The sequence below is a fragment of the Salarias fasciatus genome, chromosome 15, assembly GCF_902148845.1.
Source record: "Salarias fasciatus chromosome 15, fSalaFa1.1, whole genome shotgun sequence".
Classification (NCBI taxonomy): Eukaryota; Metazoa; Chordata; class Actinopteri; order Blenniiformes; family Blenniidae; genus Salarias; species Salarias fasciatus.
In genome coordinates, this window is record NC_043759.1 from 19,534,109 (window position 1) to 19,606,197 (window position 72,089).

Sequence of the window (72,089 nt, forward strand, 5' to 3'; positions counted from 1 at the left end):
ACGACACAATTCTTTTGGGGGAAAATCTGCTTGTTAGTCATGTTCCTGTTGTCGGTGTTGTTACAGCGAACAAATAGGATCTTTATCATTACTGCACAGGAACTACAGGATTAGATTACAATAATAACCTGGACGCTCATTCTTCATGTGTCATCGATACACATGTGATACCCACAGTGACCATAAGCTCAGAAAACACATTTCTTCTGTTCTGTGCAAATTCTCAGCAACCAAAACAAACAAACAAATAAAAGAGGAAGGCGAGCTTTTCCACAGTACATGACTGTTTTAGATGAGACACATTTCAGTTACTGGTTTCACATAAATGTTGTTCAAGTGTGGAAATGAGGGCTGGTAATGTTTCAGTCTCTGCTTTGTAATTCTCTCGTTCTTATTTCCAGCTACAATCCACCCTGATCACAACACTGAATCTTTTTGCCTGTTTTTATTCTTTTATTGAACCGCTCCACAAATAAAGGATTACTTCATTTTTAATAAAAACAAGAAAAACATTTTGTGTCTTTGTTTTGTCCAACCATCGGTATTATTGGGTTAGTTTTTATTCACACTGCAGCTTCTCAGATCATACAAAGTAGCACATGGTCTTAATTCATGGTTTATGTGATCTCGGATGGGAAAAAGGGAGCTACTACAGTTTGTTTCAGCCACTTTTTCTGACAAGACTCCAACTGAACAAGCAGGACCAGCCAGTATTCACAAATGTGCATATTCTAATTCTTCAATTACATAACAACAGTCTCTGTGATTGTTGTGAGCACTGGCTGCATCTCCGTTGGTCAAAATAGCCCGGCAACCAATCAGCGATCTCTCCGTATCTTTTTCCATCCTTGGAAATCTGCTGACTGACAGTGGCCATGGCAACAGCCCGGCTCTCCGAGGCTCCCTTGCACCCCTGCTGTGCAGCGTTTGATGGCAGTTAAATGTGTTGTGGAGTAATTGGGTTGTGGACCGGATGAGATATGTCCCCTAAGGTGTGACAGAATGTGAGAAATGGAGCAGGTGGCGGGAGCCCAGAGGCTCTCCCATCGCCGTCGCCGCGCTCAGCCAATGGTTGTTTCCTCACCAGGTGTAAAGCCCTGCGCTCTGTCATCCTGTCTGTGTGGCAGCATGGACTGCGATCCTGTCTGGAAATAAAGTTATTCACTCGGGTGCGGGTGTGAAGATGCATTGTGGCACCATGCGTTGTAATTTAAAACGTGACGACGTGCATTATCGGGATGAGAAACACGTCACGTCGTGCAGTTTGACAGGAGATAAGATGATCACAGCTTACGTTTTACAAGCAGCTCCTTTTCCCTCTAAAACCCTCTCCGTCTAAACACTTGTCGTAGTTCATGCTGGCTCTTGACTGCATCTCGTCGAGTAAAATAGGTGATTTTCAGTCTGTACTTGTTTAATGAAAGATAAGAGTTACACTCCTGCTGCTGCATGTGTGTCCAGTTTTATTGTGTTTTATGTGGAAATCAAAGCCAGGAATCAGACCACAAACCACTCGCACCCTCTCCTATGCAACGTATACGTCTGGCTCAGCCCCTGGCATCCCCGAGCCGCACACCTGATCCATCTGCACGGTCTGAAGCGATCCGAATGGATGTGCGCTTCCAGTGTCCTGGCAAGTGACGACTGCTGTAACCGAGTAGCATAAGCCCATGGGTGTGTGCAGGGACGACATCAGACGCATGCCATGTGAAAGGAACGAGCTGTCACATTACACTTGTACCAACATCCATGAACAGCACCAAGGCCATGCCAGACGCGATCGGGTGTCAGCGCGGCAGCAGAGGCCGGCCAGGTTCCCTGACATCAGCCGGTATCGCAGCCCGGAGGGGCCGTGCCAGCCGGGCGGGCCATGTGGCACGGCGGGAAGCGAGGGAGGGCGGGAACCACGCCACGTTTAAGGTTGCATTTCTCCTCTTTTAAAAGATGGATGAGTCCCTGAAATTTACAAGATCTTGAAACATCTTAAACACATTTCAAAGCGCACATTTCATCACGATGAATGCTGTGGTTTCTTAAATACTGTCTTCAGCAGATCTTCTGTGTTTTGTTTTTAGCCTAGCAACAGTAGCTCATACTGTCATGGTGATATAACAGCTTCACATCAATAATTAGCAGTTTTGCAGTTCTTCAATCTTTTCTTCACTAAAATATTAAAAATAAAATCTTGATGCCACTCTATTTATATTTCCAGACAGATCAATGCATGCATTGCATTCATGAGGGATTACATCCTGCGCTGTGTTTCAGTAAAGCATATGAACGCTTCCTCTTGCAGTAATGACACTACAAGCCACAGCAGATGATGTGTTGAAGAGCAGTTTTTTTTTTTTCTGATTCAGTGAGGAAGAAAAAATATTTCTGCCTCACTTTCTGCGTCCTGCTTATTTTGCTCAAATATCTGTATTTCAAACTGGGATACAGATTATTTAAAAAAAATATGAAGGAATCGGGATCTGTGTATACAGTTTCAGCACAATATGTGGAATAGCCGCTGCAGCCTACGCTTGACTGTGAGACGTGGCAAACCAAAACTGTTTGGGACTTGTGAAGAAAATGGTGTTTGAAAGGAGCGGTGTAATGACAGACTGAGCACTAAATCGTCATGTCACAGTTTCCTCAGCGGCCGCGCTGTGTAGAGTAGACATACATCGATTCCACTTCAGGCCGTTGGAGCCATGATCTGAGAACGGTAAACAAAAGACTCCCAGTTCCCATTCCTGGCAGCATATATCTGAAGTGTCCAGGGCATGAAGGAAGTATGTTTAAATCATCAGTGAAGCGATGTGGCTCATGCACTGGAAAAAAAAATGCATTTCCATAATACCCTTAAGGATAAACATAACTACCGGACTGAGTGGGATACAATGGTGTGAAATTGTACCCTTGCGCAGGACATCTAGCCAGCATAGCAACAACACAGCGCCGTGTGCCAGTCGGAGGGATTAAGTTGTTTTGAAGCCACAGTTGATCGTGGAGCAGATAGTGAGAAGGGAGGGAGTCGACCCTCACGGCGAGATAATGGCGTGACATAGCCTCCGAAAACGCTGCATAGCCACGGGTCTGGCTACACGCAGAGGTGTGTGTGTGTGTGTGTGTGTGTGTGTGTGTGTGTGTGCGTGCACTTTACGCAGAGGAGAGTCGGTGTGAATGTACGTGTGCTTACGTATACGTGCTCCCATCTGTTTGTACACACACGGTAATCTGACTCAACTGCGAAACCTGAGCGGGCTCGCCCACCCCGTCTTTAATTATTCAAGGTGCTTTGGCTGAAAACCCAATCACCTGGAGGATCTGTTCTCCCGCCACGAGCGCCGCCGCTGCCGCCGCCGCCGCCGCCTTCAGAGAGACGGGGAGAGGCGGGAGGACGGAGGAATAGAAAAGGAGCCCCCTGAAATGGAAATAGGATAGCACACTTGTTCTCAGTGGTATGTTCACCTAAACAACCTAAACAGTCCCGATTAATTATCCAAAGATGGTGCATAATACCCCGGGAGCTGTTTGTAAATCTCCAAAGCCGGTGCTGTGTTGAGGAATTACTGTTCACCCGAAGAGATTGTGCTGTAGATTACACACTGCAACATCGGTTCTGCAGTTTTTTAAACTGTTCCTGTGTTTTCTTAAGTTGTCCAAGAGTTTTTAAGTAGAAAAAACAAAAAAAAAAACAAAAAAGGAGTTTAAAATTTCCAGTAATCCCCCCGTGACTATCCAGCAGCTGCCTTGATTTCATCAAACCTAATTTGTGGGGAAAAGCAAATTGTGAACATTTGACCACCTGGTCCTGCTTTTTGCCCCCGCCTGGATAGAGCCCTTTCCTGTTTCCCAAATGCGTTGGGCGAAAGACACCTGGAAATTAACCATTGCCCTAAGTGTACCATGGGGGCGAAAAGCCCCGGCTCTGTGGGGAAAGTCAAGCCATGGAAATGGTGATTTGTGGGCGTTGTGGCCGTGAAATGCGTCTTCCCGGGGAGCAGAGGTCTTCTATAAACCTCCGACTGGCAGAGAATTACTTGCTTCACTAGAGCAGGATACTGGAGCTGTTCAACATCCTCATGCCATCCAGACCTGCCGGATCATGAGGCCTCACGGGGGCCAAAAGGCCCAGAGCTACTTATTTCGGTTCCTGCCTGCCCAGCCAGATCCCACCATGGTTTTGATGAAATTTGGTGGTGAACTGTTCCGGGAGAGCGGAGGCTTGGTGTCTGTATTTACTGTGCTTTATTAGCATAATTGTAGCTGTGCTGGGCATTTTGTGGATTTCTCCCTCATTTTCCTGCTGCACAATCCAACAGCAACAACACAATTTGCAATAATTAGCGTCCCACGGAATGACGTTCTATTATTTCTCGGCTTCATTGAAAGGGCCGCGTGATGGGCATTCATAAGAGGCGTTTTCTTAAAACATATTAAAATGTTTGCTGGCAATAAAGTGAACCTCATGTGTTTGAACGGGCCCCTCAGCCCCCGAGGCTGCCACACAAACAGTGGTGAGCGTGTGATTATCTGGCCAGCTTAATGAATATTCACACTCCGCAGACTCACTGTGAAGCTGAGATAGCAGCTGGGGCCCCGGGGTCTGGGGCCCAGGCACTCCACCGCTGCTCCTCAACTGTTGCCAGAGTGGGAAGGACAGGACAGCGATAGGTTAGATGGTCGCTGCTGATTGAACGGTGGTGCCTCATAATGATCTCTGCCACAAAGTGTAGTTTTAATAATTAGACGGGAGCTGATAGCAGAGGCGTGGGGTGGCTCCGGCTTCTTCCCGCCCAAAGGTTTTTAGGTTTAATCCCCATCACCAGTGCATATGTCAGCATGTCCTTGGGCAAGACAGTGAACCTCTTTCGGCGCCTTGCATGGCGGCCACTGCCATTGCTTTGTGAGCAGATGAATGATTAATATGAAAGTAAAGCTCATTCACTGTATGCCGCTTTTATGACAAATGCAATGAATTTAAAGATCTGTCACATTGTCTAGGTGATATAGTTTGGACAAAGCATTCAGCTTGTTGTGGGATGTGCAATTTCTGGGTGGCAGTAGAATAAAAAGGTGAAATAATATTAAAAATATAAATATTTGGTAACACTTTACTTGAAGCCCCTCTTTATAACACATTATAAGTAGTTATAAACACTAATACATGATCACAATGCTTTATAACTCACTATACAGCAGTATACAGCATAGGATTAAGGTTAGGGTTAGGGTTAGGGTTAGGGTTTGGTCCTGGCATTGTGATCATCTATGAATGTTTATAACTATAGCTACACATGTTATAATGGCATTATAATACTTTATGAATGTACTTATAATGTGTTATGCAGGGGGGCTTCAAGTAAAGTGTTACCAAATATTTATTTATGTATATAGTGTCTGTATCTGACAATTGGACACAATGTTCTTGTGAGACAGTTTAAAACAACCTTTTAGTGACTCATTTCCATGGTTTTATTCTTTTGTGACCGTCACTTGTTCAATCAAACACTGAGCAATGAGACAGACATAATGAAACACCTGTCACTTCTCTTAAAAAAATAAGAGGAGAAAACGGCCAAACCGAGCCCGCAGTGCTTTAATTACTCCTTGGAAAAACACACCTGTGTGTTTTCAGCTGATACTGAAGCCATAAAACGTGTTTTCGCACTGATCCCGGCAGCTCATAATGGACTCATGAAGATTTCTTTTTTATTACATTGTTATTTCCATTAAACGGTGCAGATCATATGCCTCTTTTAACCTCTGAACAAGGCATTGCTCGTGTCTTGATCGCCCTCTTTCTGGTGTTTTTGGTGTTTCCTCGATACAGGAAACAAACAGTTTTTTTTTGAATGTTTACTAAGCAGATTCCCATGTTTTAATTTTACATACTGCATTGTTTGTAGGGAGGCACCTGTACCACCAGCTTGCCGATTCAGAGATTCGATGTAATTGCTTATTAAATAACATCAAGTCTAATTCATACTCCATATGTGCTTGAAGGCTCCACTGTAATGCAGCGTCTACAATATGTATAGGGAAGTGTGTTCAAACCAAATCTGTGCTTTTGCTCAGAAAGAAAGTCGGTGCCTTGTTGGTGGAGAACTTCACTGATCTACTCCAATCGTCTGGTTACTACTGTTTCCTCACAGCATGACAGCTATTAACTTATGTGGGTTTTCTGTGTTTGTTGGTTTCCTACCACAGTTCAAAAACCTGTAAGTCAGAGAAACAGGAGCCGAGTGTGTGTGCGAGTGTGTGTGTGTGTGTGTTTGTGCGTGCTCCGGTGAACCGATGACCAGTCCAAGCTGGATTCTTCATTGTGCCTCGCGCCTGCTGTGAGAGACTCCTGCCATGAGATTCTCTGGAGGATTAGTGGTGCCAAAAAAAGGATGGATGAATCGTGTTACGGTTGTATGGCTCCATTACAATAGCATTTAGAGAATGGCCTGTCAAAGTCTGCTCGCTTTCGATGAATCTGTCATACAAATCTGTACTTCAGTAGTTTGATTGTTTCACAGCAGGAAGATATTCTGACACAAGATGAGGGAGTTTTCATGTTCTTCCTGGAACTGCATGGATTCCATTAGTAGTGTAGAGGGTAACACTCTTAAATCTCCCCTAAACGTGAGTGTGTGTGACAGCTTTTATCCTAAGATGGATTTTTTTCAGCTGGAATCTACAACTATTGTACAAACGATTGTTTCTTTTGGTGGAGAAAGAGTCCCATCTCTCTGCTTCTTGCACCAAACTAAATTTGCAGTGTCTTCACTGATTATGTGTTACTTCGACACTTTTATGTAAGTATTCTTTTATTATTAAACTGTGAATCATGCGCTCATCCTAGGCTTATCGTCGGGCAGTTTGTTTCCGTTGTTGTCACACCTCTCTGTTTATCCCTCGAACTAAAGTGTTTCTGGCTTCCCGTCCTCAGAAAATGATGCAATTCTCTTCCTCGGTACCAAACAAAGCAGTAAATATCCCGTTGTTGTTTGATCCCTGAGACAAGGGAAGAGCCTTTGATCCTTCTTCCTTCGACTCACAGCGTACCTGTTGTCACACAATATGTGTTTTTTCCTCGCTGACAGGGAGATTTACTAGTGATGGAGTTATACGCTCCAAAACAACCCCACTGCCCTACTTATGAAGGCTGATGGAAATGGAAAACCCAAATATACTTTTCAAGAGGTGAAACCAGTCCCGGCTAAAGTTAGAGATGTTTGTTATGCTTTTAGCAGGCGTGTTTCATCTGACCTTGAGTTTACATGGGGCGGGCTGCTCGGTGGACCGCTGCAAAGGGTCAAGTAACAGTTGGAATAACCAGGTCGGCAGGTCGCACAGCACTGGCTAACCCGTGATGAACGGCCCCCAGGATGCTTGTCCTATCTGATCACAGCCTGGACAGAGAGTACAGTAACGCTGCATAAATGCATGCAAACATACACATATGCACACAAGCTTGCAGGCAAACAGGGCCCCATCCCAGAGGAGCAGTAGAGGATCAGAGAGCGCAGACAAGAGGATATCCATTAGGAAGTCTCTATAATTGGGGTGCAGTAGGGGGTGAAGACTCGTGCCGAGCAGGGATTGACAAAGCATGACTTTTTACAAACTAAATTACATCTTGCTTTCTGCACGCTCACGGCCGGCCATATGAAATGTATCCCACACCTCCCAGGCCCGCGCTCTAACCATAACACAGATGTTGCTTTTTCTATACCTCCTCGCAAAACTGTGGCTCGTCGGTGATAAAGAGACACTCAGTAAACTGGCTTGTCTTGAGCCGTGGACTTACCCACCTCAGCTGTCACCGCAGTCTGCTTTTTTGGATTGTTCTGGCATCTTTGCCACTTTAGCAGGTGGACTATTTCTTGAGAGAGAGAAAGGCTGTATTTTAAAGGAGATTAAAAAGAGTTCCAGACTTTTGTCTCCCCCCTCCATATTTCTTGAAAAGTGACACCGATCTGATTTCTTCCAGTAAAATGCCTCCTGTTACTGGATCGAGCCTTTATCTGTTAGTCATTAGCATTGCACCGGGGAGTCCAGCAGGGGATTGAGCACGGGGTATTATTGTAAAACATTACCGCATCAGAATCGCTTCTATTCTCTGCCAAATGCGAGTGTGGTTTTTCCATGGGAGCATAGGTTGCACACTCTGCACTTCTTTTTCCAAGCCTCATTCCTCAAACTCTTCCCTTCTTTTTCATCCCCGATATCATTTTTCTTCGTGTCCATTCAACCCTGGCGCTCATTATTCTCTTTCCCGTCCTCTCTTTATCTCCGCTATATCCTCTCTCCATCCATCCGTCCTCCCTGCTGTTTGACAGGGCGTGTGTGTTGTTTTTATCCGAGTGACATCGGGTCTCTTCCCAGGGCACGTCCCGGGAACGGCGAGCGCGGCCTGATGGCTCCCCAGGGTCCTGCCCCTTTGTGAGCCGCCGTGTTTCCCTCTGTAAATTACAACCTGTCCAGCTTGCACACAACACTCGTGGGCATACACACACACACACACGCACACGAGCAGCAGCTGATTCTGAAACTGTTCATATGGATATGCAAACACTCTGACACATACATGAGAATACATAAATACAATTTTGCACAAGTGGTCATGCAACGCGAGCACGCACGCACACACACAGCGTGTTTTTTCAGGTATATCCTTCCTGACTTTGCCAGTAAACCTGGAGCAGTCATGTGGTTGTAAGAACGAAAGAAAGTGCACATGAAAACCCGCCAAGGTCGCAGGTTTCTTTGTGAATGCGTGCCTGTGTGGCTCTGCGAGACTCTCTGGGATAGATTTTATAGTGTGAGAGAATGAAAATGAAAGACCCAGAGAGTCGGGCGAGTGAAATAAAAGAGAAAGTGATCCGCACGGGGGGAGTAGGGAAATAATTCTAAAGAGGAATTTATTCGTCCAAATCGACATGAAGACCCCGATAGACCGATAGGAAGATTGCCAGAGGCTCCGGCGATAACCGCGCTCTAATTAATAGGTTGTAAAAGCAGATGAGCATGGAGGACGCAGGATGTCAGTGTCACACAGACATGCATTTAGCTAAACTCACCATTAGAGATAAACACAGTCACTTTGCGGTTGAGGCAGAGTCCTCCTCCCTGATTGTATGCATGACATTCCTGCAGCAGAGCCCAGCTGAATGTAAATGCAATATCGCTGCATCTCATGCCTTCGTATGTGTTTCTGTGGTTGTTACTTAACACGTGTTGCATAATCTTTGAATTTAGAACAGCAACCATGTTGACAGACTCACTGTTCACACTGTACGCTCGTCACCAGCTCAGATTTATATTTTTGCTAATAAACAAACACACAGGAGCCGACAGGACACCAGGTTAAATGTTCATCTCTGTATTTTACGCCCATGCATTGACCCTTGGAAGCTTTACTAAACTGCCTGTTAAATATACACAAAAGCTACAGTGTACTACCTGGACAACACTACAAACACATTCCCCCCCCCCCCCCCCCCCCCCCCCCCCCTCAATTGTTTCTCACCACAAATAACTTCCAGCTTCGCACAGATCCGGCACGCCAACAGTGTATTCCTGGTTCATTTGGCTCTTTTTTCCCATCAATGCTTCCAGTTATATATATATCTAAACCTGATTCACAATTTATTATTTATGCGTACAGCTGCAGTTTTGAAGCAACATCCGTCTGCACTTTTGCACGTACTTCCTGTCTTTGTCATTTACAGTAAGAATTTTACTCATAAGCACTGTGACAGCAGGGAAGACAGGAACCCCTTTGTTGAGATTGTGTCATCTTTCTACTCATTGTCCCCCAGAATGCCTGAGTTTTTGTTTCCTTTTAACTGCTAACAAAATGTCAGGCTGATGATCTTGTGACACGTGAGGTCTCAGCGTGTTCATTTTCATATTTTACCTTCATAATCTATATTTGCAAATGTGGCGGTGCGTCAGGTTGTTTCTTTGCCGATGATGCTCAACTCTATCTGTCTGATAAACCTTTATGTGATGGCATGTAGTATAATCTTCCGAGCAGATTCATCCATCCATCCAACGACAGGTCACCACCACAGGGCAAACAAAGAGACACAATCACACAAACTCTCATTCACACCAATGACAAATTTACAGTCAACTCGCCTCAGAAATGTGTATTTCGACTGGTACTCTGAGAAAACCCACACGCAAACAATGAAAAACTTTGCACAGAAATGCCCCCAAGCCGTTTCTAAACATGGATATTCTTGTTGATGTGGGATAGTGGACCACCAGTCTGCCATATGGCCCGTACAATCCAATTGTGTGAAGAGAAACAGCATTCGCTTCACTTCAGCTGTCCTGACAGTATGACCCAATTTCAGTAGTTGAGAAAAATACATGTGTCTATTATAAGTCTTGCAATGTTAGCCAGATTTCTGGTTGCAGCAGGAAGGGTAAAAGAACTTTAAAACTAGTCTGCAGCCACAAAGATTTATTTGAAATAAAGTAAATTTGATTAAATACAAATTCTTCCATTTTCACTTCTGTATTCCCTTCAAAGCCTTTTTTTTCTTTAAAAAAATCATATTTACCTGTGCATAATGCACTCTAAATTACCAATGAGACTGAAAATCCCTCCAAAAATATTCACCGTCTTTGCTTGAGTCAGTCACACGTTGCCTGTTTTCATCAGCTTGTCCTGTCAGTCTCGTGTTTCTCCTCCTCACTGTGGACACCGCACGCACAAAAACTCGCACGAGCCTAAACGATGACACTCGATAGGGTCTTGCGTGCCTGAGGCATACAACCCTGTTCTTTTTTTTTTTTTTTTTCCTTCTCCGGCACCCTCCTATAGATCGCAGAGGCGTGTGACCCGAACAATCGCCAGGTCCTCATAACGGGGGGACGGCGTGTTATTTCGCTTTGTTTGTGTGAGGTTAATTGAAGGGGAGTTGCAGGAGCAATGGTAGGGGGGGTTGAAAGAGGAAGATGATCCTGCGGTATTCTGCCGCTGCTTTCGCCTTGCTGTATTTTCTGTTTACCGCCGCTTGTTGTTTTCTCCCTCCCTACTTTTATGCATCTCCCGCTCAGAACCCACATTACTTTTTCTTCCTGCTTTCCTATAATTTCTCTGACCTTGGCCTCAATAAACACTCCTCTTTTACACATGGGTGAACAAAGGATACTAAAATGACATAAACCTGTGAATTTTAGGGGAATAAATGACACTACTCTTCTGTCTTTTGATGCTGAAAAGAAATTTATGACAACGATGAAAACAGACTCACAAGTGGAGTGAGGAGATTTGCTCCTGACAAAAACTGACTTTATATTTTCCCACTTTCCTTTGCAGGCATCTTTGTGAGCCTGGTGCCATTCTTCTTACCCATAATGCCGATGTCAAAACATATTTTTGACATATCACAGTGTTTCCATAGAAACAGATTGTGGTGCTGGAGGATAGCTGACTTGAAGGATTTCACCGTTGCACGTTAAAGCATCTTCGAGTTCTTTTTCATGTCTCTACGGTGCTGTTTCCATCCTTAACCTGTCAGTATCTATTCATCCATCTTGTCTAATCTTTTCTATCTATCCATTCATCTATTGTGTTGTATCATCCTCTATGTTTTTGCAGTAAAGGCCATGAGGTCGAGGTGCTTCACCCCTCACTGTTGTCAGGAGTCTGAGGAGGACTTTGTGACAGTCATTGACCCCTACTGGTCACCTCCAGAACAACATCTTTCTGTGAACAGAGGGATCATTAGACACACATTTTCGAACACTTGTTGAAGAGCTCAGTGATCCGATAACGGGCACACAACACCAATATTTCTGAGTTTTCACCAAAAAGTTAACCAGAGGGATACAGGGCAGTTTTCTCTCTTCGCCGGTTTTTCTTTTTTTGTCCAGATCTGCTTTCAGCTCCATCCATCCCTCCCTCTATTTTATCTCCCTCACTCTTCGGCCCACTCTAACTCCTACGCATCGCTTATCTACCTCTCACCTACATCCGCCTCTGTTCTTTTGCTTCTCGTTCTAACTCTCTCTTTCTATCCGTTAACACTACACAGACACACACTATTCTCTGAACCTCTCTCTCCCCAGCTAATCGCCAGTGCTTCCATGCCAACGTCCACAACATTTTTCCCGTCACAACTTCAAGTCCTACGAAAATAAAAACAACACAAGTCAAAACACAGAAACATTTCTCCCATCATTTGGCTTCAGGGAGGTATTGCTAGTTTGCAACGCAGCCTTTAAAGTGCCAGTAATTGTGAAGACAGGAAATTTTAGCAGTTTCTGCATAGCAACACATTTATTATTAGGCTTAAAACATGTGAAGTTTGGTTTGAAACTATTTTGAAATATTATTTTCTTGCCGATATCATCCGCCACTCACATTAGTAGAAATAATTGCTGTATTCATAAATTCATAACATTTTGCTTGTGAGCCCCCCCCCTGACACACACACACACACACACACACACACACACGGTCTGAGGGTAGAGCACTAGAGTAGCTCCCATTTACACACGCCTGTAAATTACCCAACACTTCTCAATCAATTATTCATAATCCGTAATTAATTATGAAACAATCAGTAATCCAACACCAGTCCACTTGGCTTGTGGTTGCCTAGTAACCGTGACCCATATTAAATGCCACCATTGTTGCCCGTAACCAGAGCACCATTTCTTTTCCTTTTTTTTTGTCCCCATAGGGCTTCAAGACCTGAGGGCATTATACTTGTGAGTAAATAATGTGTGTGAGTGCGTGCGCGTGCGTTTGCCTATATGAGCAGTATGGATGCGTTGATGTGCACAGCTATATCATAAACCAGGGGCTTTGAAGGTTGATCGCATACGGTAAACAAGCGCGCCTGGTTAATAATGCAGTATTTTGGCTTGTGCCAGGAACGAGCCGCGGCCTGGTGGAGACCACTAATGGGACACGCCATGGGGAGCGCGAGCAAAGAGCACGGCGCTCACAGCCAGACAATGATGCCATAACACGTCTGCGGGGACACATAACCGCACAGCGCACTACTTTGTCGACACTTGTTTTGGAACTGCATCAGCAACTTCCCATATGGTGCTCTGGAGGCCCGAATGAATGATTTATAAAAGAGCTTGTGGTGTTGAATGGTCATATTTGGGAAGACGGTGAACATCAGGGCACTTTGTCTGAACTCTGTAACCTCATATTAAAAATTCTTTTCTCACTCGATTCTTCCTCGTCCTCAGGACATGAGCCATCTTTATAAATACCTCCTCCATATTTGACTTCCACAACAGGACACGACGCGGCCTGTAAATATAGAGCCAGTTTTTCACTCTTCAAGCCATGTCAGCGACAAGTGAAAATATCCTTGGATCTGGGGAACATCCTGCCACCAGTGAGAAAACATTCTGTGTTTGTTTGAGAGATTTCTCCGCCGAGATGTTGCCGACTTGCCGTCCGTCTTCACCCTGAATCTCACAAGGAGGTGAAAAGATATAAGAGGGATCAAGGTGAATTCAAGGTAAACAACATAATAGAGAGAGAGAGAGAGAGAGAGAGAGAGAGAGAGAGAGAGAGAGAGAGAGAGAGAGAGAGAGGGAGAGAGAGAGGGAGGGAGAGAGAGAGAAAACTGAATGAAAGAGAAGTGTGAAGAATGGAGGCAGGGCGGGTGGGGTGGAGGTAAGGAGGGAGCAGCGATCACCGTGTGACCAGACTGCGGTTCCTTCCTCGCCAGCCTGAGAACCAGGAAGTAGGACTGCTTGTTCCTGCATTATTGGGACTAACAGGAACTGCAAAGGTCTTCAGACGGGATAAAGTGTGTGCACGTGTGCGTGCGCAAACACTAATGGTAGCATTGTGGAGTTAATGAAGCTGCTAATTTGATATTCTTGTATTGGGTATCTTTTGATACAATGATCTGGTCTTTTGTCGCAACTGACCTGCAACAACATCACCAAGTCACTGCTTTTTTTTTTCACATTTGTGGAGTACTTTAGTAGTGCATTGTTTTACTTTTGTGGCCTTTTAACCAATGCAATCAACTCTCAGGGGTCTCCTCAGGGTGGAATCTGGATCCAGCAGGCAGCTGTTTTACCCAGATGAAGCTCTGATGAATTAAATGTACACAAATACATTACATGCTGACTTCATTACAGAATTTCACATCATAAAACCCATTTTTATTGCATTGTTTTTGTGTGATGCAGCCCACTCAACACTCTGTTGCCTTCATTGACTTCTTTACGTTGTCGTACTGCAGTTCTTGCTGTTTTTCACTTTTCGCCGTATTGTTTTGCTTTGTCTAATAAAGTGCCTCATAAACTTGAGGGCTGTTATATTTTCTTTTTTGAGCTGTCTGATACTTCGCACTGATTCTTTCTCAATAGGAAGTTTCCCATTTAACAATTTTTTTGTAATTAATAAACGCACAAAAGGGTTTTCCTCTTCCTTTGTTCTTATTGTATTAGTTCTGAGCTTCTTTCAAATCCAATTATTCTTGTAATTTATGAGGAGTCGTTTTCAGCTGTGAAGTGCAGAATATGGTGCATTTCAGAGCAGTACACTGACAGACATACAGTGAAAAAAGGAATTTAAGTTCTCTCGTGGTTGTCAGCCTTTCATTCACACTGTGACCCATCAGACGCTGTCTATGCTTTCATATCTTCAGTGATGCCGCTGACTGGAATTGATCGAGCCAGCACCCCAGTGAGGCTCCCTACTTTGATGAAAGTGTAGAAATTAGGCTGCAACATGTCGTTGGGGATCCGTCGCTTTAGGCTACGCCAAGCACGGCGCAATTGTCTGATGGCGGGTTCAAGGTCTTCGCCTGATTGTTGCTATACTCCTGGGCTGGGTCCCTTTGTATCTGCGCGCACGCCATCTCTGAAGCACATTTCCAGCTGAATAAATGGATGACATCGAGAGGGGATGTTAGATCAGTGGATACGGCCTGCCGATGTGGGCTTCCAGCAAGCCAAGAGATCATCAAAATAATCACTGTTGCCTGTGCAAACAGTATGCAGGTGCTCAGGCACAACACAAGATGAGACAGGGCCCCCCACGCCAGCGCGCAGGGGCCAGGGAGCAGCAGGTTGCCTTGGGAACCCTCGGCTCCCTCTTTCTTGTCATTACTCCTTTGCACACTCCCCCTTTTTAATCTGCACCATGCTTTCAGTGACAGCCCCCATCCCCCTTGATATATACGCACAATACATGCATGTGCACACTCACATATAAAGAGGCTCCGACACACAAACAGGCAGGCAGAGATATGGTTACATTAGTGGATGAACACACACGTGTGTGTGCACTTCAGACCTCTGAAGATAACCGCGCTATTATATCCATCACTGAGCCGTTTTTTTTTTTTAAACCAAAACATTTCAATGCAGTTCTTCCTTCACTTGTATCGGCCCCATTGTTTTGGATACTAAATGGCAATCCCACCCTTCTCCACCTCCCTCTCCACTTTACCCTTCATTATCGAATAATCAAAGCCTCCTTGAGCAAACCCCCAACCCCCGAGGTCTCAACAACTCAAACCCCCCCCCCCCAATACACATGTATGTGTTTTCCTATGTCTACATTATATAGCGAACACTCAGGTCTCCTGGCTGAGGATGTGACCTGTGTTTAGTGCAAAGCCTGCTCTGCCCTTTCAAGAGCGAAGCGGACTGGATGACATGATGTTGGCAGCCTGCAGCCGGAGCGCCCTGGCTCATCACCAAGTGAAATCACCGCACTTGAGCTGCTCCTCAAGCCTAAATGGTTCACATAGTAAATCTTCGCAAAATAATGAATAGCAACCTGTTATTGTTCCGAGGTACGGCCGTAAATCAAAGCGCCAGTGTAAGATTTGGACAAAGTAGGTGTTTTCCTTTTGATAGAAATGTCCATTTTATGTACTGTGAACTCAGTCTGGGGATATTACAGTGATACATCACCACTGTTGTGTCGCCTCTGGTATGCGTTTAATTTTCAGCGAATTTGAGACGTGATTAAACAGAGTTTGCGTCTGCAGTATGTCAAGAAATATTGAAAGTGTTTGTGATTGTCTTGGCTGCAGGCAGAGGCAGCACTTAAGGACCGCATCAGCGGCGTGTTCATCAGTGGATCTTTACTGCCTCTCAGTGGGCAGTGGCTGGTTCAGAGCAAGCGGGCTGAGAATTCACATCTGGAATCGAGAACGGCTCTTACTGAACACAAAGCCTGGAGGAATTGACTGATTGATGGGAAAAAATAAAAACGACGGGCAAGTTATACAAAAGTGACTTTTAAAAATGTTAAGGATGGTTCCAAGCACAACAACAAAAAAACAATCCTAAATGTCCAAATTTTAAATAGAAGGATTTGTTTTGACATACTTTTTGGACAAATTAACTAAAAAAATTTCCAGATCCATGTAAAAAACCTGTATTATGCAAAAATCAATACCTATTAATGACTCTTTTGTTTACCTTCATCCGATGCTGTAAGGCTCTGGGAGGTCCCACCTGTAGTCTAAACTCTGGCAGGGTCAGCACACGACAGGCCTGGTTATCTGACCGGCACACACACACACACGCACGCACTCTCATACACATTCAGTCATTTTGGGTCATGGGAAAGCGACGGTGCACCCGCACTCTGTTTATTCTGTATGGTTTCCTATTTGAATGTGTCCTTCTCACGGGACTGTTAATGGCTTCCTCTTTCCCAGGGCAGGGCAGCGCGATCAGACCTTATCCAGGTCATGCCAAGAGGGCAGGAGGTACCAGGAAGAATGAGGTAAGTCCCAGATCCTGTGTCCTCCTCGAGGTCTCCAGGAACTCGAAGGCCAGACATTTCTCTGGAAACAGGGACTCAGATGTTTGAGAGCCTGAGACAGAGGGGAGTCTGCATCTTAAATTGTTTCTAAATGTTAGTGCTCTGATCGCTTGGATTGAAAATGAATAACTTTGCAGATTTCATTGATGCAGAAGAATCTTGACTTTGCAGATGAAACAAAGCCAAGTACCTGTATTTCTATTCACATCAGGCTTTTTTCCACTTGTGCTCGCAGATGAATGCTAAGTGATTTTAGTGTAGTTCACTTTGCAGCCTATTAAAGAGTTATTGACTGAGGGGGGTTTGCCGCAGTGAGAGGCTTCTTCCCCCCCTTAAAATGTCTAGCCTGGAGGTAAAAGAGTGTATCTTAGCAAAGAGCTGGCGGGGAAATGGTTCTCCAAAAGAATGCAAATGTGACATTTTGGTGTGAATAATCTCTAGCGGTCTGAACAAATGTTGACGTTTTGTAGAAGTGATCCGACTTCAGAGGCTGGCAGTCTGCTGCGCTCACGGCCCACTTCAGTTTCAGAGGGAATTTGTAACAGACAAGAGAAAGGGACAGCTTCAACCTATTCAATATGTTAGGAATCATGCAGATCATGACAGGAGCAGGGGTAGAGCCTCTTACGGCCACATGAGGGAGCTAATGCTAGATTATTGCCACTCACTGCAGCTAATAGTACACTATTTTATTATTTACTCAGTTTTTGGAGCCACCTCATGTCCTAAATGTCACATGATCACATACATGTCTACATAAAACAGTGGTGAAGTATGTAGGAATAGTCCAGTTTTGTCTTCAAGACTGTTGTATAAAGACACAATAATAATCTGAGCATATTGATTGCAATACTTCACACCCTTTTAATGTCAGCAAACTCGCTGGAATGTTTATTTTAGTCTTTGAAACGTCCTCTAAAGCACCTGAAGTTGAAATATAACATGATTAAGACCGTTAACTAGACAAGTGAGGTGAAAAAGGGCCACTGGCATTTTATTAAAAAGCCAACATTTAGTATTGGACTATATTAAGGCCGGTATCGATCGCCTCTGAGCTGTGTCTCTGGATCGATCGCCTCAATGAGCAGCCCGGTGGGTAATATCTCAGCCCGCAGGTGCTGGGAGTAAAGGTCATATCCCTCCTACTTTTTTCCTTTCCTCTTGCGAGACATCCATTATCTACCTCATTCCAGATGTCTCTTTTTTTTTGTGTCATTCAAATTACACCTTATCTACTGCAGCTGCCTGTTGATTTTCACAAAAAAAGAGCTCCCGATGCTGATGAGTGAAAAGTAGGCATCATCGATTGTGCCGAGATAATCTACAGTCTCATATTGTTGTTCGCATTGGGTAATTAGGACTCTTTTCACACTTGGCGAGCTTCGGATGAAATGGCCCGTTTTCAAGACGACGGCCACGTAAACGATCCTTCAAACGGCAGATATGTTTGTTGCCCGCTCGTCTCTTGTGTTAAAGCTGCTGGCATCAATATTTCTCATGATAGACTTGGATCAAATAACACCATGTTGTATGTGTAAGGTGCGTGCTGTAATGAACCTATGCAGGGATTTTCAAATTCCCTTTGTCAGCCCATGGCTCAACTGTTTTGGTTTCCTGTCGATGCTCTCGCAGAGTTGTTTTTGGTTGTTTTTGTTGAAAAAAAACCTCAAAATCAAGTAGCACAGCAGCAAATCAGACACTTGAGAAATTAAATGAAAATTGAAGAGTTCATTTTTTTTTTCCTCTGTGGTGCAATGTCTATTGAGTGATGAAGAGAAACAATACCTTTAATTTAAAAGTGTCTTCCACCTTCTTCCCCTTCAGAGATGATGAAGAGTGAATGAGAGAAGAGTGATTAACACGGCTGCTTTAAGCAACGGCCGTGTCAATAACTATCTGATTAAAGCAGCTTAAACGTTTCAAAAGGAGTAAATGGAGACCAGATCAGAGCTGGAATCAACTCATTAAATTTAAGGTGAATAAATTACGTGTTTTCACATTCAAGTATTTTTGATGAGTGCATTCAGTTGATTTGCAGAAAGTGAAGTGGGTGCAGAATTATATGGAGAAAGAAAGATTATGTACCTCAAGGATATAAATATGCAGTTAACTGCTACCTTGCTCAATAAATTAAAATATCTAACACTGATGTTTCCTCACCAGTCAGTGAATATGTGTGAGATTATAATGTAGTGTATTTGTAAAAATCACATTCTTATCTGTGGGTGTGAACTGTCCTGCCAGAGGGGCTGATACGGCCCGCAGGATGTCCTTGAAAGTGTAAAATTTACAAATACAAGCTCTACTTTCAATTTCTAATAGTAATAAGTGCTGTTTCTGGCCCTGTGTAAGTAAAAGCATTGATAAAAGCCGGTTTTCTTATTGCTCGTGATACAACATTAGCATACTGAGCTTGTTAAAACATGCATGCTGAAAGCTGCAGAAACGTGTCTTCAGACGCGACTTGCTTCTGCCAACATCAGCCAGAAGAAAAGTGCTGCTGCAGAGATGATTGCAGTCCTTTATGCAGATTTGTGCAGCTCACAATAAGGCAAAATCAGGTTGTTTGTTGAATTCTTAGTTGCAGAAAGAGAAAACACACGCCACAAATGGACGACACGGCTTATCAACAATTTCATTTTTCTTTGTTAACTTTAGGAGGCTTTGTTAAAACTGGTAGAATGTTGAAATTTTGAAGATTTTGCAGTTTTGTAAAAAAAAAAAAAAAAGAACTAAATGACAATGTGTCCGTCCATCCATCCATCCATCCATCCATTTCACTTTATTCAATTCAGGATCAAACACACCTGGAGTCAATCTTGTGACAGAAATGAGGCCACTAATACATTTTGATTAAATCCACATGATCACAGGTGTTCAACATGTCGGAGTCTGAAGTTATCAGGACCAGATGAAAATAAAAGCTGCGTAATTAACAGTCTGAAGTCAATACAATCGCCAATACATTTTCATACATGATTGTTCATGATTCTCAGCCTGTTCCCATCTTGTATTCACCACCAGAAACCACAGGATGTCACAATTGTATCTGCACATGTATATTCAACAGCAGACCTGGGAAAACGTTTTTTACTTTTATTTTGAGAGAGGATATCTGTGAAAATGTTTGGCCTCAGAGTGATGTTTTGGTAAATCAGTGATTGTTGAGGAAGTCTTTCATTTTTCCAGGTCTCTTCCTCCTGATCAGCTTGTTAAAAGACATGACTGTCCAACAACACTCCTAAAACTCAAGAGGTAAACACACTTTGTGCCCCAAAATGCTGCTCTCATCACCTCCTGTGGTGATCTGGCTCTCGTGAAATTGTTCAAATCTCATCAGTGGTGAGAACTTTAATTGTGGCGCAGCAGCAGAAAAAAAAAAATCTTTACTGAGTTTGTTTTTTTCATGATTAAGAATTAAGAAGCAAACAATGGGTAATACCAGTAATCACTTCATTAAAATGCATTTTAGAGCTGAAATGATTGTGAGTGTAGCAGAAGCAAATTAAAACTATGACGCACACGTATTGTTTGGTGGAAAAGTTTAACACTTGCATCAGTTTGAGACTATGAGGCTTTATCAGATATTTAAAGTTAATGCATCTGATTAGCTTGAGAACTTTTTTTTTTTCATCTATGGATCCCAACAGCTGTTAACAATGATGGATTGCAGTAACGTGAAACATTGGGAAATCTGGCAATCCACCAAAAATTCGGTGTGAGACAAAGCATGTGAGACATGCGAGTGGTGGGGGGGTGGATGGGCGGGTGGGGGAGGGGGGAGTCTGCTCCCAGTCCTACTGAGAGTATCATGATGATATAAGAGAGGAAGGACAAAGTCATTAGAGATCCTGATGGAGGCTTTTGCTCTGCTTTCCAATTCTTGGTGTGTAACTGCGAGGCTGCGGACCCAGTCAGGCCATTAACATAGCTGACATGATAGTGCTGTACTGACTCTGCTGCTAATGAAATGTCGATACCGACCACCATCGGGTCTAATCAAATGTTAATTGAGGAGGTGATGGATTGCGGCCGCAAGGTTGGGTCCCTATATCTCTCTCTTTGTCCAAACCGGTGAGTCTCTCACCTCTCCCTCCCTGGCCCTGCGCTCAAGCGAGAGAAGGAAAAATGTGCCAAAGCATGTGCTGAGCTTTTAATACTTATTCTAACACTCCCATCCACTTCCTCCTAAGCTGTGTCAAAAGGTACTATGTAAATCATTCATGTCTCCTGGTGCTTGAGAACTATATAAAATTATAATAGGCTGTTTCTAAGTCTCCGTAAAGACATTACAGAAGCACAAAAACAGATGCAATGCTACAATAAAAGCTCGCACTACAGGAACACTCTGCGCACGGCGCAGGCAGTCACCTTTTGCGCTCACCTATTGTGAGCATTAGATTCAGGGGTTGGTGAACACAGGTTGACACCGTGTGCATAAAAAACTGAGAGACACAATAAAAAAAGGAGCACATACAGCGTGGCTGTAAGCTCACCTCCAGATATTATCTTCGTGGAAGCTCGTTGCAGGTGGCAGTGCCCTTTAAGACAATAAACAGAGCCTCGGCTAAATTCATCTTCCTCCTCATGAGTGCTGCTGCATTAACTTTGGGCTCCGGGCAGAGGAATAAACTCACTTGTATCTGTCCACATGAGGATAAAGATAAGTAGCCGAGCTCGCTGGGGTCATTTGCGGTGTGAAGGGAGAGATGGAAAAGGTTAGTCATTTTTGCCTGTGTTAATTGGCTTTCAGCATTAATGACGAGAGGAAGAGGCGCGTTTAGGCGTCGGGTGTGAAATGTCACTAAGTTCACCGCGCGTCTGCCGTGGAGATGTTGCACCACTTTTTCTTTATTCTTCTCATCACGCATGTGAGGTTTGGTGTGTCTGTGTGAGTGTGTGTGTGTGCGTGTGTGTGCAGGAGTGTCTTCTCCCAGCCTGTGGCCTGTGTGCTGATTCATATTCAATGAGAAATTAGATACTCTGTCTTGTTAACACTGACCTTTAGTCTAATTACTGGAACTGCTAATTACGACTCTTTCCCTACTCTCTCTCTCTCTCTCTCTCTCTCTCTCTCTCTCTCTCTCTCACACACACACTCACACACACACACACACACACACACACACACACACACACACACACACACACACACACACACACACTTGCCTTCTGGTAAGTAGTGTCAGTTCATGCAGCAGTGTAATGAAGTATAATGTAACATTTTCCATCATTTATCTAACCTCTATGTTTTGCCGTTTTTAAATTCATCCCAGGGAGTCGCCAATGTTTTGAATACGTTGCTTATCAGATTAGGGTTTGCACGTTCTTTCCACTGTTTTTGTGGAGTTGACGTCTGATCATGAATTTTCAGGCTTCCGAAATTCCAGCCTGTCAGATCATTGAACAGTTTGTCTCTGATCTTCTCTGTTGATCAACACCTACTTCTACATGACTTCAAACTTCTTATTTTTTTCCCCACTCCACTTTCATCCTTTTATTATTATTTTTCTGCATAATTTCTCATTCAGTGAAATGTCCTCCTTTTGAATTTCAGTGAGGAGGCATTCGGCTTCCTGGTCCTGCATGTGGGCTGCATGGTGGCAGCACCATTGTTCCGGCTTCACCGGGATGAATCACGCTGCAGACCCGGCGCCTACTCGAGCAGCAGCAGCAGCAGCAGCAGCAGCAGCACGCTGTGATTCTGGGTAGAGTCAGTGGGGGGCAGTGAATATCAGCACGTCGGCTCCACTCGGGGGGGAAACTCGGAGGCAGCGAGAACATCAAATGGAAATGGAGGAGCGAATGATATTTCCCTTTTCTGCACATGTATATGGCTGAGTGGTGATGGCAGGCCATTTACAGTATATTTTAAATCTGAGTTTGATGGTGACAAGCGTGAGCCTCGGGAGGCCGGCGGCATCACGAGAGAGCATGTGATGAAATGGTAGAGGAGCGAGGAGATACGCGAACTGGCAGCGGTGGCGGTGTGCTGCAGAACGTGGAGGGAGAGGCGCGGAGCGTTCAGGTGTTAGAGCTCGTGTTTGCTGTGTGTTGCTCATGTGTGTGTGTTTTTTTTGTTCCCTTTGGTTTGAATGGTATAAATCTCTGACCCCCATCAGTCACTGCTGAGCCCGCTTTGTTTGGGTTGACTGGCCAGAACGGAGTGGCGCTGGCCCTGCTGCTGTCTGGTGCAATATCTGATCTCACACACACACACACACACACACACACACACACACACACACACACACACACACACACACACACTCACGCACACACACACGCGGCCTTACCAGGCCAACAGCTGACCATAAATCTGTCTCTTTCACTCCTCCTGAAGGACAAACAGAATGAAATAAAAACCTTTCACTCATATTTCCCCCCTCACTTGTCACAACCTATGTGGTGTAAGAAGCATAAATTTGTTTACTTGTTGTGGCTGATTTACCGAGGAGCGCAACATAACATCACATGAATCATTTCCATCTTTTATTCTCCCCGCGGTCGCTGCCACTGACAGCTCCTGGAAATGTTGCGGTGAGGTGCTGCCTTTCTGCTGCTGAGACAAAGAAATGTTTTGTACAGCAGACACTGTTGTTTTCGTCGCCGGGGAGGACGGCACTGGCTCTGGAGGTCGAGGTGGGGGCTGGAGTGTAAAGGGGGCTGTAGAAAATCTTAACTTTTAATTGTTAACCTCAAAATGTTTTGGGAACAGTGGTGAGGTTAAACCCTTAGAATGACGTAACTAGATAAGTGTTGACTGTTTTTTTCCTTTTGTATCTTATTCCCAGTGTGCTTTGGGACCCCTGACCTCCCTCATTATAGCTGTGTTTAAGCCCCCCCCCCCCCCCCCCCCCCCCCCCGTAACCCCGAAAGGCTTGACATTGTTGTGCCGGGGGAGTCGGCTCGCAGCAGAGGAATGGTTGAAATGCCATGTAAAAGCGATGCACGTGGTTCGAGATGACAGATAATAAATAGGAAATAGTCAGACGGAGCTGATAAGGCGGTGAATAAGCTCGCAGGGTATGACATTAAAGCAGCGGCGAGGACACAATAGGCAAACATGAAAAAAGATCGGAGGAAGAGACGGATTCTCTATCTCTATCTACCCGAGGCTCCTCACAAATACCTGTCTGAGGGGACACTTTAGGTGTCTAAAAATAGAAAACCATAGAGCCTGTGCTAGCCCCCCTCCTCCTCCTCCAACAGCCACCAGAGACTGTATCTCAGGCAGCGATGGTAATTGCCTCTGAGAGATTCTTCTTTTTTTTTTTTTTTCACCAGGACTTTTAAATGAATTCTTAATTTGTGAGGCAAATATTTGCGGCTCCCCCCGGGGAGCAGCGCGTCTTTGTGTGGGAGCTCTGCCGTCTGAACCCTCGGGCTCTGCCTGCTTCGGATGCCTCCAGCTGCCTCGCTGCCATCAAAGGTGAAACCAAGACGCATCAGCCATTCAGCCCACAGCGCCCGCCAGACAGACAGACAGACAGACAGACAGACGGCGTTTCTGCTTGGGAGGTGTGCAGGAGGCTATTTAAAGGAGGTTGATAACTTACACTGAGACTTTTGGTACAGCCTCTCAACCTGTGTGATTTCTCTGGTTGCTCTGGATCGGGTTTATGGGCAGGATTACCAATGAAGTAGACCGGCTCTGCCAGTTTAAGAAAAATCACAGAGTCACTATAGAATAAAATAAAATTAAACCCATCAAATTTTAAGAAATGTGTAGCTTCAAAATAAATGCCACGCCAAACTTTTCACTTCACAAAACAACATTTCCACGCATCTTCTATCCTGTTCTGGGTCACGGGGAGAACATGCAAACTCCACAAGGAAAGGCCCAACCTCCTAGCTATGAGTCCAGAGTGCTAACCGATAGACATACATTAGTTTTTGAAGCATTATATCACTTTTGTGGCTTTATGCTCCTCAATGCTAACTTTAAAGTGACAAAACTGAAAATATGTAAGTGAGGAAACCTTCAAGATGTAAAGGTGACGTCATTCAGTTTAGAATCTCTACAAGTAGTTGTTTTATTTTTGTTTTCGCAAAAATATAGACAGCTTAATCATTTATTCTCTGGACCACAATGATGAAAAACTTTGAAGTTTCTATGCAAACGTCATTATAGCATTATTTTACGACTGTGGCCCTCTCATGGAGAGTTTGGGCTGCATGTGGCCCCTGAACTAATATAGCTCTGCGTGTTGTTAGAACAACAATCATTCAACATATCCTACCGCAAACTATTGTCTTAGATTTCCATTTTACTTCTAATAAAGTGAGTTTATCGAAAGACGCCAAAGCTTTGAACTTCAATCTTTTTTACTCCAACCCTTTCAGCTTGACCGTCACCTCCTTCCTGCTGTCAAGAGGCTGCTAATGCGTTTTCTAATGCAAATACGGGAGACGTGTTGGTGTGTGTCTTCCCCTGATTAGAAAATGAACTGGAACATGCCTGCAATCAAATTTGCAGCTGTCTATGAAAGCAGAACCAATAGATTGCCCTTTATAGACATTAAGGGTTGCGGTGGAGAACCTGTCGGGGCTGTTTGAGGGGGCTCCTCAGGGGAGCCATGCATGGCTGGCATAATTCACATATTCTAACACGGGGTGATTAAACTGTCAACTGAAAATTGATTCCTATGTCAGAGCTAAAAGTGATCTGATGACCTTTACACATGCATTAGACATCATAATTGAGATGTATTTCCCACTTGGAGAATGCTTATCTGAAGCTGTTTCCAAATTTGAATAACTAAATAAATAAAAAAAATGGTGGCATCCCCCACTAAATATTGAGATGTATTTATTTTTCATTGGCGGTGGGATAAATGTTTGTCTGTGTTGCATCCTGCTTCGCAGCGGAATAATGCGATTCCTCCTCCCGGCGCTGCTTCCTGCCTCCACTGTGGCATCGGCTGTAAATGGACACAGTTGGTGGAAGGTCTGCGATTACAGACCGCTTCCTTCCTCACAATTACAATTCCGAAAGCCGCACAATCTGTCGGGGAGATGCAGGTGTCGGAGGACGACTCTCTGCAGGACTGAGCCGCTGAGGGACGGAGGGAGTGTCTGCAGTGGCGAAATCCAGCGACTCTCCGGTATCTCTAATAAAAGGTCTGGCCAGCCACGCTGCAGAAGCAGCCGATTGATTAGGACGAATCAAAGCGCTCTTTAACCCTTCTGGCGGCTTGTCCGTCAGCCAGTCTGCGTCCGCGCTCATTAATTTGCAACACACACATGCACTCGCGTCCTTCAGCATTTTCATGATGCTAATGGAGCGACACGAGGTTCCTGAATCGTCCCTCTGATTCTCCGGCTCTCCTTTCTTATGCCCATAATTGGAGTCATCTGGGGCAGAGGGGAAAGGTGAGGGGATGCGGGAGAAATTAGCCGCATTGTGCTGCATGTAAAAATAAAAGCTTCACTTCGGCCAGGTTTCTCTACCTGGAACCTTGTACGAAATGCATTTCTTTTCAGAGCCGCAGCAGCCCGGAGCCTCAGGTGAAGACGGGGGAGATGATAGCAGCGGTGGGAGGCTGGGTTTGCAGGCAGCCTTGTTATTGTAGCAGCAGGGCTTTTGGCCGATAAGGGCAAAGATCTCTGTTGACAGATGTTCTTCCAGCAGAGATTTGATTGTGGCAAAAACATTGCAATTAAAGATTAAAGCCCACTTTTGTTACATTTTCTCCTGCAATTGATATAAGGGCTGCTTTCATCTTCTCAGCATGATGCTCTTTTCAAGGGGGAATATGACAGGTTGGAACATTTGTTTAAATTGGAGCTATTTCCCACTTTGATAACACTTCATTCACTGTATTTCCATTTACAAGCCAATTTAAAGACACAGGTGACACATTTAACTCACATCTGGTGTCTCCATCGAATTGATTACATTCCAACACACACAGGTTTGGACCCACTGGGGTCAATATGTCTAAACCAATGGATTTTACCGAGGTGAAAACACTCATTTATGTAACACTCCTGTAAACACTCGCTAGTACTACATGATAAGAACTAGATTTTGGTCTCTGGGGTTTGCACCAAGTCCCCATGTTTTTAAAATATGAAAAAAAAAGTATGATCTCTAAGTGAACAGCGGTCCCTCCAGTCTCATTAGATTGTTTTGTTTTCACAGTCAGCAGCACAATGTTTTTTTGTTTGTTTTTTTAGAGGCTGTAAGCTCTGATATGGGTGTTGGCTGAAAGAGGAATTATTTCCGATGCAGTTTGTGTAATAAATATCGGATTTATACATATACTGGGTGGGTTTATGAGTCCTTTCAATGCAGGTCAACAAACAGATCAGCTCATAATTAGCATCGTGTATCACCGCAAAAAGCACCAACTTTTTATAACAAAGTTTGTCGCTGAAACACCGAAGATGTTCCCCCTTAATTACCGTCAACAACGAAAAATACAGCCGAGCTAAAAATAAGAACTTTCCATTTTAGTTTTGATGTGTTGCCATCTTTTTCTCAGTTATAATTTCCTTGGCATCCTTTGGAAAAAAAAAAAAAGGCTTGGCACCAAAGAATTTCTTATTCTCTTTCTTTCTTTCTTTCTTTTTTTATGGTACCAACTGCTTGTTTCAAGCCAAGCTTCAGAACTGTTGTGTTGGCCATTTTACAGAAACAAGCCACACAAAGAAAGGAGAGAGGACACACGCTTTGGTGTTTCCAGTGGCAGACTGACAACATAAGTATTATCGTTAACCGTCCAGATCCTGGCAGTTTTCACAGAAATACACCTGCTGTGGAAGAGACGTATCATTAGCTACGTGTTTGCAGAATTAGTCTTTTTAAAGTTGAAAATATGTCTGCAAATACTTTTAAAAAACACATTGCTTGATCCCACCACACACACACACACACACACACACACACACACACACACACACACACACACACACACACATTTGATAAAGGGCTGCACAGTGGTACAGTGATCAGCATAATGAGAATGTGTGCCAGTTCAAGTCCATACTGGGCATATTCAGCCTCTGTGAGCGAGGGCTTTTGTCTCCAGTGTCTTCCTAAAGCAGTATTGAATTCGGTGGATGTTTAATAAAATTGCAATAAGAAGAAAAACAGTGGTATGGTTTCATCCCCAAGTATTGCATGCACATACAGACCCCATTCTTTGTCTTTTCGGGATATTAAACTGGGTTACACTTATTACCTCTGATCCTTTTAAACCCTGTCTGTTTCTCCTGTGATGCCAAACTTTACAACATTTCCAAGTGCTCCTGTCCAAACATACTATCATTTTTTAAATTAAAATAAAACTCCAGAGCATTTCTGTTATTCAAAATGCTAATTTACTGCTAAACAGATTGAATAATTATTTTGGGAACCACTTTCCTAATGTTAACATGTCTGCGAACCATGATATCTGCAAAAACACAAATCAATGCAACTTGCATAACAATGTACTGTGTGTTGTAGGAGACCAGGGAGGATCCACAGCACGTCGTTCACAAGTGTTACACAGTTGGAAATAAGGGGCCAACTTATCCTCTGTGGAACATATTTATTTTGCAAAAAGGCTGCAAAACAGGACAAATGCATTAATAGGAGCACACTCCTTGATCAGTAACACTGCTGCATCAGACTGACTTCTTCTATGTCAGCTACAGATGCACAAGATACCGAGGGCCCCCTGCTGGCCAAACCTATACAGCACTACCTTAGGAGGGCTGAGTACACGTGGTCCATCAACAGAAAAATGACCTTAAAGCTCGTGTCCAGAGCTTTGAAAGAGAGAGGTTTTTTAATCCAACGTCTGGAGGTTCCGCCCTCCCTCTGCTTTCATGAGCGATCAAGCCCCGCCCCTTTAATTGTGCACGCGCATCATCTGTCGGGTGAAAATGAGAGCCTCTGAGTCCTACAGCATCCTCCATGTTTAGCTGTTTACGGTGGATGTTCAGCAGACAGTGGATATATCCGAGGTAAGCGGGGCGGCTGCTGCGTTGCTAACTCACCTCTGCCTGGGCGAGTGCGCGTGCTCTCTGGCTGCGTGCACACGTTGATTGACAGCATGTCAAGGCGGAAGCTCGAAATCTATTGGCTAAAGCTGACCGGCACTTTTTCAGGTAACATGGGGGTCTATGAGACGAAGGCGGGGCTCATAAATACATTTTTATATTGCTTTATGCTAATATTATATTATTGTATTGAACCAGACTGACATATTTAAGCTCTGTTAAAGACAACTATTTTCATGAATTAAACTATATCATAGTGCCACACAAGCAAAGCATGTCATCCTGTTTTGGAGTGAGTTTTAGAGTGTGGTAGCATTTGCCGAACTTTAAACTTGATAAAACTGTCAGAGGTCTGAGAACAAGGACAGCTTCCTCATCCTCCTCAATTAAATCAGACAAATGTTCGGACAGAGCACATTTCAAGTGAAAACTCCAAACTGAAATAGGGCAACTCACATTTCACATTCCTGCCAGTATTATTAATACACAGTACATACACATATAATTTCAGAAACTGAGAATAATGTGTCTGACTGTGAACACTTAAGTGCAAACTAATGAGGGGAGAAAAGTAAGACAATCTGCTAAACATTTTCTCTCAAAATTCTATTTCGTCCTAGAATAATAAAACTGAAATAAACATAGAAAACCAAATGGTGCAATGATTGGTCATTAGATAATCATTAGAGTGCATTTATTCTGCACAACACTGTTTAGACTGAAAATCTTATCTCAAACAAAACACACGCAGAATGTCGGGATTAAATTATTCTGTCGTCATGAAAAAAGAAATCCCCACGTCAAACATTTACACAATAGAGTCCAGTTATTTTTTTAAATAATAAACACCTGCTGCTGTAAAATCTACATCAGCATCTCTAGATACTGTCAACAGAAAACATGAAAGATGCTGAAGGTAGAAAAAGAATTAAATAAGTAAAAGTCTGACAGTGTGAAGCCTACAAGGCTGTAAAGTCTTTGCGTGGGCGAATTGCTATTGTAGCAGTAAAATCTGCCCACCTATCCTCTTAGAAATGAAACTGACAGCTATAGGCAGATGAAGCCTCTCTTTAAAGCCAGGAGGAAAACAAACCGTCTCTTCCTCCTTGCTTTATTTCCAACACTCTCACTTCGCTCGGGGCACTTGTACAGTGTGGTGTGGTTTTTCTGAATGTGGAGTGTTTATATGTATGTAAATCACCTCTGAGATTTAGTGAGTAAAATGTTCAAATAACCTGGAAAAACAAGTTTTATTCACTGCTGGGAAAGTTCCTGGATGCTTGACTCCACAGAAGGATCGCCACACCTTACCTGCGTCAGCCATCATGGCACGGTGGCGTTTTGGCTCAAGCGTAAAGCTTCCTCCCATGCATGCAAAAGTTTTATGGTTACACAGCAATGCATTGAAAGTGACAACCATGTACATGGACACGGAAGAAACAATGAAAACAATGTCATTTTCATCTTTAGCCACTAGTGGGTGCAACACAATGAAGCAACACAATTCTTAGACAACAGATGTTTAGAAAATTTCCAGTTTGGGTGATGTTTTTAGAAAGCTGCATCTTGAGTGGCTCCAAGAAATGAAAGGCTCAAGCGTGATTCTAGTCATGTTTGCTGTGATTTGAAAGAACAACAGACGACACGTCGGACAACTCATCACTTTCAGTCCGTCACAGACTGAACTCCTGAAGTCCTGTTGAAGATACCACCTGACTTATATTAAAGGGCAACTCCGGTTTTTTGACACCTGGACATTATTTATAGGTGTGTGCATGCTCATATACTCACTCAGACAAACATCGTGCAGCTCGGAGTCCTTCAGAAGTTATTTAGATCCAAACGATGTAGCAGCACTAGCGGGGGTGCCACAGCAATGGAGCGTTAGCGCTGGACATAATCTCTGCAAAATCGCTCATTTCGGCTGTATTTCTTCATCCATCGCCAGTGTTATCATAAAGTCAGCTCGTCTACCGTCTTCAGGTGGGTCAGCTGAAGAGCTGACAGTTTTCGCTAACTTAGCCACAATTAGCTCGGATGGGAACGTTGCGGCGCTCCTCTCCCCAGCAGAGAGGCACTTTGAGTCGGCCTCGGCTGTCACGGTGCCCCGGCGTCTGACTTCCAGGGGCCGAGTTGGAAAATGGCCCTCAGCTGCTCCACGGAGGCTCCGGACACCGGCGAAGACGCACGGCTCACACGCGGCCGCTGGGCCGCTGGATGTCTCTCCTCGCCGGGAGGATGCGTATCTCCGCTCCCCGGCGGATGCGCGCTCCACGCCGACCGCGGGACGCGCGCGGCTGGAGCTCTCTCCTCGCCGGGAGAATCCAGATCTCCGCCGCCCGGCGGATGCGCGCTCCAAGCCAGGCCGCGGGACACCGCCGGAGGCCCCCCTTCCGACCGTAAGGCAACCCAGCGCCGATGGAGGAAAAATACAGCCGAAATGAGCGACTGTGCAGAGATTATGTCCAGCGCTAACGCCCCATTGCTGTGGCACCCCCGCTAGTGCTGCTACATCGTTTGGATCTAAATAACTTCTGAAGGACTCCGAGCTGCACGATGTTTGTCTGAGTGAGTATATGAGCATGCACACACCTATAAATAAGGTCCAGGTGTCAAAAAACCGGAGTTGCCCTTTAAGAAAAACACACTTCCAGGCCTGTAGTTGAGAGCGAAAGCACTATAACATTAATCCATACTGTCCTTTTGGCTTGTGGAACTTAAGTCTTGGAAGGATAATTTGAAAGTCGAGTTTGATCAGTGTTTCACTGATGATCTCAAAGATTTTAAACATGAGAGTCAGACCTGTATTTCCCCTCAGAAACGACAGAAGCCCAGCGTGTGTTCCTGATCACACAGGGCAATTACTGGGCCATCTTCATCAATCTCACTGTTCCTTTCTTAATGTTCTGAGAATGAATCTAAAGCAGAGCTGAAATCACCCCCTCGGTCATGAGGCCATTAACTGCAGAACAGACATGAGCTTAGCGTGCATGTGTGTGTGTGGGTGTGTGTTTGAGAATCTGCATAATTTCGGTCTTTTTTTTAACCAATTAGGTTGTCAGAGCTGAACATTTCTGTGGGCTTTGGGCCAACAAACCAACACCCTGCACAGTGACATTGTAAATTCTGACAATTGAAGCGCTTTGTTTCATTTATGTGTGTTTTGGGCTTGATGAGTGCTGCTGTGACCAAACCATTATTGTTGCTGGTATTTTTCACATCTAAATGTCGAAATATTTCCTCTTTGTGTATTTTGTATTGTGTGTATTGTGTATTTAAAATATTAAAATGTCTGACACAGTCTTTTGTCTGCACTCAATAGAATATAAATTGATTTAAAATGTCCGAAACATGTTGTATTAAAACAGCAATTTAGTCATTCAAGAGTCATTATTGGGAAAGTTTAGAAAATTACAAGAACAGAGTTTTTGCTGTGAGAGTGGCAAGACGGAATGGATAATACAAGTTTATTTATGCCAGTGTTTGTGCTGAACGGAGGCTGTCAGATGGACCAATATTTGGCAAGTCCGATCTCCAGGCTGGCAGAGTCAGGAGTTGACTGGATGTTCCTCCTCCCAGAGGCACTGCCAGGCCCCGACACTGACGTGGAATATGTGTTTCCTCGCCATGGAGCGCTTCCTCTCTGGGCCGACCTGGTGAAGCCATACCCTTACAGAGTCCTGGATCACAGGCGGGGAATATTTAATTACCAGCTGTCGGGGGGGAAAGCCACACCAACAAGGACGCGCTTAGAAACCGAGCCAAGAGTCTGTATGTTTACCTTCCCAGCTCTGCACCTGATCTCCGCTTGGTGACAACACAAATCTGAGCTGTTACCACAAGTTCCTGAGGGAGCAGCGATTGGGATCACATGCTGTCTTGCCCCCAGCTTTCGCAGACGAGAGCCAGAGGGTTGCTTCTGAAGCCAAATGAAGGGATGAAAAAACTCAGAGCGGCTCAACGCCGGCCAAGGTTGAGGAAACCGGCTGAACGCATGTTTTTATTCACTATTCTGATCTGCTTCTGACCGGGAAATCATGATCTCGAACAATTTTGTAACAAATACACTCACTTGGATTTTTGAAATATTTGTTCGATTGAATTTCCAAAACACTTTTAAAGACTCTGAAAAGCCAAATAACTGCGTACAAGTGTCTTTGGAACTGCATCTGGTGTGATAATGGATGATCTGGCAGCACAGTGAACAGATGTGAACATCGTCATTCACAGAAGTCAGACCCTCTCGGTTACCTGATGGTACGACTCGTCTCTGGATGGATGGATTTTATGACAGAAGCCTCCGCCGAGTTGTTGGGAATTTGCATTTGTACCCTGACTTTCGTTTGGCCTTGGTTTAATGTTTAATCATGATTATTTTGTCTGGAGTGGGAGGATTAGGTTTCAACTGAGTGGAGTTAATGGATTTGGATGCATTTTTTTTTTGTTTCTGGTGGTGGTAAAATTAACATAGTGCATTCATGCTACACCATCCACTGCTACATTTGTACCAACTATGTGCAAACTGGCCAAAAAACACATGAATGGAAACACTGGTCAGAGTGAGACTATAGGAACTGTATCTGATGAGTTTCAACTCTTAACATATCTGCTGTCTGATGCCAGTGTTGTGTTCCTTAGAAAAATATGTTGAATTAATGGCCTTTTCGCATATAAACATGATCATTCTTCTTTTTCTTCTGCCGTCTTTGGAGCTCCTTCCCCTGCTGTGACTGACTATCATCACAGAGCAGTGTCCAGTCCATGTGCTAAAAGGTACATTATTATTACAGTATCTGATTAGTGCATTTGTTTGTTCTCTGATAAGCTACACTGAACAAAGCACTAACGTATTCCCTTCACGTGTTTTTTTTACATTGAACTATGAACTAGTTGGTCTTTCACTCTCTGCTTCATTTCTTCTTCCTTGTTGAAATTTCCCCTGATTCCAGCTTTCTCCCCAGCTGCTGTGTGTACAACCCTCTCCACGTTCAGGTCGTGACTGGCACAAACAGATGGACTCCCTTTAGAAGAAGCCAGAAACGCGGAGACAGGATGAATAAGGGATTGAACCGGCTACACATGCTGCTCTCCAAAATGAAGCAGTGAGATTGATATTACATTGCCTTCTGATGAACTTCACACTGATGTGTGCACAAACTGGCATAGTATTAGGGTTCAGTGATACATCGCTCGCACTTACCTTTGAAAATATAACTTTCTCTCTCATAATTTTAAAAACTGATGACTAACTATTGCTAAAAGCAGAATGACTGTGACACACTGGTCGAGATGAGTTTTTTTTACCAGGCCTGGGATTTTAACACGTTAATATCAGCAGCGGTCAATGAGCTGTGGAAACAAACGCTTCTGTCGAAAATGCTCAGCAGCAGCAGCTGATTAACAGATGTTACTCCTATAAAACCCATTTCTTGGCTGAGCGGATGGAAAGTATCCGTTTAGAAAACCGTGGAGTGGAAGAGTGAGTGAGAACATGTCTGTATGCAGGAACAACAATGAAACAATGGACTTGACTTGCATTTTTACAGCTTCAGCAGCCTCCGAGCGCTTTAACATGTAAGTCATGTTCACCCATTCGAAGACAAACACACACTGATGGCCAAACACACACACACACAACTGGTAATTTTAGCAATCAAAAGAAACAAACAAACCTGAATGACAACTTTATTTTATAACAGGAATGGCAACAAGCACAGAAGTGTCTGTTTAGCTTTTGAGATCTGTGGAAACACAGTCTGCATCTTAACAGTCGCCCAGCAGGCGACGTGGGACACGCCGGGAGCTCTACATTTGTCTGCGTTGTGTTAAGCTGTTCTCGATGGAACCTACACCGTCACCTGAACCTGAGAGGGTCACTTTGATTCCTCTGCTTCGTGATCTTCAGAAATTCAAGCTCCAGACAAAATAATTGGATGTACATCATTTGAAGGCCGACGACGGCGTACAGTTAGTGTCCACTGCGCTCATTAGGGGGACGGACATCGTCGAGAGAGATGACCCTTGACTGCGCTGCTTTAAAGAAGTAGCGCAAGTCAGAGGAAAAGCAAAGTCCTCATTACTGACACTGTTGATACAAAGCAACTTTTTTTTTTTTCCTCTCGCAATGTTAGTCCCTAAAAGTCAGGAGAGAGCAAAGAGGAGAAAGAAGAGTTTTGATTATCCGGCCAGCGTGAAGACAGCGCCGCGCAAAGAACAAAGTACCGTCTCAGTCTGATCTGAAGGCATACGGGACTTAAGATGAGCCGTTTGAGATACGAACGAGGCGAAGACTCTCGCCGCAGATGCGTGTTCTTCTGCAGAGTGAGAACCGATCAAACCGGAGAGACGGAGAGACACGATTCTGAAGACTGAAACAAACAGAAACTGTGAGGAAATTTTGTTAAGATGTATAATCACTCTTTTTTTTTGTTCCTCCTTTGTGCAGCCAGAATGACCTGTTGCCATGGAAACAACTCCGACCACATATATGAGAATATAAATACATTTCGCCTAAACACAAACCGCCAACCGGTCCTTTGATGTCCCTCTCTGATTAGAGGAACTCGCATGAAGACGCATTTGAAGCCTTATTTGAAAGCCACCAAGCAAAACAAATCTTTAATTCTTTAAATTTGCGTGAGCACAAAGAGGACTGTCTCTCCGCATGCTGCGTTAACCTCGATCGTCCGGGTGCTGGTTATTAAACCACCGCTGTGTGGCCAAATACTGTTGAAACCCCCAGAGTTTTACTTTAAACTATATGAAAGATCCCAAGGTTTTCCCAAGACGAAAGCTTTAGCAGAAGCTCTGTCCAGTGTTTGTGTAATGACACACAGAAACAAGCTGAGTTGTCTTGCTGACTGAAATGGGATCATTAAAACAAAACAAATTGCACAAAAGTGCAAACTCGAGGTCCAATTTTGTTATTCAAGTGATGTGAATTGAAAAAAACAAGAAAGAGGAAGGAACTTGCTTCATTTGATCCTGGCAAACAGTTGACTTCAACAACCTGCAAAGGGGAAAATCACTACTTAAGAGTTGAGGACACACACACATCAACACACACGTGGTCTCTGTCAAGGGAAAAGGAATCGGTGAAATGACAAACAACGGCTGGTGTGCACGCATTAATCTCGCTTTTTTTTTTTCTCTCTCTCTTATCGATTTGAAATCACAACTTCCTGGACACCGGAATTACCCAGAGTCCAAAGTTGAGGCCTCCCCACTTGGCCTTCATTGCACCGCGTCTGTTTGATCTGGCTTCGCTCCCCGCCTGAGCTCCACGGTTCAATAATGCCAGCTCACCTGGGAGCTGCTTTCACGTCTTTATGCCGGGTCTCGGTCCGGACGGAGGAAGCTGCGCCGCGGAGTCCGCTCTGACCTTTTCGAAGCGGCGAGTTGAGGAGGCTGGCTGAGTTGGAGGCAGCTCAGTTAGTCTCAAATGGGAAAACAACAACTTGGCATGGAACAGTGTGTACCCACAGCAGCATATTGAACACGTCAGGACTGAGTGGACTCCAACCAGTCCTCTGCGTCTCCCACCGCTTCACCCCTTCCCACATACACCTCAGTGCTTAATCCTCTTTGACTCTTTCTCATGCAGTGTCTCCCCCAATTTATATTTTCTTAATGCTCCGAAGCTATACTTGGTAGCGATGCTAATGGAGTCCTCTGTGAATAAAGTAAAGGAAGAGGAGAAGGTTACCATCACCTCGAAAAGTAAGTGGGAAGGTAAACTTTCAGCAAACTTTCAGGGACTTTATATAACCAGATATAAGAGAAATGCAATTAAAAGTGAGAAAAGTGACACACATGATACCATTGAATGTTTTTTTTTTTTTTTTTTTTTTTTAACTTTTATCAGCACAAGATGACATCCAGGGATTTAACAATTGAAACAATGGAGAAACCTTTGATGATCTTTGAGGACAAAAAACACCTACATGTAGAGAAATGATTTATGAAGATAACCTAAGATAGATTTCCAACCAGAAAACTTCAGAGTTTTAATTTCAGCAGCTGCTATTTACTAAGTACATTATTACTTGGTGTAAAGTGATTACTGCAGAAGCACACACCTCTGATACATCGTTATCTCCAAATGTCTCAATAAATCAGTTTTTTATCTCATAGTTTGATTAAAATTCAAATAAAGTCGACCAAAAAGACCTAACAGGTTAGTTTAAAAAACAAAGACGCAACTAACAAGTCAACTAGTCAGAAAGAAAAAGCCAATAAAAGCCCAGGAATACATTCACTATGATTTATATCCTGATAAAGTTGATGAAAATTTAATCAATAAATCAAACAAACTGAAAGGCATTTATCATTGTCTATATTATTATGCTCCCATCTGTAAACAGCATTGTGATTTTCATATCTAAATCGACATTAATATTTAACAGACATCATACATCTCTGAATTTGCGAAACACAGCCGCCCGTGGTATTTTAGTTTTGTGAAATCTGCTTCTGCTTTTCTGAAAGTTAAAAAACAAAATGTATGACAAAGCTGAAAAGCTGCCTGGGATGTGTTTTGCTTACCTCTGTGTGTCCAGTGTTGAAGTTGCTGAGTGTGAAGTGAACAGGAACACCTTGCAGACTTTATTTTTTTGTTTTTTTTAACTTTGGTTGAGGCCAAACTGCTCCGCCGGTGTCACTGTGAACATTTCACTGTCAGTGTTAACCAGGTGTTGTTTTTTTGTTCATATCTATTAAATAATCAGCATAAATTTTTACCCTGAACCTCATCAAACAGTTTGTTTTGAACTCATTTTGGAAAATATGGGTCCTGTATGTCTTTCAATGGTTTTCTTCTACTTATGCTTCAGTAAATTCGGTGAAATGGTTGATCTGACACTGGATAATATTCCTAACATTCCATCTACATTTTAAAAGTCAACTGAAGTTGAAGCATTGTGACAATTTGACTTCACTAACAGCCACACACGCTCTGCAGAGGCAATTTCATTTGACATTGACTCCTCAGAACTGACCTAGACGATAACGCCTGTGGTTTCTTCTGATAATCTGTCAGTGTGTCTTCATATTATGCATGCATTCAACCCATTCCGACGCTCGGCTAACACATTCAATAACGTGTTTAATATATGAATCATAAATCTCTGCAGGTGGGGAATGAAAACGCTGCATTAGCTTGCTGTTTTGCTGTTTTGAGGTGAAGATGCTGACTGACGATATGAGTACGGCCTCATAAATTTGCCCGGCGTCTGCGTCCTCCCGTCTAATGCAAAAAGGACAATTATTTATCGCCACAACAAGAATCAATCAGCAGGAGTGTTGCCAGGCTTGCCGCTATCGACGGTGACGGGCGCCAGCGCGGAAGACATGGAGCTACAGCCCTGATTCGAATTCCCCATGATGCTTTTCTGTACGGACCGAGAAAAGACTGCTGAGAGAAAATTAAGAGCAGCAATCAGAGGACACACACACATACACACTCACACGGCAGATCACAGAGGAATGTCATTATTCTACTAATAAAAAGTTTGAGTCCAGCTACTTGGTATTCTTCACACAGTGCATACACTTCCAGAGAAAACTTTTGTCGCACCGGTTTAACTGGTTTTACATCAATAGAACCTTTTTTTTCTTCTTCTCCCTCCATTAGTCACATCTAATAATGAACCAAATTTGCAAAGCGATTTTGAAACATTGATCACCCTGACTTGCAAGTTACATAAGAAAACAAATAAACACGCCAAATACCCTTACAATCACTTAATTATCGTTTCCGCTTTGTGTGAAATCATTCAAAAGCCTCAATTGTTCCTTCTTCTTGTCATTCTCGTGGAAGCCACCCAGACTGGAGTGGTAGTGGATGGTATTATCAGACAGTGATGAACAGATGGATTTCTATAGCAGTGATGTCCTGGGATCCACATGCTTCTGCAGCGCTTCAGGCAACTCGATGAGGGGAATCTTCAGGAGCTGTTCAGCAATTTTGCTGTAAAGTCGAAGGCTATGCCTTTTTACAGCTTCTTTAGCTCATAATAAAGAATGCATTACCTAGCATTTATTTGTAAATAGAACATTGTGGTAATTACGCGTCAAAACTCATCATTAATGATCCAAACTTTAGAATATGTCAAAGTTTCGTGTTTTCTTCAGCCGCTGCTCCCACTGTAGGCACCAAGAATCGATACTTTCTGCCTCAAGCGTACCTCAAGTTAGCCTGCCAGGTGATTAGAGTTATTTTTCATAGTTTATTTTTCTGTGTTTGTGCCCCAGTAAAGTTTTCTGCCAACCCCCTCAGGTAGGCACGCCTCACATTTTTAATTGGTGTAAGTGTCAGATGTGACCGGAATTGCGTAGAAAAACTTTGGGAGCAGCGTTTGCAGGTTGTATCAGCAATCAGTCCGCTTTTGTCTGCGCCCGAGTTGCTTTTCTTTAATTGACGGGCCGTTACTGAAGTCAGTTAATCCAAACCCGCCACACCGATAATGACAAGCGAAAAATAAAACCGTATAGGACCATGATGAATGTTTTCAGCGCCGAACTGCAGCGAGGCTATTTCAGTCGCGCATATATTGTTGTGCGGAGGACGCGCAGATTAAGACTAGGGATGTCCATGTCTTGGAGCACAGTGTGCTCTCCCATATACCATTTCCATATAGATTGCCTGTCCATCATTTCCATTTTGATATTGCAGAAGAAGCTGGAATGATGGAACAGGCTGTGAAAAGAGACGAGATTGTGGAGACTTAAAGGCAACAATATGTGTTGCGATGTGACACAGGGAGTGAGAGACAGCGAGGAGAGAGAGAGAGAGAGAGAGAGAGAGAGAGAGAGAGAGACGGAATGAGTATAGATTATGATATCTGCTCAGAGTGGAGGCTACAGTCGCATATTTCACATATTCTGGCACAGTATCAGTCCTGGCGTTCAATCCTTTGTGAATCTGCACATCTTATTGCAAAAAAAACCCCAAAAAACTTAACAAAACAATGTTAATGGCCACTGGACGCCTGGCTGTTGCTTTCATTCTGCAAATGAGGTTGGGGACACAAACTGCCACAGACAATTTTTTTGCAGTTAAACTAAATTTGCACTATGTGAGGAGGTTACTCCGAGTTCACGTCGATGTGTTAAGAAGAAGTGGTTTCTGTGCTGAGAGACTAAATTTCCCTGCGGTACCGACAGCTGAACTCAGTTCAGTTAGGGTTCTGTTTATTGGGCTGTTGGTGTGGTGGTCAGGACTCTTGCTTCATTGTGAGAAAGTCCTCGGTTTGAATCTGGGTTGTGGTTTCGATTGTTTTTTAATTTTCCTCCGTAAGACGGCTGTACGGATGCCTGGATTCCTGTCATGACGTGTCAGATGTTCCTCATGAGCCAAACCGATGTGTCACCTGCTGAATACCTCACTTACAAAATGCAACACAAAAGCGCTGAAGCAAATATATACGACCGCCACTTATTTATTTATTAATTTTGTAATTCAGCAGCTGCTATTTTGTACAGGTGTGGGCTGACTTTGATATAATTTGACTTTGAATGTAAGCCTCACATTGTTATTTTCCACCATGTCACTCTGGATAAAAGGGATGTGGGTGAGTCAAAAGTAATGCAATAATAATACAGGCATTTTTCAAACGTCTGCAGTGTCTGGGGAATATTATAAACAAGTACGGATGAGTAATGTTTGGGAGCTGCAGTGAGCTGATACAAGAGCAACATGAAAGATGGCTCCTGCATTCGCTAATTCTTTATTTGTGTATTTACTTGGTTTATGTATGCAGATGCAGAAACATATTAATGTTATATATTTTCAGCGTCGGTAATACATCAGTGTGATTTCTTCCCTGTGGGACTCAGACCAATACATCCTCGCTGCCCTTCTTTTAATGTACGCCTCCAGCCTGTGAAGACCCTCTGATCTACCAAGCTTCTTCAACCTGCAGCGTCCATGAAAACTTTGATTTCTTACTGTCGCCTGTGCTTTTGCTCCTCATCTTTAACAGATGTTATTAGTAAGGGGGAAAAAAAAAACCCTCGCTGGATTGACTGTCGGTTGTTCATTCTGTATTGGGTAAGGTCAGAGACGCTGTCACTTCTCTGTTTTGCTGTTTTGAGTGTTTCATTGCGGCAGAATTGCTTTTGGCACGTCTCTCAATAGTAATAAAGATTTTTCCAAAAGGTTTAGTACAAAATATATTTCTGCATTCAGCAGAGCGAGGCATATTTTTAAATGATCTTTTTAAACATTTATTTATAGGGGGGGACAAATATGTAGCATGAATCAATGCCTCAAACTTTATCCTCAGCTAATTTGCAAAGTGTCCATGAGTCTCAATGTACAAAGAACTTAAAACAATGAAAATGCGAGTTACAGTGGCACAGTAGTGGATTACAATCTCCTTTCAACCAAACCTGGTAAAAATAAATAAATAAATAAACTAGTTTAGAAGGTGAACATATGGAGGAAAATGTACCTGGAAAAAAACAGTCAACACAACACACTGACAGTTTTGTAGTAGTTTTATTAGTAGTTTTATTAAATAAGTAAATTGAAACCAACTGTCAAAGATTTCCGTTGTCTCATATGAGGAATAACCATCCTAAACTCACACAGAAGCTTATGCCCCAATTTTAATTGCTTCTTCCTTTTTGTTTTTCCTTCATAAACTCAATGTGAATTCACACTAGAAGTAAAACATGTTGGTTTCGCGCGCGGCTCATGCGAGGGCACCTTGTCTGGAGTCTCATTAAGGACACAGCGTTAACCCCGTGTCACTCTAATTATTGCAGACTTTAATGCCATCGCTCTTCCTGTGTGTCTGCACATGCACATTCATGAGCGTGCGCACGCTTCCCCACTTCGATGGCCTGCTGATTGCTTCATTCTTCCAAATAATCAATCAGGACGCAGGTTTATTTGCGGCTTCCACTAAATATGCACTCACATAATCATCCATCTGAAAACTTCACTGGAAACCTGCTCGGGGAAAATTAACAAACACCGCGGAGGATCTTCAAACACGCCCAAAATGACATGAATATTTTCTGTACCCTCTGTTGGAACAAAAACATTGTTGCAGGTGATTAACAGTAAACACATTTCCTTTGTCTTCAAACCAAACTTTTTGTTCATGTGTGGCTGCTGGAGAGTTGATGGGCACATGCAACTTTGTTGTTATGGAGACCGTTTAAAAGAAACACTTACTTTAATCAAACAGTTGCCGTTTGGCTCGCTTCAGGCTTGAAACCTGCTTCGCCTGGGTTGAAAAGGTTTTACTGGAACGAATAAAATTAGCTAATTATGGAAATCACTTCTCTCGTATGATTTCTGTAAAATAGAAAGTGCATAAATTAGCGTGCAGAACCTCCTCCCCATGCATACTCTATTAGTGTGTTGCAAATTGAAAATCAGCACATGCCTATATTTGCATCTTCATGATGTAATGCAGTTACATTTGAAAGTAAGTCTTCCAATACTTCAGGTTCAAGCTTGTCTTAGTAATCGTAACTAATTAGTTGTTGGAAGACTGGACAGAGAAATACACTGCAAAACATTGTTAAATAAGCTCATGATTAATTAATGGAAATACAGCAACGCTAATATCTATAATATTCCTTCACTGCCCGTCTTAAATATTCTGACCTATGCAGAAATGTGAGAACGATCTACATGATCTATTCATTTCAGTAGGAATGATGACTGTAAACAACATGGCGTATCAACGTCACGTCAGCTTTTTTTTCCCCCCGCAGATGACAACAATAAAGAGCAGCGCCGTCCTTGGTTCACATTATTTGTGCCGCGGATCTCCTTCTGCTGACTTGCACTGCTTTTAATCTCCCTTTCATGCCACTCCAACCCATGTAGATAGGACGGCTGTGTGCCGCTACACAGCGACAAGCGAGCGAACATAATGTGCCCAAGGTTAAAAAAGTCATTCAAGCGTTTTTCGCCCACGCGTTTCACTCATGAAGACCCGTCGCTTCCGTTTCTGATTCACATCTCTGTCAGCAGTGGAACGAGGGGAGACTGATTTGCTGGGGAGTTTTTTTCTCTTTAGAGGCTCTCAGGGTGAGAGCTGGATGTCCTGCCTCCCTAATACTTCACAGAGAACGGCTCAAATCCTGATCTTGGAGGTTGGATAATTGTGAACGGCCCCCCTCCACTCACTCTCTCGGGGTCACTCCTCAGAAAGTCTGTCGAACATAATTGGCCTTTCTCTGTCTAATGAACAGCCAAACGGTGAGAGGGATTGAAAGCCGTAGGAGCGCCGGCAAATAAACGGGAATTCATCAGTCACACGTTCAGCAAGATTAATTAGATTTAATGAGGTTGTTTTTGTTCGAAGCTGTACTTTTTCATGAAAAAAATATCTCAAAGTGTGACATTTCTCTGATAATTTACCTTCATCGATGGTTTATAAACTTTCGTTTCACTAAAGCAAAGAAAAAAATGTGTTCTCCTAAATCTTGAAGCAGCTGCAGAGTTTTGTCAGTTGTCTCCCTCGCAGAGCGAAACATAACTTCACACCCCGCACCTGCGAGGACATAAACTCTACTTACTATTCCACCTGCGTCCCAGCAAAGACATAAAGTAGAATAAAATCTCCTGGTTGTGCCGTGGTTGAGAGCTCCACCACTGCGTCCGCGGGGGCAGACGAGACGCTGCGTGTTGGTTAGCAGATAGAAAAGCCACATAAAGGTCACCGCTTCAGCGCGACCCGCCCGGAGAGAGAGGAGGCGTGGTGGAAACGCCGGCAACAAACCGAAGGGAGAAATCAGACTGCGGAGACGAACTGGCCTTGAATAGATGTACACGGCCAACTTCCACCCGCTATTAGAACTGGACACCGTCGACGTTAAGCACTTAATTTGTCTTCCCTCTTGCTGGAGACGAGCGGTAGAAGAGGTTTGGCACGTGAATGAACAATTTAATTCCTATGAAAGACCACGAACGGTTTAAAAGTAGTGCCGTTCATCTTTGAGTTTATTTGTTCTTGCTGTGTCATCCTCGGTAAGAAGCCCTTCTTTGTAGGTTCATCAATTATTACGTATGATTTATTAATAGGAAATAAATTGTTTTAAGGTCAAGAATAAAGGGCGGGTCAGATTTAATGGCAATTTCCTGACTGTGAAAAATCTATTGTAAATGCTCATGTCTTAATAAATAATAAGGCGCCGGTCTCCATCTGGAACTACGTTTAAGTCATTAAGAGTAATTTGATTCTTAAAGCCATCAGCAAAAGTTAGTGAGTCATGTGCATTTATGAAGGTCAGTAAATCAATAATATGTCTTTCAATTAAGTTTGCAGTTGTAAATTCTAATAATGTACCATTGAATGTTCTATTGCTGAGATACTGTAGACCTTCACCGGGAAGTAAAACCCAAGATCAAACAATCATTTTGCCATCTGAGGCTTTTATTATTTTGTACTTAAAGATCAACTCATCCATCTCCTTTTACCGAGAAGTCTGTAAAGTTCTCCACTGTTTTTGGAAGTCACGACTGTGAGATCCGTCACAGATGCTGCGTGGGTTGTCTTCCACTGTGACACAGCGAGCGCGACGAAATTATACGTTTTGGCAACTGGTGCTCATTTTCTGCCCAGATGCTCCACATCTGTTGGGTCAGGCTATCATGTATCAGCCTTTGGACACCAGCATGTAAATGTGTGTATCGGTGTGCTGTACATGATGATTCGGTATTTATACAAAAATATAAAATGGGAGTCCGAGCCTTTAATCGCCTTGTTTCATCTCACTGTTTTGAATATATGTCAACTTAACTATTGAAATTAGATCAAACTGGACATTCCTGTGCGTTTGTTTTGAATGTGTGTGTGTATCCCTGGCCTCAGCTGTACTTCATGTTTAGTGGAGAGTAAAGAGTGAATATTACATGTACGCAGCTTGCCGATGTTTTTGTTTCTGTCTACATCTGAAATGACTTAATTACTTAATTCTTAATTTGTTTGTTGTTTGATAAATGACTGATAAAATTATGATTTAATAAATGCTCAGAAATGTACTAATCATCAGTTAACATCGTTACTAAAAGTTCATATAATGACAGAGTCATCAGCGTACGACCCTGAGTCTCCTCTGAAACACGTCCTCACGCTGAACCCACTCACTCACAATTAAACCGCTGTTATGTGCGGTCGGACCAGGGTAAGTGTGTTTGCGCGATGCTTTGCTTTAAAATGAATTATACATTCTGTCTCCAGTCAGTTCTTGAACTTTAGTTGCGCATAAAATTCTTTTGTCGGATCCCGGCTGACTTCATAAGGAGGTTTCCTCCCTCTCTCTCTCTCTCTCTCTCTTTCTCTCTCCCTGAATACTTTATGACTCCACTTCCTCCTTTTGCTCCTCTTAAGATTACCCAAGCCACTAAAGGTCAGAATACATAAAATTATGAGCTGCATGTGCTGCTTGCTAAATGAACCAGGCCCGTTGTGTTGTACGTGAGGACATCCTTTGTTTTATAATGTGTGTTATGTGGCAGTGTGTGTGTGAGGAAAACTTGACTGCGAGCAGTAGAACTTATACCGCTCCTTATCCAGTGAATGAGAAATTATTTTAGAAAGAACCTCAGTATGATTCGGTAGCATTAAATCTCTGCTGGAATAGGCAGAGTCGGCTCCTGTTGCTGTGTTAACTCATTTCGTCTAATATGATGTTTATTCAGGGCTGAAGCATGAAAATATGAACAGATTCCCTCAGATGAGGTTTTTTTTTGGAAACTATTCCCCTTTGCCGCCGTCTCACTAATTACAACAAGTATGAAGCAATAAACTCCCATTTTCTTTCCAGGTCTTGCACACAAGCCGGCTGCCTTACCTGCTTTCCTCGCCGCACGTTTGCGATGAAAGCGGCCCGACTTCTGTGACGAGATCGGAGGAGATTGAAAACGCGGGGAAAAAACAAAGCATTAAACATTCATCTCCTGATCTCAATTTGTCACGGTAAGAGGGTGCGGGGAGGGAGAGGAGGGCGAGGAGGGAGCGCCGGCGTCAGGCTGCAAAGCGAACGGGTGAGAGGAGGTGTGAGGAATCTGTTCGGCGGTGACACGCTGACTGCTTGTGTCAGAAATCACAGCTGCTGGTCCTAATTACCGTTTCGGCAAAACAAGCAAGGAACTTTTGGGAGTTGCACAGATGTGTGTGTGTGTGTGTGTGTGTGTGCATTCGAAGGAGACAGCACAGCGTATGTTGGCAAATAGAGTGTAAAGATCCATTATTCACAGTAGGCCACCTTTATAAAAGCTCGGCTGATGAAGGAGAATGAAATCATCCATTCATCACACATCCATCCAAAATTCAAAAAAGCTGTGTCATTGAGGTGTCATGTAAAAAAAAAAAAAAAAAATTCACTTTTTTTCCCAGTTCCACCTGGAGTGCCTTCCTTTAAGAAGGACCACTAGTCCCTAAAATGCATTTCTTGCCTCCTGAATGCAGCAACGCGTCAATTTCATATCAGGGAGTTCACAGGTTGATGGCGATGCGATTCCACACTTGATTACTAGAGGGAGCCCCGCGGGGGGGCGGGGGGTGTTGGGGGGGCTATCGCTGGAGATCAAGAAGGAGCAGTGATGGGTGGTCTTCAGCGACGCTCGAGTGTTGGTGGCTGATAAGGTGACACGATGCGGTGCCCTCAGGAGCTTCCCTCTCCACTGCCACCGCTCCTTCCACACACACACACACACACACACAAACACACACACTCGCGCTTATCTCCGAGGAACTAGAGCCTCCTCTCCACCCACACAATCGTTCTGCCTTTCCCTTTTTCTTTATCTCCTCACAGTCATTTATTCGGGAGATGGAATCAGAGCGGCTCCCCTCACTAACATGCTGTAGCCGTGGAGAGCCGTGAAAAGAGGTGCTGAAAACACAGGAGCAAGAGAGGAGCGCGTGGAACCCACTGAGGGGGAGGCCAGAGCTGTGTGTGAAGGTGAAAAGATTAAAATTAGGGATTTACTGGAGTCCTTCGACAAAATAAACAAGTTTTTTTTTTTTTTGTAGTAGCTATTTACCCACAGTTTCATTTAGAGTCTGGAAAAGGCGGGACAGCATGAAACATACAGAAAACTGACTGACTCAGAGATTTGAGTGGAAAGTACTCGAGGCAGACGGCGGAAACAGAGCGGAGGGATTAAACCTCAAGTAAGAAGGCTGACAGGTCAAACGCAGACTCAAAATTCAGTGTAACAATAGAGAGTCACGCCAGAGGCCGAGGGCACCTGGGAGCAGACGCCGTCTGAGTGCACATGGTCCAAGATGTGGAGCCGGTTTGTATAAAAGAAATATATAGATGTATTTGAAACTGAACCAAAAGAGAGTTGAGCTCCTTCCAGGAAATACAGCTCAGACTCATATCAGACTTGGCTGTCATTTCTCTCCTTATTTGGTTGGTAATTTTGGGCAGAATAACCTCCCTTCAGCAGCCTTGGAGGACAGATGAAATCTCCCACGTCTGTCACTCACTGATAGATGGCTGCTTCTGGATAAAGGGGGCCAGACGAAGCAGCGAGATGCTCCCCGTACAGCCGAAATGAGTTGTGGAGACTATCAAAAATCTCTCACCTCGCTTAAACGCTCCTCATTTAAGATGTTGAATCTCAATCTGCAGTCAATTTTACAAGTGTCAGTTTGAACAGGTGTACTCGCAGCTGTAGGCGCACAGGGATATAGGTTACTTAAAGTCAGGCAAAGAGATTATTGAGATTTTATTTCATTTTATAGGTATAATAAATTGATAAGATGTTCACAATAATCTATAGAGGAAGTGTTTTTGACATTCAGGAATACCCATGTGATCGGGCATTGCTGGTGATGTTTCCAGTTTTTTTACTAAATTAAGATGATCAGCTGACAGATGATCACGACTGTTGAAAACAAAGCGAGGTCTGATCCAACATGCTGACAAGACCTGTCAATGAAATTGGCTCGTAAACAAAATAAATAAATAAAAAAATATCCTCTTGCTGAAAAGTCCCAACATCCCTTTCTCCTGCAACTTGGTCCAGGTCTTGCTGGGACTCCAAGCTGCTGCCAGACCAAACAAGAGCTATATTTAATGCATAACCTTAATTGTTTTAAGCGTTCTTAGCTGAATGTAACATCTTTCACACGGCGTCGCTTTCTTTCCTCGGTCTGGAAACGCGTGGTTGTTTACTACAGCGGGTAAAACGACTGGCTCCGCCGCCGCCGTGCTGTAAGCCTTTGACAGGGATTCTGGATTAGTGCAGACGATTCTTTCAGCAGCAAACACACTAAATACGCTTGTTTGACATAATTCAGCTTTAACAGAGAGAAGCTGAATCTTCTATTGCTCATCGGAGGATTTCATTCTGTCATAGTGCTTAAAGCAGAACTATGACTAAATGACTTGATGGGTTTTCTAAAATTAGAGAAGATCAAATGCACAGTGGGGAGCCATCAATGCCTTCAGCTCTGGGATTTTTTTATATTTGATATTATTATTTATATATTTTCAAATTTCAACCTGTATAAAACTCAAATTCGCCCAGCTCCCGTCAGCCAGCGGCTCCTTCCTTTTAGGTGAAACTCGAGCAGCCCTGAGTGAAATGGATGAAAGACACTGAGAAATAATAAGACTTCTCATCACCGGGTCACTCAGAGATTTGAAAAACTAATTTGTGCTCAGTTAGTGTCACTAATTTTAATGAATCTGTTGAGTAAAATTTAAACTGCAGCCAAATTCGACACAACACAACTATTTTCTTCTGGATCTAAGTTATTAAATCACAGAAACATGAACTGTCCGTATTGAAATACATTGTATGTTTTGCCCTTCAGGTCAGTGTTGTTAATGATTTCAAATTATCCGACATTGTTCACATGGTTCCCATCAGTTTTATCATTCTCTAATCTTGGTTTTGCAGCTTGCTCCTTCCTCTTTTCTTTTCTTTTTATTTTTTTGATGAAACGTTCTCTCTGATTTTGTAATTTCACCACGATAACAACTGCACGATTCAAGAGTCAGAGGGTGACGGAGGAGACGGCTGATAAGTTGTCAGTTTGCAGGATGTAAAGGGGAGAAATACTGAAGCAAATTGTGGGTTTTTTTTCATGTAAATATCCTTTTATCTGAGAAAATGACTTTGTGAAATGAGGTTCTGTCACCTTCATGCATATTAAAACATCTTGCTATCTGACATCTGGGCTCACTGACTGAAACATGAAAATGCTGCCTCTTAATGAAGGTTTGTCTCTTTGGGAACTTTTCTTTTAACGTGGCATCGCCGCTGAAGGATCTTTTGGGCGCCGTGGTTCCCTTCAGTGAGACACCAGCGAGCCTTTCATACTCGTCCTACTGAGCTCTTATCAAAAACGCTGTTATGAACTCAATTTCAAGGGCACCAAATCTGCGCATTAATTATCCCTGCATTTATTTTACTTTTTCTCTAAGCAGCGGCTGGATGGTGCTGAAATGTAACGCCGTCCTGCATGCGATTATCTATGAAAGAATGACACAGTTCACTGAAAATCTAATTAAAACCTCACATTAGCATAAAGAAATACAGCATATATATTTACATGGATGCAACTAATTTTGAAGGTAATCTTCAGTTTCTCTTTAAGACTATGGATTTTTATAATCCCAGATAATCTACTGTATTTACCCACCAATCATCTGGTTTTTTTAAACTCTTTGTTTTCCACCACTAAATAATAACCGAATCCTACATAAATATCAGTCTATCTTCTTTATGTATGAATGCTCCAACTTCACGGATTCAGATGAAGATCTCAGCTTTATGCCCTGTCTGAATAAGAAACGAGTCAGGTCAGCAGTTAAAGAAGCGCGCCCCATTATAATGAATCAAGCCTGACTTATATTAGCATGATGGTGATATTTGGAACGGTTGATTACGTGCTGATGAGCAGTTGATTAGGACGTGTGTGATTACTCCGAAATGACGTAATTAAAGCGTAATAATTGTTGTGGTGCTACAGCGGCGAGGGTGTAATGGGGTAACAGCAGCGCGGCGGGCAACAAAAGGAGAAAACATAATGCTTTTTCCCGAACAATCAGCAGTTTACTGCGGGCAGATTGGATCTGCAGATTTACATTGTTCTGTGCAAAATATGCAGCGTGTGCAAATGTGTTGTGCACGCTCGCTATACGTTATTAGATTTGGTAGGATTGGAGGGTAAACAACTTTGCATAAGTCGCTCTTCATGATGGCAACTATCCAGATAAAGACAGCGTTTAATGTATGCAGCGACGGTGGGCAGTTTTTATCTCCGGGCGGCAGCAGAACGAGTCAAGGCCGAACCTTCGGAGACGCGCCTCACCCCGAATGCGTTTTGAGACGCACAGTTATTTATACATTTGCATGCTGTGAGTTAACTGTGAATGTCGACATAAATAGCAACTCAAGCAAGACGACATTTGACTTGTTGTATGTTTTAAGCATCAGTTACACAACTTATAATTCACTCGCATGGTAGAACCTGTGTAAGCCTAATGCTCACCTGTCGTCTTTGTGTATTAGTTTAACTGCATTACTGCAACAGCTCCAGAGCAAGTGAGAGAAAAAAAACCCCCTGAGTGATCTCTCTTTTCAGTGTCCAATTACAACCTTTGAGGAAAAAGACTGGAGGTAACTCGTGTACACACCATCAACGTACACGATTTTCTGTAACGCATGCATGTGACATTTTGTATTCCCCGGTTTGTTAGTCTTTTTGATGGTCTGGCACTATCGTCCTGTCAGAGGGCTGCTTCGCGCCTACGTGGGGAAAGAATTAGATAATTCAATCTCGGTCTATGAATTAAACATCGTCGGAGGCATAACAAGATGCATGTTTTACCTGCAATGCACAGAGGCCGGGTGAAAGTGATGAATTATGCTTCAGGTGCGCTCCACACGGGAACAAAACTCCGTAAAAGTCAAGCAACCCCGTGGAATATATATTTTCACATTTGTACTTTTATGATTTAATTTCCAGCCTCTTTCCAACTTACTTTTACTGGGACTTTAAAAGGTGTTTTTGCACACATGTAGATGGGAGAGACAAATAAACAAATCTTCCTTAGTATAAGTCCTTCTGACAGTATTCAGGTTATAGATCTAGACACAAAAAAATAGTGTGACTTTTTTTTTTTTTTTTTACTTCTTCGGGGCAGAAAGTTGGAATGATGAAGGGGGAGTCATGCACCTGTGGGAGGTCAATATCGACACAACCTCAGCTCAGAAAATGACTGGCCCGAGGAGTGCAGTAGTTGTTCAGAGAGAAGCCAGATTGGGTACATGGCAGGACTGGAACAGTAATACTGCTCCAAGCCTGAAGGCTCCTGGTCGCTGCCATCACTCCTCCGAGGATCCCTGCTGAAGGTGCTTCGCTGAGAACTGTAACTACCTGATACCTTTCAGCTGGCTAGCACGGACAAAAAAAGTTTCACTGCTTGAGGCTCATAAACAACTACAGTGATGATGATGATGATGAGCGTTATCGTCGTGAACTGCTGCGATGCTTGTGTCCCGATCACCCAGGCTGCGGTTAACGCAGAGCGAGCTGGACCATCTGAAGGCGGCAGCAGGCTCATAAATCCAAACTATGTCACAACAGACACTCCATCACAGAGCCCAGAGATACTGATTTTACAAAATATAAACTTATACACTTCTATATTTACATTGGGTTGTTTTATTATTTATTCATCCATCAGGATCGTCAAGCCTGGAGCCAATCAGACCGACAAGGCAAAGCCAGGACCTAAACTGAACAGGCCACCAGACCATCATCACACAGCAAACACAGAGGCGGACGACCACAAAATCACGTCACGCCTGCAAGCAGCTCAAACACTGGAGCTGAGGGGAAATTAGAGGAACTGGAGAAACTCCAGACACGCATGAGGAGCATGCTGTGAAGTCAGAGCACTAAATACCACATTACCATGCAGCCCAGTGACTTTAATGCCTCTTTTCCTCAGCAGTTTGTTTTCTGTCATAGTCACTTGATCCCAAATTATGAAGCTTATCGCTTTATTTTTTTTTTTTATCATTTGACACCACTCAGTGAATAACAAAAACATTATTCTCGGATGTTTTCCGTCTTGTTCTCCATCATCACGTTCTCCTTTACATGGACCAAGGAGTCTCATCAGCCATCCATCACCAGGAGTGTTTCCAATAGTCGTCTTACTTTTCTCCTTCTTTCAGGGTCATCGTGTTGATTCTCGGTGTAGAATCGCAACGATCCAAACTTTAACATTCACAAGTATCGCCCCGGAATGAATGTGATCTGAAAATGTAAAATTAAGAGGCGCTCTTCTGTCATTTCAGATGTAAACACAGACATGAAAGAAAAGTCTCCAAAATATTTTGACAGTTCGACTAAGAAATAAATTTTAATGGGGCATGAACCCCTCACCATGTAACTAATCCATATCTGAGAGCTCAGCGGAGCAGAAAAAAATGATGTGAGGAAAGTGATATGGTTAGATGGCTCATCCCTCATAGGATCTCTGCTAATGGGTTGTGTGTGTGTGTGTGTGTGTGAGTGTGTGTGTGTGTGTGTGTGTGTGTGTGTGTGTGTGATACACACCTAGAAAGTTCGAGCGGTTTGTTCTAAGTGAAGCTGTCGAGGGGCGTTTCGGAGGCGTCCACTTGTCCTCTTTGACTGAAGGATCTCTGCACATGAAACACAGAGACGTCTGGATGATATGATTTCTTAAAAACAGGTAATGTGGGTGAAAATGTGAAGAAAATCTACATTTATTAGGGTGAGAGCTGTCTGAGCGGACATTCGCCTCATTGAACACCGAATGAGGGGACATCTGTCTGAAGGATGGGCCTCTTTCCTTCAGCAGATAAGATCAGGTTCATGTGCTTCTTCTGAAGCTTTTTTTAAACTAAAAATTGATTATATATCTGTATTTTAAGCAGCTGAACTTGGAGAGGACACGTGTCATTACGGTGAGAAAACCCGATGACAGTGTTCAGGATAAATGTATGAATTACAGGGGCTGGTTTACTAAAATCATGCGTAATTGCATCTATAAATAGACTTGGCATTTGAGAGAGATCAAATTTAAAACAGGGTTTTCATTAGACCCTGCTCACAGGAGAACAGACCCCAGAGAAATCTCCCATGACGTGATTGGACAGAGTGCCGAGAGTCTGCAAAGCCCCAAATTAAAAATGAAACCATGGATTTGGACATGTTGATGGAGGAAGTTAACACAATTACTGCAAATAACTAGTTGACAAAAAAAGGAGATAAAAGCAAAACATAATAAGGGAGATCTTTCACGATGTCCAAGTTGCAGGAAAAGACAGGTAAGAGGGTTTACAACACTAAAAATGCACAACTTTCAAAAATATTGAAAACATTGCAAACAAACAATGAAAGCTCTTTCAGAAATTGTAAATCACTGCTCTCTCTCAGTATTGTGCAATTTTCATGAAGGCAAACACACCAAATTGATAATATTTGCTATTTTCCACGCTCACCAGACTGGAGATCAACTTTAAAACACGCATGCAGAATATGACATTTGTAGAAGTTTTTATACCTGGAAACCTTTGGTCGGCGTCTTTAGTGTGATGGTTTGTTTATTTTCTATGCTACACTACTGCGACTGTTTACGTGAACAAAACTGTGTTCGTTTTTAAATTTACCCACCCGGTTATAATGCCACTGCTGTTTTTATTCATCGCATAATTTATTCACAAGAAAAGGAAAATTCTGAAACAGTATTTGATACAATCACTGATCTGAGATGCCATGTGTGGCGTTTTTCACCGTAAAAAGTAAAATGCCAGCCGTCTCCCTGTGTCTCTGCACTCAGTGAGGCCTGTTTTTGGTCTGGTCCATCTGTCCATTAAGAAAGCACTGCATGTTCACTCACCCTCGACTGCACACACACACACACACACACACACACACTGAGATGATGCAGGGGTGACGGGTCAGCCTTAAAGTGGATGCGGCTGCTTTCCGCTGGCAGCCCGACTCCGTTTGTTTTTACATTCTGCGCACAGAGGGAAACCAATCAGTTCGCAGGACGAAGCCGCTGCTGACGCCCGCTATCAAGCAGGCATGGAGTCAGCACACAGTAAATTAAAATAAAAAGAAGAAACACACTCTGCCTGCGCTTTGAAAAAAAACTGTCAGAACGGGAACAAGTGGAGGAGGGACGGAGGAGGGATGGAGGCAGTGGAGGAGGCGGAGGGCCGGCATGGTGTGGGCTACGCTGTGATTAAAATGTCACCCGACACAACCTCTCAGCCGAGCCTCACTGCTGGACTGAATACGGCCGTGAAGTGATGAACGCTCGCTTTTGATTTTACATACAACACACTTTAACCCCGACACGGCTGGAGAAGCAAAATGACAACAGACTATCCTATTCATATTTCTTTAACTTTTTAGTTTTATATTTTTTGTCACATGAAAATAAAAGCATGATATGAAACACGATCTGAACGTCCAGGAAGTGAGGTTTCTGGAAATGTCCCATTCTCGCTGGTCAATCGTTTATTGGTAAAACATCTGGACTCTTTTACTACATTATGTGCTCTGTGATTATACAACTAAAAGATGCAAAGCCTTGCCTTAAAGAGACTTTATCTGAATGGGGAGCAGATGTTCTGAAAATGAAGATTACAACACAGAATATTGGCTTTTTAAATTTGCCCCTTGTTCACTGAAATATCTTCAGTTTCAATACATCATTACATGATACTATGTACCACAGATTGTAGGGTCATCATCGTGTCTGCCGACCTTTGCACACGATTTAAATGAAAATAGCAGCCAAAATTGCATATATGCCTTATGACGTTATCATGATTCATGATATTGATCAGGCTGACAGAGGAAGAGAGGCTGCTACAGCTGAAAATGAGTCTCACTATTGATCAGCGGCAGCGGCACCATTGACAAACAATTCTGTAAATGTCAACGAGGAATTCTTTAGTGTCCTGCAGAATGAATGTCGGAGTCTGAAAGTGTTTAAGAGAAAACAAATTCCTAGCTTTGGGTAGTTCAGCTTGCATGTGCAGCTCATGGTTATTTGCTTTAAAAAAATAAACAAAGAAAGAAATCTTTACACGTGAGCATGTGCTATGTGCATGTAACATTAATTTTTATGTTTGTTCTGCCCTTGTGGATGCTCTGTGAGGGAGTCTGTGTTCCCTCTCGCTGACTTCATGAATTTGGAAACAACACTGAGACTAAGCAGCCACTGCCTCTATTTTTAATAGCAGCGCGTGTTCACCCACACAAACACACAGCTGCTCCATCGGAATGCTTTATTTGGCGCTGGAAACCCCACAAAGCTTTAACGAAGTTTTCCAACGCATGGAAAGTTAACTTTAGCTTGGTGGACTCAAGAAAGAACTTAGATATTATAGATTTAATATTAAAAGACATAATTAAATCCCTCTTTTACAAACAGGCAGAATTTTGACCAATGCTTCACGCATTCAGCCGTCACAATGTGTTGGTCTGACTGGAATCCAAATTTGAATCCCTGCCGCATTGTGCACGATGTTGTCTGCGTGGGAGCCGCAGATCACCAATCAGCCGATCTATATGTCCTCTGTCGCCATGGTGAAATATTGAGTTTTACGAGCAGCTGTAATGGAGGCTATTATGATGGAAGGCAGAGGATCTGGCAGTGATGTTATTTTTAGGAGGCCATGTCAGCGGATGTCAGTTTGTCAAAGGGAAGATGCTCAGTAAACAGAATGGAAGAATGAAGAACCGATCATTTTGTTTCTAACAAACATTATCAGCGTTACCAGATTACATGGGAACCTTCTGAGAAACAGAAGTCTGAAGCGGCAAGGATGACAGATGAATAAACCTCAAACTTCAGGGAAGATTCCATCGACTTGAGCTCAGTGCAAACATAACCTTGCCCTTATCATGAATCAATTAATGCCTTTATCCTCAACATAAGATGACAATTCTCCCAATATATAAATGGTTTTAAATTCCCACAACCCGAGTACTATAAGCAGGTTGGCAATGTCTGCAGTTTCCTGCAGTGAAAAAATGATATAAAAAATGTATGTTTTCTGTGTTTTAGTGACACTGAGAAGGTCAAGCATGCTTTTATGTTTTCCAGTCTTGATTCACCTGCCAGGCTTTTAATGGGCAGAAGAACAGATAACAGCGCAGCCTTCTTCTGTCAGCTCGCTCTATTTTGTCGGCATCGAACAGATTTTAAAATCTCATTACTCATTTATGAAATGGGCTTTCTTTAGAATATATCGTAGAGCTGTTCGGCAGCTGTAATCTGTTATATTTAGTTAATTCAGACATGTAATTCATCTTTGAAAAGCCTGGATTCTTAACGAAAAATGACACAACGAAGGAAAATCTCAGGAAAAAAGATATGATTATATGTGCTTGTTAGAATTAGTGGTGATGAGGAAATTACATACAATTTTGTATTTTAATATGCACTTAAATAGATATTGCTAAATGGAAGATAAATCAGATTCAGATGTGACTAGTTGATTAGATAATGTTCAGAAAGACTTTTTTTTTAGACATATCAAACACCCATTTCATCCTACACACACACACACACACACACACACACACACACACACACACACACCTACCAAAGTCAAAAACAAAGCTTACTTTCACAGAACATTCATATCTGAAAGTATTTTCAACAATCATGGCAAAAAAAAACTGTCATATATACCGATATAGTTTTTTTTTTTTACTTTGTTGGAATTGCAGCAAGGTTCAACACGCTGTGCATCTCGTACAACTGCCTCGGGAGTTTGGCTCACACACAGTGTAAACAGGCAATCACTGGCTGAGTGTTCGCAGGTAATTTGCAGAAGCTATTTGTCTCGGTGCAGAGGCTACAGAGAGTTTCGGTGCCCGTGTGAGAGGGCAGGGGGGATGGAAATGCAACAGGGAAAAGCTGGTTTCCTATTCAGAGCAAGAGGCTGAGAGTGTTTGAAGCAGCGCTGCGGAGGAACAGAATTGTTTGTGTTATATGTAAATGGAGCTTACTCACCGCTCTGTCATTTACCATATATGTGGGTTTCCTCAGGTCAGTAAGCTGTCTTACTGTTATTTTTTTCCTCTCCCCTCACCCTGTAAATTCTGGGGTCGCTTCTCTGGCTGATAACGAGTCGTCCTCATGCGAGCATGGAGAAGCCATCAACCGAACACCTACTTATGTCAGACAGAACAAAAGGAAATCAGCTTCTGCATGGAAAAGCACAGACAGGCTGGATCTGGGGGGAAGACGGAAAACAACACGTGTCTGACACCTATTCATCCGACAACAATGAACACTTACAGAACAAGTAGCTAAGTATCCATCAGTCTGTGAAACGCTTATATTTTACTGCAGAACAAACTCACTGACTTCTATAAATGATTCTGGGATCACTACAAGATGTGACATATTCAATCCCATCAGCTAAAGATTATACTGGAGGTTTAACAGATCTGAAAGTGTGAGAGCATACAGTACACACTGTCTTTGCTCAAGCCGTGGAACAAAAGAGAGAGTTTGCTGTGCTTCTGCCCAATAATTCCTGGAATAAAATGTATCTCCTCTGCATATTGATTAAAGCCACTTCATCAGCGGACCGGACAAAACTCATCAAACGCACTTTAAAATCATCGGGCAGAGCCGTCGCCTCTCATGCATTAAGTGAAACTTTCTATTAACTCAAAACTCAGGCTTCATATTAAGCAGGACATTTTGGTTATAATCAGATTTCTTCGGCTGAACTGAAAAATGTTGTTTTAAATGACTGATCAATAGATAATAAGTTGCATTTTTCAATAGTTTTTATCCCTTTCAAAACTGAAAGTCACTGCCAGTCTTTATAACTCAGGCACCTATAACATGTATTGTGAGTTTGCTTTTTTTTTATTATTTCTGCATTACATCAATAAATAAAATATGGTTTTACTATTGCAGCAATGCATCACTTGGAGGGTAAGACTAACCTGACTCCAAATGTTTCAATTCCAGCTCACGTTCCCTGCCGGTAGGTGAATAATCCAATGCTTGGCGAATTCTGCTTCACAATGATAGAAAGAACAGACACTGAAGGACAGAACTATTGTATTTTTACATGCAATAGAAATCCTACTTTCCCCTCAGTTACTGTTGTCAAAAATATTTTTTCCCTGAACATTTATCACAAATCGTGCCCTGAGAGAAGGTTAACACGAACGCCAGTTAGAAGGAAATATCTTTATGTCTTTATTCTGACCTTCATCATCTTAATGATACATTTTCTGCCTTTTTATATGAACTTTTTTTTTTTTTAATTTCGATCCATGTCAAAAGCAAAGTACTGGCTGTAGTTGAAGAAAATGTCAGGTAAGCGGTGTGTTTTTCAGCGGTCTAAACCTGAACCTGAAGCTCTGAGTCCAGACTATAAATCATGGATGTCAAAGTATGAAGGCTATATGTATATTTGCCTGCACGGATATCTGTGTCTGTGCAAACTCTGCAAGGAAAAAGGAACTCCCTCCATTCAGTCACGTATTTTTCTTTGTCCCGCTGCATACTTCACGGATATAAAGGCCGTTCTTGACATATAATCCCTGAAGGTGTCTTTTTGATGCACATCATGATCAGAGTGGTGATAAGCTGCGTGGCATTCACTGTCTGAGCGAAGGCCTGCATCCCAAACAGGAACACGTCTGTGCAGAGAATTTAATGTGGCTAATGCACTATGGTATATATCTGCTTCACACACACACACACACACACACACACACACACACACACACACACATTTACCTCCACTCATTAGTGAGGTCGGCATCGGATTTGATTGGTGGTCAAACGTGTTTTGAAATGAACTGTCAAATGCCGAAAAGCAGATTTTTCATTATTACCTGTCACGTCCATCTCCACACTCCCTGACGGCCCTCGGTGGGAAATTACTAATTTCTAAGACCCACATTTTTATCAATAGGCCTCATTTGCGAAATGCTAGAATGAAATGACATGCATTCATAGTCTTTAATCATGGCTTTCCCCGCCCCCCCTGAAAAAAAAAGGTCTTCAGGGGACTTTAAGAATATCACATTTAATGGAAATTGGATTACCTTTTAGCTTTCATGTTCTCTCCATGCATGGTTCATTCCATTTAGCCGTCTCTCTGATGAAATAGCAGAGAAATAGTCGTTTGAGTCTTCGCAGAGAACAAAACGCATCAGAATGAGAGAGTGAAAAGACGGGGAAATCAAAAGTTTACTATTCCAAACAGATGTCTCCAACAGATTGGGGGGAAAAAAAGTGACATTTTGGAGGCGAGACAGTTTTAAATTAGAAAATATTTGGCACAATGAGCTGCTGATAGGCTGTAATTTAAATGAAAAAAAAAAGAAGCTATTTTACTGAAATTTGTTTGAGGCTACAGCAGCTCTGCGTCATGAAATGTGATGTGTCTGTAAAAAGTCTTTCTCCTTCAGAAAGATTTGTTCCGTTCTTTGTAATTCTGTCAAGACTACATTTTGTATTGAGAAACCTTGACGATGGAGCCTCAGTTGTTATTTATAAGGAGCAGCGGGAAGCCAATTAAAATATTACTGTACGTACAGTGGATCAGCAGGCAGGGGATGTGCTGTCAGCCGCGAGCGAAGTTAAGAGAAAGAAGCAGAACAACGCAGTTTAATTTATTATCTAAAACAACACGTAATCTAATCTAACTGGACCCGAGCCACCCTGGACTTTTTTCCTGCCTGTTTGCGGGGCTAAAAACAATTTCCAAATCAATTAACTCGTAGAAACTCGATGAGGCTTGAGGTGCCGCAAAAAAAACCAGCAGCATTGATGATGAGAAGGCGGACAGGCAATTTGCCACTTCTGTGGACTTTAATGGTGTAGTTTCATGTTTATAAGTGAAAATGAGACTATTTGGCTGCCTTGTTAAATCGGGGAGGAGTGAATGATTGGAGCAGCCGGAGTGACGCTCTCGCTGTGTATGAAATATTAATTTACCGCTTTGTTGGACAAGGTATTCAAAATAAACTGTGAAGTTCCTGTTCATAAACATTGCTTTATATGCAAACAGAGCGCCGTCGTCGATGAGGCAGACGTGGTTTTGAAGTATAGTGTAAACGAACAGCGAGGCGGAGCTGGAAAACAGCCTCCATCGGGGTTCAGCGTGTGATCGCAAAGTTCACATCAATATTTACAGCCGTCATGTTCCAGCGGAGAGAAACCTGGCTGCCGCATGCCATTCATGTTTCATTCATGTCTTCATATTGCTTCATTATTGTGACATTCATTATCGTTCTAATTAATACTTTCACATATACCAGCTAAAGCGTGACATTTTCCTGACAACTCACATAATCGTGACAACTGATTGTCTGATTAGTGTTCCTTGGAAACTCTTTTCCCTCTCTCTCTCTCTTAGAGACTGATTTTGATTGCCGGTTTGGTAATTCCTTCAGTGTTTTGATTGAAACTAGTTAGCAGGAGACAAACTGTCAGTAATTCTTAAAGGGATCACCGACAATGCGGATTTAACACTTCATTTTAGTTTCTTTTCTCAACCATCCGCAAAACCATCTGCTCTTATTTTTTATCCCCGCTACTATTTCATCACACATTCTGCACGCCTACCGATGCACATAACGCAGCCGCCTACATAGTTGCACAGTATAGGCGCCACTAATCGATATCCAAAGCAAAGGAAAACATGACTGTGTGAAATGTGAAACGTGCGACTAGCGGTAACACGCAGTGCCACAACCATCAGCGGCAGCACCCGACGTGTTTTTGCTCTTAACTGTGACGTTTTGGCCTTGTTTACTCTGCAGGATATGCACAAAAGGCAATGTCACATCCACATTTGGCGTCAGGACACTCAAAATGTAATAAAATAAAAAGCGTCGCCATTTAAAAGAGCAGTGTACAAAGAGCGGGGTTATAAAAATATAGCAAGAAAAACATGTGGTATTCAGATGCGTAAGCACGGCCCCATAAATCGGAACAATAAAGCGAAGCATGATGGGAATATTTTTCAGTTCGTCTTTAAAGACACTAACATTTGTTGGTTTTTTTTTTGCATGTAATGATTATTTCCCTTTCCTGTCTTGCCTGAACTGGGAGAGAAATAACAACTAAAATGATTTCCCATCCCACTGGCCTTTGTTTCTCCATCAGTCTCTCTGCCGTTTCATCTAATTATAGCTACAGGTGAGCGGACCTGTGCAGCCGCGAAGGCTGCCGGGGCAATCTGTACAAATCAGCTGGCGCCGCCTGGCATTCTCACATCTGTTTTACAGTCTCCTGCTTTCACACAAATGTCACCCGGAGATTGATGCGTACCTTGCTCTCGGAGCCTCGCGTTGGAGCAGTTCATTGTTAAGCCGCACATGCACCTCGGAGAGCGGGGAAGGATACGGGGGCGACTGCAGCAGGTAGGGCAGAGTGGCAGGTCATTAGCCGAACCAGTGAAACATGCATCCAGGCTCCGCTGCTCTGACCCGTCTCGGCAGAGGAGCAGACAGTGGTGTTATCACATACTCCATCGCCCAGCCTCACAAGGGCCATGTGGGGACTGTCTGCAAAGTGTGTTTATGTCTGCTTGTCGAAGCACCAGAAAGCCAAAGGCACACACACACACACACACACACACACACACACACATGCATATACACACACCTTCCTTCCTAATATGTGCTTATATATTGTGCTTTCAGTTTGGACGCATTGTAAAGGTGATTTACTAAGAGTAACACTGAGCTATGCAGCAGTGCATTATGGTTCATCTGCTTGCTTTCACCATGGAGTGATTTAACGCTGCGCAGAGGCCACACAAGTACCAAAATGTGGAGTTGAACATGTTGGGGGACAATCAAATAAATCTGAATTTGGCACACACACACACACACACACACACACACACACACACACACAGAGGATGATGGGTCATAAAGTCTCTATTTGAGGTCCAACACAGAAAATATTAAAAAAGTCGACGTGAGCCAGCCGAGGAAATGCAAAAGGTTGAGATGATTTGCACTCGCTCTTCAAACAGGGCACATTTTAAGAAGTTGTAAATCATATGGCACATTTTAATTCAATCCATTAACAAATGCCCCTCCAAACACTTTCTGTGATCTCAAACAGCCTGATACTATTTTAGATTTGAATCCAAAAATGCTTGTAATCTATATTTTATTATTTTATTACTGAATGACTGAATTTATTCATATATTTTACAATGAATGCTCTGACTGATTATTCTTCCGCCAAGGATGTGAGCAGAAAATGCAATTTCAATTCCCTCTCTGTCCTGTGCGCACGAACGAAATGACAATACAGCTGCCTTTGACTTTGACTTTGTCTCATGAAGGCAAATGTTCTAAATGGATATTGTTATTTGGTGCAGCTGTTAGATGCTTTTCTCACTGCGTCCTGTTAAATCACGCTTGTGCCCATTTAGTGAATCAGGTGCCTGGTGCCTTAAGACGATTCTGACCTTCAACCAAAGTTAAAATAATTCCAGCATTTGCCCTAAAACCACACATAGCAACCCACAACTGAATGATAACAGGAATGTGGGTCTTCATAAGGAGGGCCTCCCACGGCAGATGGAATCCCAGGAGTACCCCTGATGGACACTATGAAATGTACATCCTTTTTTCCTTCTCTCATGCTGTATTTTCCAGCCTCCGTGTCCTTCTGCTTTGTATACAGCCCCGGTTCCATATATCTATAGCGCCAGCATCATAAAGAACCATCTCAGCAGCAGATGGTGTGGCCCCCACGGAGCCCGGTCTTAATGTAGTTCTGTCAGTCTGGGATTACATGAAAAGAAAGAGATGCCAAGTTCTTAAAAAAAAAAAAAAAAAAGTGTGTGAATGTGCTGTTTGGAGGCACAGAGCTGTCACACCAAATGCTGATAAGATTTATTATTTTCAGTTGTTGATTTTTTTTCAGTTTTTGCCCTTTAAAAATGCTAACTGATAAATAATTACTGCGCATGGTTTCCTTTAATGACGCCATTCTTTACCCCAGTCAAGCATTACCTGAGGACTCTTTCTGTGCGCAGTGAGTTCACACAGCGTTACTGGTGGTTTATAGCTCTGGACTAGTGATGATTAGTTATCCTGTTCTAGAATTTCCCATAAACACATACTTAATTTATTTGCACTTAATAAAGTATTTTCTTTTTTTATGGTTTATCTATTTTATTCTTCCTCTATTGGATAGCCTCTTTGTTTCTCATTCATTCACTGCATGTTTCACTGTTGTTGCAACCAAATAAGCTAAATGGGTTTTTCAGTATGACGATGTGAGAGACACATTGTTAAGAAAATCAGACCGGCCCGGCTACACGGCGGTCGCACTGGCAAATATCTGATATGTATGACGCCTGTATTCCATATCAAATTATCTGAGAGCTTTTTTTGCTGCTCATACTGTCTAAAAGCATATCTGATCCACATAAGAGCAAAATCACAATCAGTTTGTTGGCTTTATTACAATTTATCAAGTAAAGAATGATAGAGGACAGAAGAGACAGAGAGAGAGAGAAAGGGAAATTGCGCGGAGATGATTCATAAGAAAGGATAAAAGCTGTTAAACTCATATTTGCTTCCGTTTAGTTCTGCTCGGCTTTGAAGATGGGAGAGGCGGCCTCATACGCAGAATGAAATAGTCTTTGTATTGCTCGAGAGGACTTTGAAATAAACATGATTTCGGAATATTGCTGGGAAAATGAAACATGGGGATTTGGGGCTTTGTAGTTACAAGCAATGGGTCAGGAGCGGCATGGCGGGGTGTTTATTCTAGGATGTGTTAAAAATTGAAAGACACAGTGCAAACTTTCCATATCTGAAATAAATTAAATAGCAATATCACAAGGACTTACTACTATATCACCATAGATTTTACCAGAGACTTGATTAATGTGTTTAATCCATAGTTTTGTAGCTTTGAAAATACACAATTCTGTTTGTAACATTGCCAGAAACGCTTTCACTTTTCATCACTTTCTCCATGCCGCAGACCAAAAGCTGAATCTCATCTTCTTCCACTTATCTAACCCCTTTAAAAGTGACTATTAATTTACATTACTTCTCAATAACTCGGTAATAAAAAGAAACATTCAGGGCATCGAACTGAAAAAGAAAAAGTAAATTGCGAAGCGGATTATTGCAGAATATTGTACCTTTTAAATCATTTATATCCTAACCCTGAGGTGAAAGAAGTGCGCCTGGGAAGCAATTTGCTCTCCAGGTTCACGCCTGCATCTGATGGAGGGAGGGACGGAACAAACAGCGCTCGCTGCGTCAAATTGTTTCAGATGTGAAACAAAATCATCAATTACTACGTAATTGCATTCTCGGGCCATTCCGATCAAAAAAATGGAATAACGCCTATCGCCGTGCGCATACATTAAGGCTGGATTAGAGCGGCGGTGGCTCATCACCAGGTAAAGTGTTAATTACAGGGGAATGAAAGGAATGCTCCCAGGGGCAGCGGCTGAATGGAGTTTCACGGAGAGAATTAGCGGGACGGCTCGGTAATTCATTTTCTCCTCCGCACGCTCGCACAGATATGCTTAGGCGCACGTAGATGGCGTCCTTGTGCGCGCGCGTGTGGCCGTGCGCGTGTTCTTGCAGTCACAAAGCTTCCTCTTCACCCCGGTTGACCCTCTGCTTTCAGGCCCATTGTCTGCTTCCTTTCAATCTCAGTCTTAAACCCACGGTGGGTTCAAGCCATTTTTGGAAAATTGCTGAGTGGATCAAAGTTTTGTGCATGGCTACTGAGGAGGAAACATCAGCTCATCAAAAAGAAAAAAAGACATATTCAGACACAAGATTGCTCACTTTACATCTTCAAAAGGTTCTCCACACATTTTCTTGTTTTTGCAGGATGTTCACTGGCGCCAGACACCAGAAAAACACATTTCGGCCATCTGAAAGTGTGCGACCTCTCTGATTTGGTCACATTTTCTCAATGACAGTGGCTTTAACACCGATACCAAAATGAAGCTGCGCAGTATTTTGCTTCTTTACTTTCTATGCCAACGTGTTCGACTGCAATAGACTGTTTCTGAGCCTGTGCCAGCAGTAAAAACTGGCCAGTGAGATGGAGATCTATTGCTCTTGATGCTCCTTGCGTAGCTGAAAGTGGCTAATTTGACAAAGTGTGAAGGACCTTCGATGAGCGGGCATAATGTGGCAGAAGAAGCTCTCATGGCCTGTCAGAAAGAGTGCAGAGGGGAGGAAGGAGACATTAACATATTGACACCATATGCACGACTACTTCTTCATGTAGTCCCAGTCATTTCTTCACAGCATCAAGATTTCTCTCAGACTGTGTTGCTGAGATGTCGGCACCTGTTGAGTTTCAGGATTAGTCTCATACACGAGACTAAGCACCTCCTGTTGGACCAGCTCTTTAGGTCACTTTAAGTAATTTGACTGCTGGAGAAGCTCAGAAACATCCTGAATGAACCTTCAGATTTGGGAAAACTTATTGTTTTGGTTTGGATCAAGTGGGATTTTGTCTTGATTACTGTTGGCTAGAGTCTCTTACCCCTGGAACCTGGATGAATGTTTCTTGATTCATTTGTTTGCTTTCCTGTATGCTAGGATCCTGAGTTGGCCTTCTTCTTTCCTCCTCTTGGAATCCCTCATTATCGATGGACAAATCTTGGTTATATTTGCTCTTTTCTTTTATATGCAGCAATTTTGTGCGGCGGTTAAATCCTCCAGAGGATAAAGCTGTCAGCTTGATCTACAAACTTTCACACTGAGACTTGCGAGTTTCATGTTTTATTTGTTGATTTCACAGTATAGTCATTTCGGAAGATGCTTGTGCTTTTGAATTGTATTGCAGAATCCCTCCGACCGTTCGTATCATTATGCTCTTTCTCTTCACATAAGCAACAGCTCAATAATAGATGTCAGCGCATTGCAACACAATTCAACATCAGCACATCCTCTGAAATTATTCTGCAGTCAAATCAATACATCTTTAAACAATGTGAGTGGATTGAGCCTCATAACCTCCGTGGATGTTGGATATATAACTGGGCTTTTAGCAAGGTGCCTCTGGAAGCTGAAAAGCCTGAGAGTGGGTTTTTAATATTTATACTCATATGCACCACATAAAATGTTCCAGTTGTTTTTATACTATTTCTTTGTTAATCCAACATGCTCTGTAATAAAGTTCTCTGAGCAGTGGCTGTTTGCAAAGCAAAGACCGGTCTGAATCATTTTTCCATTTTAATCAGTTCAGCTGCTGAAACTATTACCACATATTTACTCTTTCATCAATGTTTGCTCGAGTCTCTTCCTCATACCACTATTCCCTGTCTGCTTCTCTGTAGATCGTCAATTTCTACTCCGGCTGCTTTGTGATTATATTTTCCCTCACGACCTTCCCACATCCCATCACCCCAAACACAAACATACATATATCTTCCCTTTCCTGTGCCTATCTTCGATTTTGATTCCAGTTTTGCCGGGACTTGTTTGCTTTCCCTCATATAGTTGGTGCGAAAAGGGGGGAAGATGGCTGATTATTGTGGGAAGAGTAAGTAAAGGGAGAGAGGAGACCGAGGCAGGAATGCAGAGATTTATTTCGTAGACAGAACCTCCTGGTGGGAGATGTGGCGATCAGCTTTTCTGTCTGGCAGGAGGGTTCACGATCCCACTGCGCTGCCGAAGACTGAGGAGAGGTGCAGCACTCATCCATTCATCAACCTTTCACTTGCATCGCATCTCGCTGGTACACCTACTGTGGTATCAGACAGCACACATATGCCATGTTTTTTTCTCCCTCTTTGGGTGTGTGTGTGTGTGTGTGTGTATACAATGAGATGTAGGTATCATCCCACTGCAAGGTCTCAGAGCATTTTGGAATCACAATGTAAAATCCCCGTGGCTTGAAATGAGAGCTTAGAGTGCTATAAACAGCCAGCGTTGCCACCAGAAACAACAGAAGGCACCTGAGGCAGGTCAGTATATTTTGTTTTAGCATTTCCAAAGAGTGAAAGAAGGATGATAAAGTTTGGCGCTGGGTTTTTGCAAGCTGTTCACATAAGCTGTGTCACCTCTCCTCCTCTGTTACTAATATGCAACCACGCAACCGTGTCCGGGAAGAATTACATTCCTGCACAAGTGAACTGTGTTCTCAGCAACGCGCTTTGACAGATTACAGAATGAAGAAAATAAGAGGACATTTGGCGAGCATCAGAACCACTGAAGCTATGTGATGTCTTTTTTTTTTTTTTTTGGAAAACATGTTTCGTTAATTAATAATGCTCCATTTACACTCAAGATATGCAGCTACATTTTTGGAAAAGGTCTTAGCTGGAGTGTGAGCAGTTGGTTGTGGCCGCTACTTTGCATTCGTAATATGTGCTCAAATCCTCCCTCTTCTCATCGAATAACTCCTGCTACGATGCTGCTACCGACCATTGAAAAAAGGTAACTTTCTGATCTCCACAATCCTTTCTATGTGATGAAACTTGATCACTGCGATCAAAAGTAAGGATGCAGCTTGGCCTGTAAACAAAGGGTTTGCCTCGCAGCGCCGCTCTCTGACATCCTGGTGCAGACGGTGACTGCATTACTCGGCTTGTCATTTACTGGATCGCAGCTTTGTCGGAGTGGAAGGGCTTACATGGTCTACAGTGCCCCAGAGGTGTTCTATTAAGAGCAGTGTGATCCCACTGGAACCTCCTGAAGCACGAAGATCTGAAGTGAAGACCGAGTACCCCTCTCCAAAAAAAAAAAAAAAAAAAAAAAAAACCAGGACTGCAAAATAAAGAAAAACACACACGCCTGGTATATACTTGCTAGGAGCAAGGCTCAGGCTGAAAAAGGCTGCATGGAGTGCTATATGCCCACCACCACCTGCAGAGTGCATCATGCGGGAGTTGTGCAACGCTGCTTAGGGTCGAGATAGTGAGGAGCCCAGTGGCATTTTTGGCCCCGCTCAGAAACTGGCAAGCACGCCAGTAAACACCAAGCGAACTCTCGCACTGACATCAAAACAAAGATGCTTTTATACAACTTCATACGGTGGGTTTGGCCACAGCAAGTGTCTCGCAAAATCATTTTTCTTCAGCATAGAAATACTTTGAGTCTGACGCTGATATCAGTGTACAAACACTCTTCAAAATATTGATATCAGAGTTCAGCGGATCAAGTTGCTCATGTTTATCTCTTTAGATTGGTGCTCTAGGAAGATCACGTTGGCTAATTACCTCTAAATGTAAAGCTGAGGCTGACGGAAATGTAAATCGTTAATCATAGATTAGTCTTGAAAATTGCACCGCTGCATGAAAAAGCATTGCTACAATGTGGTTGTTATTGCAGGTCAACTTAAAGGAAACCTGGATGTCAATTCATCAACTGAATATCGAGTAATCTCACTGGAAATCGAAGCTGTCGGCCGTGTAGGAGGAACACTGGTGTGTTGCTATCATAGGGATTAATTGTCCTGAGACAAATGGCACTGCATTTCAAAAAGCTGTTGCAGCAGTAAAACATTCAACCGTGCTGCTCAAATGCTTTGGAAATATGACCTTTAGTGTGTTATAGTGTATGGTTATATATACCAAAAAATCTGAATACAGTAACTTTATTGCTCTGTCCTCTATCACTGATAGCATTCCTCACTCCCCAGACATCTCTGTGTCAGCCCCGTCCGATCTGGCACTGATCGGCCAGAGGATGATCCGGTTTCTGTGTCTGCCGGCGAGCTTTTTCCCCTCTCTGCCTACAAATTGCACTTCTATTTGAGGCGACTGGTTGTTGTGGCCCTGCCCGGAGGTCCTGTGCAGGAGACATTCAAAGCTGCGTCCCTCTGCTTATTTTACGGCCCACGGACCGTGGCACCACTGGGTAGACGCCAAATACAATTGGATGCCACAGCACCGCAAATCAAACACCACCTCTTTTGGACTCCGCAGCAGAAGGAATTGGGGGCTCCATTTTTTTTCCTTTTGTTCAGAATGAAGTAAACATTTAGAAACATCACCTGGCGGAACCTGGACAAAGTAGTTGTGTGTTTATCATGAAGAGAGGAGAGGAAGTCAATGTGGGGACAGTGATTGAAAAAGTGGAAAACAAAGAGTAAATAACAGAAATAAATGCTAACTTATGCCAGACATGATGTTTTCATCTCTGTTTAACTTGGACAACAGGAGTCACTGAGAGGGAGCCAGAGTTCTTGTGTCTGTTGGCAAGAAGAAGGGAAAACAGACATAAAAAGAATAGAGAAAGAACTAAAAGATTCAACAACTGCTGCACTGTGGGATCTCTGAGGTCCTTATATTTCTTCAAGAAATCTGTGACTTCAGAAGTCTTTGGGACGTGCGAGATTTGAAAGTGATCTTCTTCGTACCCCCTCGTGGTCAAAGGACTTGATGTCCTGAGACACGCCACAGCAAGACAGAGAGGCTCGGAACAGAGGAAGATAAATCGAGGAGGAACATGCTAAAGATTAGAGTCGCACAGAGAAAATCTGTGAGGAAGAGAGAGAAAAAAAATGACTAAAAGAAAAAGTTGAAAGAGAAAGATAACAACTCAATAGAATATTCATGAGCATTGCCTCATATTCATTCATGCTCTGCTACTGGTGATGATGGGAACTTGACACCAGAGCCTTCGTTTTCTGATAAGCATGGATTCATGTGCTTTCACTCCTCTGCCTCCACCCCCCCCTCCACCCCTCCACCGTAGCACACGCCTGGCCCGACTTCACCGCTCTAATCCTCAACCTCCGTTTGGATTCCCAGCAGGGACCAAGCCGACTTTTCCCCCCCTGAAGCCTCGGAGGCTCCTGAGCTCTGGTATACTTACTGTGTGTAATATGATCAGGCAGGAACAGAGTCCTCCGCCGCTGTGGACAGCTTGCCGTGGAGATAATTTCCACTGAAGGAAAGTCACATTCCTGGCTGCAGCAGCGCGACCCGTTGGATCAGAGGATGCATGCAAAGAGAATTAAAAGAAAACACAGTGAAGCCCCGACCAACGGAGATGTTTCAAACGTAGGAGTGCTTACTGCACTGGCGGAGGATGTTTTTCATCATGCATATTGCATGTGTTGTATTTATCTTGCAGTTGGAATTGCATGTTTTAATGTGCAGAATCGTGAAGGCGCTCTGCTCCTCTTACATCATGCTAAATTTGTAACCTTTTGCAATTTCAAGTTCTCACATCAAACCAGAGGCCATGAAAATATCTCTCGCAAACGGGAGTTATTGGCGAGAGAGGAGTGGACTGGCAGTGTGGACAGGAGCAGAAAATATGCTTGTATGCAGGAAGCCAAAGGTCACAAGTGTCTCAGCGAGCTCACCCACCACATCTTACAGTCTGCTAGAATCGGGTCATTGGTCATGAAATCTATACCAAAGCATCATGAAAAGGAAGAGAGCATCACTGTGTCATCAAAAGCGGTACACAAGAGCAACGCCAACTTTCTTAGAAGTTGAAAGATGTAGAAGGTACAACGCCTGATCACAGTAAATACTTCAATACTTTCAGATGCTGCATTTCAGATGATATTATTAAGGTGAAATAGAAAAAAGGAGAACAAAAAGGCATAAAATTTGTTTTTTTTTTTCAAAACTAAATTATGCAGACGTTTCATCGCTGAAATTAAATTAGAGGAAAATGAACTTCTTCATTATATTCAAATGTTCTGAGACGCACCATTTGAAGTAACGGTATAACTTCATTAGTCTTTTATGCCTGTTTTATTTGGCCACAGGTTGCCTGAGGCTGGAACCAACCGCGGCAGACAGTGGACAAAAAGCTTGAGCGCAACCCAGACAGGTTGACAGTCCATCACAGAGCGGAAACAATCAATCACCTTCACCTTCACATCTTTAGAGTCTCTGATCAACCTATCCTGACTACTGGATTGTGGGAATTTTGCTCCTGCCTGGGAGTTGAGACAGCTAACATTACTAACATTACTTTAAGAACACTAAACTTCAGAGGTACGGTGCTGACGGTGTTTGTCTGCCGCTTCTTTCAAGATAACTTCAGCTCTTATCATCTGGCCTTTTTTTTTATTGCTGTGCATGTTACAGTTGTGAATCTTTTCAGTTAATGAGCATATAGATGCTTTTTGAGGCTGTTATTGACGTCTTCATAAACCGTCTAGAACAGGGGTCTGCAACCTTTTTAAACAAAAGAGTTATTTTTGTGACTTTCCACTTAGTCAAGGTCGTTTGGAGCCATCAACCTCTAAAATGAGGCTAATGCAGCTTATGAAGTATGAAGTATATAGTTTTGATTCACGTATAAAACCTATATTTTATAATACATTCATGCAGTTTTAATTGCAGTTCAGAATACTGAACCTTTTAACACATTTAACCAATTTTTTTACCTGATTTGAACAGTTTTGCTCCTCTTTTTAAGCTTTTTTTTTTGTTGACAATTTGGAAATTTTCGCTGTTTTAGTCATTTCACCCCCTTTTCATCAATTTTGCATGCTTTTCTCTAACAAAATAGATACAGTTTCCAGTTTTTTAAGCCGCTCTATCTCCCTTTTATCCCCATTTCCTGTGGTTTTAGCTATTTTTCCAAATTTTACTTCTACCTTTATACCTTTTGAACCGATAGAGTCGTGGAAAATTTTGAATGGTACTGTGGTGTGTAACTAGAATAAAATAACTTAAATGTTTATTTACAGGGGGACAAAAGAGCCACATGTGGCTCCAGAGCCGCAGGTTGCACACCCCTGGTCTACAATCACGGTTAAATGGAGTTTCACACAGAGTCCTGTCAGCAGTGCCAAGACAGGCGTAGAAGGATTAATTTCCTCAGATGAGAAGCAGAATTTTCACCGTGGTTTGTTTTCTCCACTTGTAGTTTTAGAGGAGTTCAGAAATGTTTGATGCGCTCAGACAACACGAGTCTCGAGTTCTCTTTTGGCAAGACTCAGGGTTACGTTTTGAGTTGCAGCTCTTCACGTGGCGCTGCGGTGCTGGTGTCGTTTTGCCTCCTGGGGCTTTTTTAGTCTTTCTGGAATGTCTGAATAGAAACTGATGAAAGAGAAAATAAATTGAGGAGAACTTTGTGTACACCGGCTTTACCTCCACAGCTAAGCCGTGAACTGAAGTGTAGCAGGTGCAGTGTGTAAATGTTGCCTCAGTGAACACCAATCCCATCAATGGCGTCCGCCTCATGTCGGCTCCCGGTCGTAACACGCTATCTTTCACCTTCGCTCCAGTGTTCGTTTCCATTTCACGGGTTTTCTGACGTCCGCATTCAGGCTGGCTCGGTTATCTCTTCTCCCTACGCTTCCAGCGCCATTCATGCTGCTTCATGTACATGTGTAACCATGGTGACGGGCAAATAAAGTC